Raw genomic sequence first — 60,948 nt, 5'->3', positions numbered from 1 at the left:
ATTAATAAACCCTTCTGTCTGTTACTCCTCAGCCTCCGGAGTGATCTGTAACAGTTATGTTGCACTATATGTGAGCTATGTTTGGATGGATGGATGGATGGATGGGACGGGATTGGGTCACACAGTACATGTGTACATTCACCATCCCCCCTGGGACACCCCAAACGTGGTAGCTTCCACTTTACTCAAATAACCCAGCAACTCCTCTGTAAAGCCAGTTAATACAGAATACAATAATTACTGTTCTTGTTTTCTTTCCGTGACAGTGTTATACATCAAGTGTTGTTTTTGTGCATGCATAAAAATATATTGTTCTATGCCCAGTAGCGTTAAGGGTAGTTTTTCTTGTCTTTACATCAATAGCTTGGAAATGGTTCATTTAACAGGGAATAGGAAGGGAGATTTTGGGAGATATTCTGAGCAAGGGATGTACTGGCAATAAACAGGAAGTCATGTGAAACAGCCCTATTGCATCACACTGAAAAAGAGATATGAGAATACATTTTGCAATCGCACAGTCTAACATTAAGCATTATCCCAAAAATTAACAATTCCCTTCTTTATAACGTTGAAGTTTGTATCTGTTGCGGATTGCTGTATGCTTTTAGGGTTTACATAAGGAAATTAACATATCATTCAAAATTCAACATAAACAATATCTTGACACTGGATTTAAGATGCTTTAAGAACAATAGGTTCCCAGCCGAAATGTTGCTTTCACCAGCACAGAATTAAAAATACAGACAATGGCGCCATCTGGTAGTTGCAATGACCTAAAACAACATGTGATATGACAAAAAAAATAAAAAAAATAATAAGACCTTGCATTGCGCTTGCTTTGGTTTGGTTTTTTCAAAACCATCGCACGCTTGCTAAATCAATGCATGGGAATGCATTTTTGATTTCAAACCAGAGTTCAAAGTAGACACGTGAATGTAATTGCACCAGCATATTATTGTCAACACCAAGCTTAGCAAGTGTAGCACGGTCCAGTAACCATACATGAGCAATACATGAGCTTTTTTGTTTTTTTGTTCACATTGAATATCAAAACAATGTGTCCATACCAACATGAATAGATTATCACATATATTTTCAGTCAAAGCAGTTGTAAAAACTGGAAAAACATAATCAATTTGGTTAAACGTGAAAAGCATTTTTACCACATCCACGTTTTATGACTATACTTTAGTGATTTTAGGTCATGAAAAGTTAACTTTGCACATTATGTTCAATACAAACCATAAGCACATTATGTTAACATTTACAGTACATCATACAGCACATACTGTAACATATCAAACACGAACAAGATAAACTGTATAGTTCAGTTATTGTAGTTTTATATACCTTCATTAGACCTTATTCACAAAAAAGACAGAGCTTTGTGCTCCAATGTATGTGAGAATGGTTTTACTAGATTCAAATAAAGCCCATTATTTCTGTCACGCACATTATTTAAAATCATTTAGACTAATTTTCTGACACCGATTCATCTCACAGCACACGTTTAAAATCTGCCTGTACATTTGTTAGCATTTGTTTGTTGTATTATTACAGTGAGATTTACATTAATTTAAAAGTCAATCTCAACTGAAGATCTAACTGAAACACACTTTCACACAGAAGGAGACTAGCTGGAAATGTTCAAGATGCACAGAATGCACCTTTTCAATGTAAATAGAACACATAGAATAGAATACTTGAGTTTGATTTGGCATTCCAATTCTATTGAACTGAATGAATCAGAAGCATTAATTTTAGAATCATTTTAGCATTATCTGACAGACTCTAACCATTGTTTGTAAACAAAACTGAATCAAATATGCCAAATTTAATTTCTTAGATATTCATGCAACATGATGAGGTCATGACTTTGTAGTGTAGCATACTGTTTTCATGTGTTAAATGTTTGTCATTGCATAATGTGTACTATGTTGTGTTCTATTTAAAGACATATAGAAGTCAGTTGCAGTAGGCAGCATGCACTCAGTAGTATGCTAGACTACACTGAAAACACTCAAAGTTCTCCACTTGGAGGCAGTATTACCTCATCATGCTGCAGGTTTGAGTGCATTTAGTCTCAATGCATACTCTCAGTATTTCATTTATATAACACCTGTGGATGTATTCGCATTGTGTTATTTACAGTATATCTATGGCGGAGCACCTATGACAGAACCACGATCCGATGCACGTGGGGCCCTTCAGCTGAGCTGCTCAGCTGCAAACGTGGGCTCTCTGTGAAGGCAGAGTTTAGTAGCTGCCGTGCTTTCATCTTTGACCTCCACCTGACACTGGGACTTGGTGCTCTTGCGGTTGGTGCGGTGCGGGTCATCGCTGTGGATGCTGGTGTCGATGCGGGTGCACACGCTGCTCTGGTTGCGTGGGTGGAGACGGGTGGGACGGAGCTCGAGCTCATCATAGCTGGACACATGGATGAAGGGACACCACCTGAAGGCCCGTTTGAAACCGGCCCGAAACCTGGTGGTTTGGAAAAAATGATTATTGAAATGGATTCCTAGTTCAAAATACAATGAATAACATTAACATAATTCGTTGATTCTTAATAATAAACTACGATAATAAATCTTGTATGTATCAATTGTGTGAGCAATTGATGGTCCAAAACCATCAAGATGGTCCAAAATCAATTCCTACCAGCACCAAAGTATGTAAAAAGCATTGGCAAGTAAACAAAAGCAAGTTACTCTCCAGCTGACCAATAAGTTTATTAAGATTATAAAGTTTAAGTAACTCTAAGAATAATACTTTTTAATTATATTTAATTACAAAATGTATTTGATTACAAAAATTATATATTCTGCATTTAAAATGTATTACATATATTATAAAAAAATACATTAAATATATATATATATATATATATATATATATATAATACAATACATAATATATAAATACATAAATAAATATTATTGTGATCTATTTAATATTACTATAACTGCAAGCTCTATGTACCATGTAATAGTGTAAGTTGACCTATTTTTCACTTTTTATATTCAAAGTAAAAATATTTAAAATATTTAAAAGATATATAGGAATATATATGTATAAAAAAATATATAACATTTCATTTGGCAGACAAGAACACTTAATGTCCAGAAATGTTCTCTATGAGCAGATGTGATGTCACCTTGAGTGTATTAGTACATGAGTGATCATTACCTGCCATTCAGACAGCAGTAAATGATGGGGTTGTACATGGTGGAGCTCATGGCCAACCACAACACAGACAGATACACCTGCTGGATGGACTTCCACTTGTTCAGACGCTTGTTTAGGCCCGTCACAATGAAATAGATGTGATAGGGCAACCAGCAGAGGGCAAAGGTCACCACCACCACGATCATCATCTTCACCACCTGAGGAGAGAGCGAGTGATCATTCAGTCATAACATGAAGCATATGCCAGCAAAACATATGGGTTTCGGCTTCTTGTGTTCTGGAAGAAAACAGCATCAGGAAAAGTCACGGTCTTAGCTCGCAGTCTGTTAGAAGTCTCCATCTGCTGCCATTGTTCATTCAACTAAACTCAAAGCTGAAAACAAATAATGAATGGCAAGAAGAAACGTTTTGGATAGTGATTTGGCACCACACTGAAAGCTTTTGCACCAATCACCTGACATGTGTGTCATTCTCGATTATGATTCGTGCTAGTTTTTATCATGAAAGAGCGGGAAGAACAGCACCGGAGGAAATTGCAGTGTGCTGAAAAGTACATAATTGCATATTTCATATGTAAATGGCACCAAATGACAATTTTTTGACAGAAAAATCAGGTGGACAGAATGGGGCAGACTGTTCCAGAGTCCAGGAGTCATTTGTTCTTGTTACACTAAACATCACATCTCAAACAGCCTGACATCTGACTAACAGCATCTGGCCCCCGGTTCAGCACATTTTAGAAAGTACAATGAACAAAGTACACACAAATCAGACAGGAAGAGACTGCCAGACCAAATTATTAGGTGACCAACCTCAGTTTACACTGCTTGTGATACTGAAAATCTATTTTGAACAACAGTGTCGTCTGCATATACAGCACAGTTTGAAAGATTGCATCTATAATATAGTAAAAACTGTAATGTTATGAAAAATTATTACAATTTCAAATATCTGTTCGCTATTTTAATATATTATAAAATGTAATTTATTCAGCATCATTCCTCCAGTCTTCAGTGTCACATGGTCCTTCAGAAATCATTCTGATATACTGATTACATATTTTTTTTATCATTATAAATCTATTTGCTCACTTTTCATCAATTTAATGTGTTCTTGCTGAATCCAAATATTACATTTCTTTAAAAAAGTATTAGTAATTTTTTTGTGTTTTTATCATTTTTAATAGTTTTTGTTGATATGCAAGGTTGGGGGTTCGATTCCCCGGGAACACATGATAGGTAAAAATTGATAACTTGAATGCAGTGTAAGTCGCTTTGGATAAAAGCATCTGCTAAATGCATAAATTTATTTTTTTATTTAATTTAATTTAATATACATATAATTTTATTGCAATTTTGTTAAGTTTAGGTACCTTGGCAATAAGCTGAAATGCACAGTTTTTTATATTTTATTTTATTTTATTTTATTTCAGTTGTTTGTTTTATTTAGAGCAAAAAAATGGGTAAAAAAATTTGAGTGGCCTGAAGGTGGAGTGATGATCACATAATTTTACATATACACATCAAACATACAATTCCGATCAGTGCAGTTTTTAACAAAGTCTGAATTAGTCCCTTTTGCAGAACATCGTGAATGGTGTTGTAATAGAGTGATGAACACTGCGTGGCGTCTATTCAGTCACACATCGAGTAGAAAATGAGGTGTACCGTCTTGACAGGTCATGTTCGCCTGCCCTCCTGAAATATAATGTACTTTCACACTGATTGAACACCATTCATACGTTCCCTTGCAACCTTAATAAACTTTGGCTAAACCTGTGTCAAACTGGCATAAAAGGGCAGGTTTTCTGACACTTCTGCCACCCGTAGCTCATCATATCCGCTGCTAGGGTTACGTCATACCTAACCTTTCTCTGCCGTGTAACTGTCAATCAGTAATTATTCGCAATGCTCCACTGCGTCCCATTACACATTAAAGTACAGCGGGGTCTCTTCTGGGTACAAGACTCTTGTCGCTTTTTTACAGACAAGGTACAAATGAAAGAGTTCATTGATTGATGATGGACGGTGTTTCTTTGTCTTTTCCAACAGGTCTGTGTCAAATTATGCACAAATTAATGAAGCCATTTGAGACATTGTGAGTGGCTTTTCAAAGGTTGTCATGCACTAAAGTTAGCAACGGATCCAAAAGAATGAAGGAATGGTGTTTTCAAAAGCGATAGATTAATGGCTGGAAAATGTTTTACATTAACAACAGATTCTCAAAAATGAGAAAGAGAAAAAGTGCATGTAAATGTCCAACCAGTGGCCTAAGATCTTTGTCCTCTGACATGTTGTTTAGTCTCAGCCTCGGACATCACACACACAGACTGATGCATACAGCACAAAAAAAAAAAAAAAAACATCAATCATTAACAATTATTTTTGAATTAAACATGACATTTTGAAGTAGAACCGAAAACAAACTCCAAAAACATTTGTTTTTGTTTCATAATTTTGACAAATTGTTTAAAAAAGGGGATTACAGAACACCAGCTTGATATAATGAACTAAGTTATTTTAATACTATTATTTAATTATTGTATTCTAATTTTTTAGTTAAAATATAATTCAAAAGCTTAAGGTTAGCATGAGTTTAAAGAAATATATTAATACTTTTTTTTAGCAAAACATTAAATTGGCAAAAATGACAGTAAAGACATTTATAATGTAGAATTCTATTCGGAATAAATGCTGTGTGTGTGTGTGTGTGTGTACTTATTTCCTTTTAGTTTTATGGGACAAAGATAAACATTTTTTGATAATTCATCCATGCAAAATGTTATATTTGAAACATTCTAAGAACACATTTATAGCATTGCCATTAAATTATGAAAACATTATTTCAAAATGACTTGTTTTTCCTTTTAGTTCCATGAAACAAAGATAGAAAATGCCTTTAATTCACCAGTGCAATTCTCTCCAATCAAGAGTCTGAGAAAGGGTTCACACGCCCTGCTAAGCCTACTGAAATCCTTTCTGTTACCTTTCTAGCCAATCAGCAGTCTCTTTAAATCAATCATTGTGTTTGGAAAGTGAGGTTGTGTGAAGGTGAGTTAACAAGTGCTTAAATCCAGCGCAAGCCTACGGTTTATATCTGAAAGGATCCTGTAATCTCTTAAAAACCATTCTGTAAAAAACACTTTTGCCCAATACGAGATAAATTGTCCCAGATTAATCCCTGAGAGGGACATATCACTGTCCCACGTGTGCGAGTCACAAAAAGCTCAGAGCTGACCCGCGGGATAAACCAGACATGACCTTAATCTGTGGAAAGATATCAAATAGATATAGCAATACAGTGAGATTCCCTCAGTACAGGTAACAGCAAATACATAGATTCATTTCTATGATTTACAAACGCATGGGCTCATTTCTTAAACACTGTCCTTTGGTCACCACATTCTGAGGACAGAGATCAGAGATTATATGAGAATAGATCAGTCAGTTCCTAACAAACATATTCAACATATTCAAATCAAAAATTCATGTTTTTATTGTTTTTATTAAATTCACATTTAATATTTTATTTCAGCTTTACTTAAATTAACAAATACAGTTATATTAGTTGCATTATCATTTTTTATATGTTTTTGCTACTATAACAATAACACTGCATGTTGTTTCTTCAAAATACCTTCTTCCATGTTCTGCAGAAGAAAGAAAGTCATGCTGATGAACTACTTTAAGATGAAAACCACAGCATGTGTTTCTCCAAGCCTTTTGACCTTAACAAATATATGTCAGTATGTTCTCTTACCTTCCTTTTAGCATGTAATTGTCCAACATAATTGTCCGACGAATCTCCAGGAATCTCTCCTCCCCAAAGTGTCACCCCGACTATAGTGTAGGTGATACCCATGACCACTAGGGGCAGCATGTACACCAGCACTGTTACTATGATATGATACCTGCACAGGTGAGAGAAGAGGACCCCAAGGTAAAAAAAAAAAAAAAAAAAAAAAAAAAAGACATAAAAACCCACACACATACACACAGAAAGTGTTTTTTCTGTATGTCACCAAATGATAAACCCAAATAAGCTTATCTAATGCTTGGCGCTTGGGTGTTTAGACAATAAATTTGGATTGTGAGTCAGAAAGATTGTTTGCACTTCTGACACACCATTTGGCCACTGGTAAATAGGTACTGTGTTTGGTTTTCTTCGCCTCACTGGCAGATGGCACTTAGTGTAAAGACAGCAGGCAATGTAAAGCCAGAAAGAGCATTACCAATATTGGAGCAGTGGAAGCAAAGCCTGAGAAGCGCAGGCTGTACAGAAATTACAAGCAGAAGAAAAACAATCAGCTGGTGTGAAATCATCCAAGCTTTCTGCACACGCATCTGGCTTCTAAGACAGATTCCTCAATGAAATCCACCTTGTTAGTGACTGATCTAGGACTGCTCTTAGAAACAAATGGATCTCTTACATGAACGAATCCTCAGAAGGTCTCGGCCAAGCAACGTAGCAGACGGTTCTGCGAGGCATAGTTCTCGTGGTCGAGTAGAAACACAGCGGGAAGGCCAAAATCACAGCCAGGGCCCAAATACAGACAATCACCACTTTGGTAGCAGTAGCTGACAGACGAGGCTTCAGAGGGTGAATAATAGCCATGTACCTGAATAAAGAAAAAACATGGTTTTAATGAACCCTTTTCACACAGAAAAATAAGTCATCATAGTTGGGTAAACTTCAAAAGAATGGAGACTACAACATTTATACTTTTTGTGTTCCCATTTCAAAGAAATATGCACAATTAGGTTTCTATGACCTTACAAAAGAGGGGGGGGGGAAATGGCCAGAGATTCATTTCGATTGTCAGAAGAGAGAAATATGTCAAACTTCCTGTCACACTCTCTTAGTTTTCAGTAATCTGATGACAACGTAATAAAACACAATGTGTAATGTTATTAATGTACATAAATTAAAAAAAAAGAATATGTAAAAAAGTTGGTAGATTTGCAATATTAATAACTGTGAAAATGCATCATCACAGTCTGTGAAAAGGGTCGGTAATTAAATCTAACTGAAGAACAGACACCCTTAATGAGAGTGAGATGTTGAATATGAATTTGACTGTCAGGAAGGGGAAAAAAGAAAAAAAAGAAAAGAAAAAACACAGATAGTATATAATGTCTCATGTTTATGCATGATGACATCTTTATGGGTCATAAAGAAATAGGATTTACTTTGCTATTGTTTTTTAGTAAATTTTTTTTTTTACAGTTCATTCTTAAAAATGTTAATTCCACTTAAATTTAAAATTGAATTCTGCATCCTGTTTGCTCTCTCAATTCAAACTATGCAAATATTGGTGCAAAACCATGTCTTAGGTCAAACCTTTTGTTTTCAGGAACAAACAGGGGAGGGATGAACACTCATGCATGCTGAAAGATTACGCAGAGTTAGGATGAAGAGATGTTCTCTGGCTCCTACACAGCCACAGACTGAGCTTGTAATCTTTTAATGAAGGAAAAGTCCCCCTATGCTCTGGATCACGCAGAACAGAATCACAGATCTCATCTCATTAGATGCATTCATGACTAACTGATGCGATGAATGTTGCCTGCCTAATTCTGAAAATGATCAGTGTAGCTAAATAAATGTAGCTAAAACGTCAAAGAACAAGCTTAATTAACTACATGTTGATTTATTCAATTGAAAATAATGCAAAAAGTATTAAATTAATTAAAATTATTATTTAAATTACTTAAAAAAATCATTATAGATACTAGCAAAATTTTATCAACTAAAATAGCCCACTTTAATGACTTTTAAGACATTTTCAAAGCTTGAAATGCATACCGACACATCAACAACCTTTACTCATATTTGAACGCATTTATTGTCCAGTTTTGCCGCAGCTACACAATGACTGGACATTCTGAAATTTAAATAGCTCTCGTGCAGTCATTTTTGTACATAGTTTCAACGTAAAATGATACAAGAAACTTGAATAAACGCAGAAAGAGTGCGTAATTAACAAAGACATTTAATATTTTTTATAGATTGTTTTATATATATATATATATAATTTTTTTATTATTAAACATCGCTATTTTCCAGGTCTGGAATTCAAAATTGTATAATTCCTTTGGGAACCATGCGACGAATTACAGCCTGATGGCGTTATTTTGAGGTCATTGATGTATTCAAACTAATGTAATACCAACACTTTTGGAATAAACCAACAATTTCCAGATAATTTCACATGGAATTCATATTAACAGTGTTTTACAGTCCTCTGTCCCCTTATATATTGGTTTGAGTATTGAAATAAACATTTTATTGCTGCCAGATAATTTACAATGACATTTAAATGTTTTTGTAATAGATCTTATAGCCTTTTATTATATAGCTACATTCCCACGAGAACCCTGAATCATGTATCCCATCGTAGGTTTGCATGAATGGTACTGCACTCAAAATGTTATAGCCAAATGAATCATACACTTACCTGTCGACTGCAATCGCAGTCATTGAGTAAATGCTGGCAAACACAGCGGTCACGGGAAAGAAGTTGTGGAACTTGCAGTAAACCTCTCCAAAGTACCACTCTCCGTGCGTGGCGTAAATGAAGTTGATGAGCGTGTTGAAGGCGGCCATCGAGGCGTCGGAGAACGCCAGGTTGAGCAAGAAATAGTTGGTCACGGTGCGCATCCGTTTATGAGCCAAAATGATCCAAATAACGATGAGGTTACCGAACACAGCGACCGCCAGCACGGAGCTGTACGCGACAGACCAGATCGCGACGCGCCACGGCGGCTGCACGAATTGATTTGTGAAATTAAGCGTTACGTTTGAGCCGCTCTGAGGACCAGCCATGATAAACTTATTTGATATCCTCCTTAAACAGCTAGGATTTGATCAGAGGCATATATTTATGCTACTATAGTGTCACGCATAGATCTGGCACGTCCTCGTGTGCATCGTCCTGCGCTCCAAAGTGTCCAAAATAGCAGTGACGCGCAGTCATGCCTCATATGACAGACGTCTGGAGATGCTGCTGCTCCTGCCACATGTTGCTGCTCAAATGAACAGAGGGACATGCAAAACTGGGATAGTTTCAGATTTGCAATGGAGGACTGAAAAATGCTTTATAGCCCCAGCCCCATGAATGTATATATGTTTACTGCAAATGAGGTGGTTAAGTCAGTGTTAAATGTATAAAGGTGATTGCTAATTAGCATGGATAATGACTGATATATAGTCCTTTGAGGTTCAGCTCAACCTGACTGAAAGGAGGTGAGTGAAGCTTGTGTTGCTGTCTAGCTGGTAGAAACTGTAATTGGCAGTAGAGTTTCTTTGTAATGCCAACTTCCCTGCATTTATTCACAGTCTTTGAAGGCAATCCTAAAACAGCATGGCAAGTGTCAGTAGTTTTGAACTTTTTTTAAAAGCCTGAACTGCGCTCTCTGTTACTTCTTCTCAAATGAACAATATTCAGTGTCTGTGAATGGGTTGTCACAACATTCCATAACGTTTTCTACATCTTTCTCTCTGAGCTGTCAGATGAGGCAAAACAGCTTAGTGTGATGTGAATTTATATTCAGAGGAAGAGGAAAATCTTGTCAAAGAACAGTGCAACAATTTAATATAAGTGTGAAACTATTTGGTTGTCAAATAGACTTCAAAAACAAAAATTCTGTTTTTATTTACTAATATTCACAGCAAGATTAGAAGAATTTTCGCATAGCTAATTTCTACACAAAAGCAGGTCTGTTGAGATATACTGTCTATAAAAGAACCTGAAAAATAGCTATTCAAAGCCTTGTGTAAGGAACAGATTAAAATACGGTACAGCTTCAAAACTTTGGATATGTGGATGACTTTGGATATGTGGAGTTCATTCTTGCATATTTTTTGTATACTACTATATGGGGTTTTGGAAAAAACATCAGAGTTAATTACATAAATGGAATTGTTGGTGATCTGTTGCTATTACTGGAATAGAATAAAATGAAAATTAGCTGAAAATGTACTCCCCCTCATGCCATCCTGGATATAAATGTGTTTGTTTCCTCATGGGAAAAGATTTGGAGAAATAAATCATTACATCACTTGCTCACCAATTGATCTTCTGCAGTGAATGGGTGCCATCAGAATGAGAGTCCAAACAGCTGATAAAAACATCACAATAATCCACAAGTAATCCACACGTCTCCAGCTTTTCACTTCACACAATATTAATTGATGGACTGGAGTGGTGTGGATTATTGTGATGTTCTTATCAGCTGTTTGGACTCTCATTCTGACGGCACCCATTCACTGCATAGGAGCCACTGCTGAACAAATGATGTAATGCTAGGATGGCCTGAGGGTTAGTATATTTCCAGCAAGTTTTCAGTTGTGGGTAAACTATTCCTTTAAATTACTAGCCAAGATAAAAATGTAGCCTGTACATATGTACACAGTTTCACCAGTAGATGCATGTGCATGTTTGTGTACACATGTTTATGCTCATGTCTGTGTTTGTCTGTGTGTGCTCTAACCACAGAAAGGCCATGTCACGCATCTCACCGTGCACCCAGGGTTCAGGTGGTTTTGTACCTTTCATCTTCAACTATTTCATTAATCCTCTGATGCTTCTGCAGGTGTTTGAGCTCTCCGGGTAGACACTGCCCTTTTATGCAGATCTGGCAACCTCCACTAATGCCTGTCAGAGGAGTCCAGCTTTCACACTCTCTGTCAGTGCCTGGGGAGAAGCTCTTCCAATTAAAAGGGATTAAACTCTGATTGAAGCACACTTCATGAATCAGATCAACAGTTGCTCTACTTCACAAGTAAGGATAATAAAGGCACAATGCAAGTGAGTGGCTGTGTAGTGGGGTGAGCCTTTTTTGTTTTGTTTTTTGCAAGAGGACTCTGATGGGGGAATCACCAATCAAGGTAAATGTTCTCGATTCTCGATTGGTTGATTGCAATTAGGGCTATGCAAAATAAAGGCTGTGAACAATTCATGATTCAGTGATTTCAGTGTCTCAGTGTGGCTCGGGTTGCAGTAAAAGTTGCTCCAAACAAACTTATCTCCTCATCCACTCTGAGTTTGTGGCACTTATAACATGCATTTGGGAATGCAACAAGTGCCAACCATCTTCCCAAACTTTTAAATCAGCTGTTGTCAACAAACAAGGAGCTTTAAAGGGACAGTTCACCCAAAATGTAAAATTCTGTCATCATTTACTCACCCACAAGTTGTTCCAAACCTCTATGAGTTTCTTTATTCTGTTGTGCACAAAAGAAGATATTTTGGAGAATGTTGGGAACCAAACAGTTGTAACTCATTGGCTACCATCAACTGTTTCGTTACCAACAGTCTTTAAAATATTTTCTTTTGTCCTTCAGTTTTTCTTCCCATAATCATGCAGCCCTAGTTGGGATCCAAAAATATTCCTGGTAGGGTCTGGACAACAAGGTTAAAAGAAAAAACAATGTTAATAATAAAATGCAAGTACCGTAGTTGTTTTCATCAAAATAGAAAAAAAAAATAGTCAAAGGTTGAGCATCCAACTAAACAATTTTTTTTAGTGCAAATTCATCCATAGAAAAAAAAATGTTGTGTGACATGCTTTCATTGTCAAGAACTATGAATTAAATTGAAAGTTACAAGAAAATATACACATTTCTCACTTTTCTCTTCATTTCTACTTCTGTCATCAGCTATCATCCTGCAGCGAGGCCTCCTGAAGAAGACGAAGGTTGCTGAGTGAAGAGGTGTTATTGAGGCTAGCAGGGGCGCTTACTTTACAGACTGCATCGATTATAATTGATCAGTCTAGTGACAGAGACATTACTATCAAAATGCACTGTCCTTTACTAAAATAAGATCCACAGGTTGAAAACATACAATGCTAGAGAATGAAGAGAGAAAATTGCCTGACGGTGCTCCGTGAAAAGCTTCAACAAGGCTGTGTTTAATGAGATGAACCTCCATCACATGCCACTAGTACCGTCTCTGTCTTCACAGCACTCTTGCTGCTAAAGCTCTCAGCAGGGTTCTATTTCATGTTTCTTCAGAACAGAGATTGCCTTCTATCTCTGATTAAATCCATTGTGCACACAGCTAGTTTAAAGATTGCTTTCTCTTGCTTCAACAAGAGAAGACCCAGTCCTCAAAAAAAAAAAAAAAAAAAAAAAAAAAAATACCTGATTTCATTTAAGCTCTCTGAAATCTCACATCTTAAATGTCTGGGCTATTTTTTTTTAATTCAGCTCTAGGTTAGGTTATTTTACTCCTTTCAGTCATACTGAGTGCAATTGCCAGTTTGAGTATTGCTGCTGCTGCTGAGACTGAAAGAGAAAATGGCTGGAAAACCCAGATGTAACATTAAACTGATTGAACAAGAGACTGAATTGCTCTTTAATAGGATATTATTTGTGGTCATTTCGTAGTTTGACTCAACACCCATTTATACTCATCGTCTTATATGAGATTATGGGGGAAAACATTCATCATATGAACCAGAGTTTTACCTGAATATATTGACAATATTAATTTAAAAGTACACATTTTGATCAATGCGTGAATTAGGGGAGAACAGGCTACTTTAAGGTATAATAATAGTATTCAAATTAACGTCACATGATGTCCTTTCATTTCCAGAAGAGGGCAGCAGAGTATGCAAGCTGAAATTGCAGTGTGTCTTGAATTGATATTTTAACCATATAAACCAGCAGCCATCATTTTTCACCCTCGTGTCATTTCAAAACCATATGCTGTTATTTTCTTTCTTTCTTTCTTTCTTTCTTTATTTCTCATGGTTTTGAATATGATTCTCTTTTCTGCAAGCCTTTTTCAAGGTAAGTGACAAAATACGTTTTAATTGTCATAATTCCATAAAACACGACATACATTTGATGTGAAATTCATCCAAAATGTGAGGGGAAAAAATTAAATAAAAATCCTAGGACAGAGACTTCTGTATCCTCAAGCGGGGAGACCCTTTGTTTTTTACATTTTCTGTGAAACTGTGAAATATGAAGAAGAGGCACTTCATTCTTTCTTTATCAATGAAGCTGCCTACTATGAAAAAGGAAACGCTTTTCACTCTGCAAAATATATAATACAATATTTTAGAGTCCAAATTGTTTTCTTAACTAAAGGCTGTAACTAACTTCTGCTGCTATGCATTTACAAAATTGTCAATTTCCCAGCCTTTGTCATGTTATTTATTCTGCATATTGCAGGGCCTTTGCATTATATAGTAAATAGAATTGTGATAGTGTGAAACGTCTAGAAGTCAGAGACTAGAGACAAACTTGAACGCAATGTCCAAATGTAACAAAGCTTGATACACAAACTACAGGACATTCTGAGGAAGACCAGCAAGTCGTGTAACAATTGCACCTGTGAGGGACACTACAACTGAAAATCCTTAAAAACATCATATACACTAATATGACTCAGATTCTTAAAAAACACAGCAGCTTACAATGTCTGAATAGCCTACCATTAGGACAATAGATAGAATTGTACATCATGTGAGAACGAGTATGTGTAGAAAAGTTTGTGGTGGCTCTATAATAAGCAACTTTAAGTTTTTGTGAATAACTCTGCAACTGTGCATGGTAGAATTAACCCTTTCATGCATGAATTATTTAATCACAAATAAACTTTTATATATATATATTTGTTTTTACTTTTAAACAAGTTCATGCCAATAATGGACACAATGCATCAAGGGTATAAAAAGTGGATCAATAGAACTTATTGTTTTATCTGAAAAAACTAAGAGCAAACTGTATTTTTGTACCTGTCTGGTTTTCTGAGAATAAAATTATTTAACACTTATTCCTGAGGTACTTGGTACATCTCCTATTTAATCATGTAGCAAATGCAGGCTGATAAGTCTTAGGGTGTGGCCAACAATAACTAAATTACCCATATCTTTTCATTCCGACATCTGAACTGTGTTGAAATGCAACCAAAGAAATGTTTTCGAAATTGGCTATTTTGCAACAACAGGTTTACATGCCCCGAGGAAGTGGGAGAGATTTGTGACAGGAAATTCTGGTTTGTTATAGAATGCTAGCAGGGGCCAGTTGTAATGTTTAGGTATAATTGTAGGTTCTGCAGTCCTCTCAGTTGTCATGTTTCTCCTCCCCCTCGTTTTTCCTTCCACACACACACACACACACACTCTCTTTAGCGCATATGTGAGTCAGCAAAACGCTCGCTGCGTGTGGAGCTTCATGGCCAGTGGAAGTGAGAGCTGGTGTTGCATCAGCATCATGTGTGAAAGATGATCCAGGGCTGCTAACTGAAGCACAAGGTAAATCATTGCTTTGTAGGTTACTTGACTGTGTTTGTGTTTAGTGGAAGAATGTCTTAAACTATTAATGTGTGTTTTTGTGGGTGTGTGCAGATGCAGCTCCTGCAGTGTTGTGGCCCCTGAGGCTAGATTAGGCCTGTACAGACTGAATGTGTGTCAACACGCATGTCCTGTCACACCTCACCGTATGTGTCCAAAGGTCTGGTAGACCTTGTGCAATTTCATTCAGTACGACTATTAGGGGGAAAGCAGCTGGAACAAGGAGTGAAACAGCGTAACTTCTGTATTACAAATAATGGTAGGTTCACCTTTCATTTTTTTCAGCTTTTACTCTCATATGTTGTTGTAAAATGTGAGACAGCTTTATTGAATTCTCATATTTTGACAGAGGCACAGTACACTATATTCTGAAGGAAAACTCCTTCTAGCACTGGAGCTTAAATAAACCATGGTGTTCTTAAAGGGATAAACGCATGGATAAAAACCCGCCAAATGAGAATGAACATAGACATCATAAAGTTGGCAATAGTTATCGGCCAAAACTTAATCAGAAACTGCAGTATTACAGTTTGCATGGAATTCTAAAATGTGATGAATGCCACGGACATACAAACTGACTACTAAAGAAAAGTGTTTGTGACTCGCACAACTTCTGTCTTTTATGTTGTGATCAGATAAGTCCATGAAGATCAATGATATTTTGCTTTTCTCAAGAACTCCATGTGGTGACACACAAATGGATCATTCTTCAGTTTCATTTAATATAAAGACATTTTTTCTTAAACACTTCCACATCAGTTGTTATTTTAATACAATTGATATACTACTATTAGTTTTTATTTCAATAGCTTCTGTTTTCGATGTGTGTAATTTTGCTAGCTTTTTAATAACTAATTCTAGTTTTTATTACTGTGTGTTTTAGTTAATTTAGTAGGCTACTTCCAATGAAACTAAACCAAAGTGAGAAATGTTGCCTTTAAAACCATATAAAATAGTTAGGGTTGAAAAAAAGTATTTATTTGGTTTAGTTAGTTGTTGTTAACCGAAACCCTGCCTCCATTGCTTTATTTTCATTTACCCATTAATGTCCAGTTAAAAATTGTTTTTCTCAACCCCAACTAGTGTCTTTTGTTCTCATTAACAGTGCAGTTTTCCGTCTATTGTGCCAACCATGCAAATGTCAGTATGTGACCCTTCTTCTGTTAACCTCCGCTATGAGATAATTAATTAATTTATTAACTCTCTTGTCAGTTCTACAAATCATCAGTCATAATAACTACATAATAATGTGATACCGTCAGTTTAAAATAATATCGGATTCAGTGCAGGTTCATTTGAATTAATTTAAAACAAAAGAGAGCATGCTTACACTAATGCACTTAATGAAAGACAAATTTAACTGGTAACTTTCACCATGCCATGGAGCTTGATTTGTACTGACCACACCTTTTTCTCACCCACTGCTGGAGATTATTTGCAAATGCAAATTGAAAAGTGGTAGGCTAATAAAATCTATTTAAAGGGATAGTTCACCCCAAAATTACCCTATGATTTACTTACCCTCAAGCCATCCTAGGTGTAAATGACATTCCTCTTTCAGGTGAATACAATTGGAGCTATATAAAAAAATGTCCAGGCTAATACATGCTTTATAATGGGAGTGGGTGGTAGCCCAAAATTTAAAGTCCAAAAAAATCACACCCATCAATTATAAAAGAAGTCCTCATGGCTCAGGGGGGTTAATAAAGGCCTTCTGAAGTGAAGCGATGTGTTCGTGTAAGAAAAATGTCCACATTTAGACCTTAATCTCTAGCTTTTGCTAACTGTCGTATGCGTGTTTATTGGGGAAACCTCTGTTTCTCCCGCTTTAAAGCACCTCCTTCTGGCAGAGAATGAATTTGCATTTTCAGTAGGTCTGATTTACGCAGCAAACATATTTTGCTTGTTATCAAAAATAATCTATTCTAGAGGGACTACTTAGCTGTTGTTATTGATTTTATTTTGAAGTCTACCAGAAGTTAAGTTAGGGCCACAAAAGCGCACATTTGTTTATGTTGTTGCAGTTGAAACTGCCTACAGGCTACTACTGTTTCAGCTAGGCTATTAAAATCAGTTTTTTATGTAATGCCAAAGTGATTATATTTCGTGTAATTTTTTTTTTTTTTAAATTAAATTAATTTCGAAAAAGTTTGGAGCATTTTTGGAACACCCTATGTTTGATCAATTTAGCCCTTTCTCAATTCATCACAACTTGCTCATAAAGGAAAGAGTAATACATCATTCATAACTGTAAAGGGTCTACTTGTATTTGTGTGCACTTACAATATCAACAAAATGTTGTGCTTTTATAAAATAAAGACAACAAACATGATTCGCTTTTAGCCATCTCATCTTGAAAAAGAGCGTTTCACAAAAATGAACCGAAACTAAGTGAATACATGCCTCACAGACATGATAAATATATCTGTAGAAAGCCTTAAATTAGTACTTAATGAAATAAAATAGATTATAATCATGATCCATAAAGACCTCCCAAATCCCTAATATCAGTGAAACATACCAACCATGCAAACTGTGTGGCAGAAACCTAAACTGAACCATTCACTACAAATACTACAAGCAGGGTGTCGCTGAAAATAAGTGTGTAAGTTTGTTTACAGAATGCTGTTGTCTCTGCTGCAAACTCCCATATATACAAATAATTATAAAAAAAAAAGAAATTCCCAGCAGCCAATAGGCCCCTCCCAAGTGTAGGCCCCTGGCCTCAGCATCTTGCGTTAATGTGCCCCTGGAGTTTTGCTTTGCTCTCTACTCTGCACTTCTGTGTTTTTCAACGTGTTTGCCTAGGTCCTACATCATCCGCTAGACGCCAGTCTCTCGTGAACGCATATACAACATTTAGCGGAAGCTAAAGAGTAAGGTTTAGAAAGTTGTAAATAAAGTTGTAAATATAGACTTCAAATGATCAGCTACAATCCACTCCCATTATAAAACATGGATTAGCCTGGACATTTTTAAATATAACTCCGATTGTATTCGCCTGAAAGAGGAATGTCATATACATCTAGGGTGAGTAAATCATGGGGTAATTTTCATTTTTGTGTGAACTATCCCTTTAATACAGTGTGTCTACCAATAACAACATGCAATAGGCTATGATTCAGTATTCAAATCACTGAACGGGGTCATGATATAATAATTATTCTAGACACAATGTACTGCCGTGGCATTTTAATACTCAAAGAGTGTTATTCATTTTCTGTTGTAGATGGCATTATTGTTCCTGCCAGGACTGGCTCGTGTGGCCGTATGTGGCGGCACCCATGGAAACGAGCTGTCCGGTGTGTATGTGGTGCAGGAGATGGAGCGACAACAGAAAGAGAAGGGAGAGTGCGCGTGGCCGATCCCCGTTAAAACCGTGCTGTCGAACCCACGGGCTGTGAAAGAGTGCAGAAGATACATTGACCAGGATATGAACCGCTGCTTCAACATAGCCACGCTGAGGTGAGATGTGGAAACTGCAATTTGGAATGTTGGAACAGAGAAGGTTCTAAATTCTAGTCTAAAAGTCTGTTTGATTTGAATTTGGCCGTCTCAATCATTTTATGACCACTGATGCAAATCAACCTAATAATAAAACTTTTAAAGTTAGAAAAATACCTTTTCATCATTCTTATTATTTAGGGGTCTTGTCCCTCTTAGTGTCTATAGTGGTTATGGCCCTGAGTTAAGTTGACATGTCGTGCAGCACCACAACAATGGCAATGCAAGTAAATATATTTCTACATGCAGAATATGTACTGCCTAGCTCTAAAATCCTCTTTTTTGCAGTTCTCCTATTACAGACAGCAGCCCATATGAAGTCCGGCGTGCTCAGGAACTGAACAATCTTCTGGGGCCGAAAGGATCCACAGATGCAATCGACTTGATCTGTGACCTTCATAACACCACGGCTAACATGGGCCTCACACTGATTCATTACACGACCAGTGACTGGGTGACTCTGCACATCTGTAAATACTTACAGGCAAGAACATCACAAGTGTGCTTCAATAAACACCATACTGGAAACTATGGTCAGTCGTTCTCAACTGGTGGGAGGTTTGACCCAAATTTTGACAGACAACAAAAAAAAAAAAAGTAATTGTTAAAAGAGTAACAGATAATTAAATAAATTCATAAAAAAACCTAGTGTTGTAATGTATTCTGACTACTTTTGGATTACTTTTGGTCTAACTTGTTTATAGATTTAAATTATTGTTTAAACCATTACCTGGCATCAGACGTTGTTAAATTATTTGAAATGTTCCCTTTAAATCTCAGGGGGACTTCAAGTAAATATTTTAGGCCGGAGGGGTTTGACTGACAAATACCCAATATTCAGTGCACTACAAATTATGGGTCCTGAAGGAAACCAGTTAAGAACCAAAGACCTAGGTTTTTGTTTTTGTTCCATTTTTGTGCCTGTGCACGTGTGTTTTGATGTTGTGTGTGTTGTCATGTACACATTTAAGACTAAGATAACCAAAGTGCCTGTGAGAGTGCTGGTACTGGATATCCCGATTAGTGATGCTTATTCCTTGGAGTCTGTATCCAAGCATGGCTTTTGTAAGTGATGGTGATCATCTCATTGCATTTGTTTTGTATGCTCAACCACAAATGCACATTCAGATGACCTGTGTTTCTGTAGCAATAGAGGTCGGGCCGCAGCCGCATGGTGTCATCAGGGCTGACATCTATTCCATTATGAAAGAGGCCGTCGACTTGACAATAGACTGGATCCACAAATTCAACTCAGGTACTGTTAAACATAATCAAATGTGGTTTATATTTGTGTGTCATAAGTGTATTTTATATCAAACTATGTTGTTTTCAGGAACGGTGTTTGAAGGCGGGGATGTGGAAGCCTTTAAGTTTATTAAAAGTGTTGATTATCCCAGAGATCCAGAGACTCGGACTCTTGCTGCTGCTATTCATCCTCAGCTGCAGGTGCCAGTCATGCTGCTATTTATTACATTTACATAGAATCAGCATGATCATGTCCAGATGATAAGAAAATTAAGTTTATTTTAGAACCAGTTTTTTTTATCCATTTTTATTACAGTAATGGCAAAGTATTAATTTATCATGGTAGTATGTATAATTTTGCGTAATGTCCACATGCAAATTACAGAATGCAATACATTTAATGGGATTGAAAATATTATTAATTTTCTTGATGTTGGGTAAAATGTGACCTAGATATGTTTGAGACATACACCCCAAATCTGAACTGCTTTTTTTATTGTTGTTTTTGTTTTCTAGGACAGAGACTTCTGTCTCCTAAAGCAGGGAGACCCTTTGTTTTTGAAATTTTCTGGAGAAACTGTGAAGTATGAAGAAGAAGAGCCACTTCATCCTTACTTTATCAATGAAGCTGCCTACTATGAAAAGGAAATCGCTTTTCACTTGGGAAAAAAGATGATGCTGACAATTCCATCGGTGCAGGTGCAGAAAGACTGAAGGATGAGAGAGAAGATATGAAACACAGCATGATTACCAACACCAATCAGATGATTTTAAAAGAATGTCACTCAAATTATTTTAACAATGACTTCTAACTCAGGTACATTACACACGTTTGTAGCTATATGACAATGAAAGACGCATTTTGATCTGCTGCTAAATCACAAGCAACTTTGTTCTGGATGAAAAGATATTTATTGTGACCAGCAAAATGTTCACTTGACAGCAACGTGTACAAAACTGTATAAAAAAGGCAAAACCATCTGAAGTATTTCAGACACCATCAAGATGATGTCACAGTGGGCTGTGGAGTGTGAGGTATCCTCTTGAATGTATTGCTCATATGATGTTGCTATCGCCTGACTGCTTTGACAAAATTGAGCCTCTCAGTGGCTCGGAATAAAAAGACAAAATAAAAAGCACACTCACTTGAACAAAATATGATCTCAAATACTACAACACACGGAATAAACCACATGACACAATGAATAAAGTGAAGCTGGATGTGCACAGTGTTGATTTTCACCACTGGTACAATTTCTGGACAATATACAATCTCAATCTCTTGAGTAAAATCTACAACTGACTGAAAGTCATCAGATTTTTACATCATGACATATGTGAAGAATGACAGCAGTAACTGGAATGTTTTAAGTCACTCGTCCACAACATTTGACATTAAGCCGTTGAATTAATTTCACCAATATTATGAGTGTCAGTTTGCAAAGTATAACAAATCAGCATGATTTTATATGAAACATAAATAAGTATAAACAACCACAAAATACTGGATTCTAAACAAAGTTACTAATCAAGTGTAAACTACATAAAGATTACATCCTCAAAGAGAAACCATATTGTAAACAACAGAGGAAAACCAATGCATAGCACAAGAAAAAAATTATAAATAAGCAAACAAAATGAGCAGGAAAACACAAAAGGCTCGAGTGGTTAATGATTATGATGGATACAAACATTCAGTCTTTCAGGACGAGGCAAAACCCTATTGCATCTTGGGATTGCTAAGCGCTAAAATGCAATCACATCAAAATGTAACCGAGTAGCTACAACACAGGCTGAAAAAAAAAACACAGAGGTGTTATTTAAAACAAAATAGAAGATGAAACTAAACTTAACTCGTTGGTCAATGGTTAAAGTGTGACTAAACAAAAGGTGAAGCCCTGAATAACTACAGTTTAGTGTTTATAGATGCTTTTCTGTTGAGCAAGAGTCTGGCTGTGGGTGAGAAGCTGTGTGTCTCATCTTCAATAGCACAGATGCTTACAGACTAGAGTAGTTAATAAGTTATATAGTAGTAAGATCCTTCAAGAAATGAATATATTCACAGAAGAGTGTTATGGTGGGGGCATTAGTTTACCTACTAACTTTTGGGTGGTGTATTCTGGCTGTTTCCTTCATAATTTAAGCTTGGTTAGTGGTAAAAGCAGCCGCTGAAGAAACATGGCTGTGTGCTTTCTATGAGAGTGGACAATCGCTTCGGTGACTCTATAGTCAGTCCTCTATTGCCTAGGCAACCCTGTAGGCTGTCATTCGAGTGTAGTGTTGGCGGTGGCTCCTCGCAGCCCATATGAAGAGCGCAGCAGCCATGATCTGCAGCGGAGATGAGACCAGGGCCAAAAACAAGGACCAGCCCGGAGAATAGTCCATACCTTCTGGCAGGTCGGATATTTCGTGTATCAAATGCATCCCCGCAAGGAAACAGCATACAGTGGCTATGGAACACAGGCCTGAGAAAACAAAATATGTCAAATTATAATGATCTCTTTTTCTGGGTGCTGTGGAAATACAGGCATTAGCTGTTATTACGGTCTTACCGGCCAGCAGATGCAGCAGCCCTACAAATAGTGTGGGAGTGATACTGCGGCAAAGACCGGCGCACACTCCGACCAACGCAGCGAGAAACACCAGCCCCACAGAGACCAGCGGCAACAGGAACTGACACTTCCACAGGTCTGTGGACACAAACATTCAAAACATAACCAAAAAGAGAAAATGGCAAAACATCCTGTTGCTCACTGCACTGGTTAAGACATACTATATCATATTACCAGCTGCAGTGAGCAACAATCATTTATATATAATATATGAATGATTCTTACTTAAAAAAGGAAACATCTTGATAGGACTGTGTCTAGACAGTAAACAATTACAAGTGAATGGAGTGAGCATTAAAAACAATATTGAGAACGGTTTTCATTGTAGTTATTAAATGGCATATCGCAGAATGTTTTTATTATGTGTGCTAATCAAAAAGCAGGGCAATATACATTTAATATTTTCAATGTCTTCAATATGACTTATGTTTTTATTTGGTCATTAAGTTTTCAATAAATGATGTAATATAAATGAAAAAATAAAAATACAAATCTTCTCAATATAAATACTACTATTCAAAAGTGCGGAATGTACGATTTTTTTTTTTTAAATGTTTTTGAAAGAAGACTCTTCTTCTCACCAAGATTGCATTTATTTGATCAAAAATACAGTAAAAGCAGTAAGATTGTGAAATGTTATTACAACTGAAAGACAAGTTTTCTATGTGAATATATTTTAAACTAATTTATTCCTGTGATGTTAAGGTTAATTTTTCAGCATCATTCCTCCAGTGTCACATGATCCTTCAAAAATCAGTCTAATATGATGATTTGCTGCTCAAGGAACATTTATTATTATTATCATCAATGTTGAAAACAGTTGTGCTGCTTCAGATTTTTGTGGACACCATGATGCATTTTCCCCAAGTTTCTTTAATAAATAGAAAGTTCAAAAGAACATCATTTATTTTAAATCTTTTATAACACCATAAATGTCTTTACTGTCAATGCAACCTTGCTGAATAAAAGTATTAATACCTTTATATAAATCTAGAAATACCCTCGCATTTTAAATAGTAGTGTGTAAATTAAATTGAATATTGTCAAATGAAAGCTGTTAAAATGATAGGTGTGTGTTCAAGACTGATTTATTCATGACGTACAGGTACGCAGCAGATCTTCTCCACTGTTAATATTTCCAGGAGATTTGTACTTGGGTTCCCACTGCTGTGGCAAAGTAAAGGCCTGACATTTAGTCACCATTACTGGATCTGGAAAAGAAGGATGCAGAGAGCAGGCAAAGCAATATGTAGTTAGCATCCATTTTTAACTTAACGCACAACTAATAAAAATACAGTATCATAAATTACAAAGTTGAACATTCTCTCCTCACCAGGCTCTTTAAACCAGTGCGAGTCCTGGGGCACCAGAATGCAGCGCCACCAGAGACCCAGCGTCCCATTGAGCCGGAAGAGAGCGATGCTGTAGATCCGCTCATCCACGTCCTCTGCTCCAAAGTCCTGACGTAGCTCCTGCAGGTCCGAGCCATTTTTGGCGTCATTGCTGGCCGGCTGGCTGTGGTACTGGAACCAGTGTTGCGTTCCCATGGCAACAGAGAGATAGACAGTGGCGAGCAGGCTCAGCACGGAGCCGATGACCAGAGCTGTGGCATAGCGGTTGTCCACCATGGTTTTGATGATGTTATACAAAATGACTTTCTGTAGATGGCTCACAGTTAACTCTTTAGTAGATGAGTGTGGTGACCGATGCGAGGAGAACGGTCATATCATTTGTATGATTTTTTTTTGTGACAGAGGTTGCTTTTCATTCTTCTATAATATCCAGCGCAGAACGTCAGATCTCATCCTCATGGACGGGATCCTTCTTGATCAAATGAAGCGAGTCATCTGAAACGGAGTAGAGTAATTATTTTAGATAAAAGCCACTAAACCGCACATAACTACAAAACAAATGATATAGATAAATATAATGGTATATATATATATATATATATATATATATATATATAAATACAATCAAAATAAATTTCCAATCCAATAAACAAAAAGATTCTGTTTTTTCACACTTTTTTGTTATGTATATAATTCCATATATAATTCCACATGTGTTAATTCATAGTTTTGATGCCTTCAGTGTGAATCTACAATTTTCATAGTCATGAAAATAAAGAAAACCCTTTGAATGAGAAGGTGTGTCCAAACTTTTGGTCTGTACTGATATATATATATATATATATATATATATATATATATATATATATATATATATATATATATATATATATCGTATATATAATAAAAAAAATTATGCAATAAATAGTACACAAGACTCTTCATGTAAATTAACGTTATTATTATTATTATTCAGTTAAACTAAATAATACAGTAATTTTCGCAGCGTTAAAATGCTCAGCGCAGCATTTCTTTCAAATATAAAATTCAGATATATTTAACTGACACATTAGACTAATGTTCACTATTTCGTACATTAAAGTTGTTTGACGTTGGCTAGCATGAGAGCTAACAATCGTTTTTTAAGCGACATACTCGAGGATTTCGCGAATAAAAAACTAAGTATTTAAACTTGGAATGTTCTGTACTTTATATAGCAATGAAACACCTCATTTAAGTTTTTGTTTAAAGCAATAAAAGCGGTTTGCCATTGACACTTACCATATTGATCACATCCTTCGTGCTGACGACGATTCCATTTCCGGTTACGATTACGAATGCGCGTGCACATCACAACATCAATCCACACGGACACGAGCAGCGTGTGCACGACAAGATGCACGTTTTAGTGTTATTGGTTGTAGATTTTTACACGTTCTGACCAAAACGGAAGGACACAGAAAGATAAGGAACTAAAACGTTTTATTCTCTACACTGTCTTTGCCTCTTAAGAGTGGCTTAAAGTTGGGTCTCAGTCCATTTCCATTCAACATTTTATTATTTGGGGGGGGAACCCAGAAAATAAGATTCTTATTATTATTTCATATATTCAACGAACATTATTATTATAAAATATTATAAACAAAGCAGCAGCATAATGTTTGAAAAGAATTGGTGGGTATTTAACAACATTGTAACGGTATCAGGTGATTGACAGCAGTGTCATCCTATCAGCAAGTAGTACCTTGCATTTAAGTGTGATTGGCTGTTACCTGGTATGCGTCACGTCCGATTTCCCCGTTTGTTTTGCTAGCGTCGACGGTGGTTGTAGGTAAGCGAGCTGTGTTTTAATGGGTGATCCTTTCTGGAGTTTTCCTATGTATAACTTTTTTTAAATCATTGTTATCAATTAGTGCAGCTTTGGTGCGGTGCCCTCCGTGCTGCTTAGTGGGTCTGATGACTGTTCACCTCACAGGTAATGTTTATTGTTAAGAGCTCGTGATATGGTGCTGAAACGGCTGTATGGGTTTAACATTCTTTCGGATATCAAATAGGCGTGATTCCATTGTGTAATCGGTGGGCATGACTGACCAATCCGTGTCTATTAAGCGTGCTATCTAGCGTGATCTCCTGATGGTAAGTGTTTATACGTTACTATGACTGGGAGTTTGTGTCTTTGTTTTATTTGAAACCTCTTTTTGTTTATTTTCTGTTAACTAACTTCAATTTTTTTGGAAGTATAGTTTGTTTGGTTAACTTTGATTTTTATTTCATCTTTTTGTAAAGTCATTTAAACTGCATATAATATTTAATCAAGCCATTTAATTGCTTGGTTCATGTGACCAACCATCTATAAGTACAATTCTATTTGTGTGTGTGAACCTCTGAGCTAAAATTGTCTTGTATTATTTAGGTGACCAACTAATTGACTTTCCTGCGCTTGAATGGGTTTTTTATTTATTTATTTGTCATTTACATTTATTGTTGTGAGGATTTGCTTTATTGATGTCCATCTGGTCATTTTTTTTATGAACCTTGTTATAGTTTCTTATCTTTATTTTGCAGGCGCTGGGGTCACACGTGTGGATTGCTCTTCCTCCTCCTGTTGGTGGTCCTTTATCGTGTGCAGTGTACACTGAGTGTGTGATTTAAGTGACACGGGGTGTGCGTGTGGAAGTGTGCTTTGTAAAATCAAACTCCACGTTGCTTCCTGCCGTTGGGAGCCTCCGGCATGCCGGTGTTTAGTTTGTTTTTGCATGGTTTTTCTCATTGTTTAGTTTAAAGTGGGTTTCAGTGTCCAACATTTTAAAGTATTTTTCTATTAATAAACACTTGTATTTTTGTATTACTCCCGTCTCTTGCCTAATTCTATGAGGGAACCGAACCTGTGTGCTGTGCTCATTGAGTATTTTCCCTGGGGCTAATCCCTAGGGTGGCGTAGTCGGACTTTATTTATTAGGGAATAAAAACTTGCTCTTGTGTTTCAAAAATTACACCACCCCGCCACACCATCATTAGCTTTGCATGCATTTTTTTTTTTTAATTATATGCATAAGAAAAGGTGAACGTGCAAAATTATTGTAAACCACCCTGCTTTAGACCCCTGAAATAAAACGCATGTGAAATCAAATCATATATCTCTGATAAAGACGGTCTAAAATAATGCAGTTTATTTTACACACAACCATATTTTTTTTCAGCTTTAACAGTACAATTAATTGCCATACAGTATAGACAGAAAAACATTCAACATTATATCATAGTGACATATCACAAAGCATGTGGTGCAAAAAGTCACTAATTTGCAAAAAAGAAAAAAAAAAACGATAGGCACTTGTCTAAACCCCATAGCATGCCTGTCAAAATAAAAACTAAGATTTCTAGTATTTAAAATAATTAAAAGTGCAAATAATAGGACTTCAAATTGGCAGTATAAAATCAATATTAACATCATCTTAAAAGGCATCTAATGTGTTAAAATTAAGATCACAGCTCATTTTCTGAGCAGCACGAATACCTGAGAATTACTGTACATGTGCGAGATTACTGTACATTCACAGTGATCGCATATTCCATACAGTACTGTCATATCCTTTACAACTTCCTATTTCATCCTTCAAATTCCTTCAAATCAGTGAAATACGTGTTGCTGCGAATGTTTTAATCTAAGATCGTTCTGCTCCAGAGGGTCTTGTCTGTTGAACTTCTCTTGAAGTGTTCGGTTGTCTTCACAGTGCTGTTTATGACAGGAGTATCAGTGAACTCCACCGTGCAGGAACCTGAGGAACAAGGTGATGCCTCTAACTCCAGAACAGTAATGTTGTTTTGGACGGAGGTGCTGAGCAGGTGGGCTGGGACAAAGAGGGTCACCTGTGGCCCACGGGATGGCCAGTAGCGGCCCACGTTAAAACCGTTAATCCACACTTGACCCTGAAATAAAAAGTATGTTATGATCCCTTTATAACTCCCCCAGTGCTAATCTATAGGGGATTCTGATCTCTTTAAATTTATCAATGGATTTAAAAAAAAAAACAGTAGCAGCAGTTAAGACTTCTACCTTCCTCCAGTTGGGAAACTGGATGTATGTGTCCTGAGGGAGGTCAGGAATGCCGTCAGGGATGATGAAGCTGCCAGCGTAGAAGGTTGGAGGTGAAAGAGAAGGAGAAGAGGAGGTGGTGAAGCTGCTGGAGGTGGAGATGAATCCGTTTGATGCCGACAACAGCCCCTTGCGCACGGCTTCATCTATACTCAGAGAGTACACCGTCCAGTTACTCAGAACATCAGCACCCAGAGTCAGATTAAACACCAGACCCTGAGGAACAGAGAGAGGAAATGAAAAAAAGAAAGAGATATATGGAAAAGGGAAGCAAAGGATTATACTTTACAATAAGGTTCATTAGTTAACTACTTTAGTTAACATGAACTTAGCAAGAACAATCCTTTTACAGCATTTATTAATCTTAGTTGATGTTAATTTCAACATTTACTAATGCATTATTCAAATCAATAGTTGTGCTTTTTAACATTAGTTAATGCACTGTGAATTAGCATAAACTAACAATGAATAACTGTATTGTCAATAACTAACATTAACAACAAAAAAAGATGAATAACTACAGTAATAAATGTAGTTTGTTCATGCAAATATATTAACTAACATAAATGGAATCTTATTCTAAAGTGTTAATATATATTACATTTAGTTTTAATTTATTTCAGTTTAGTTTTATTTATTTCCAGTTTAATTTTAGTGCCTTAGTTTTCAATTTGTATTTATTTCAGTTTCTAATTTTTAGTTATTCCAAATTTTTTTTATCTTATTTTTATTTTTTATTTTAGCTTAGTTACAATGAACAAAAATGTTTGAGAAGTCTGTAGATAGTAGTTTGTTTTAGTTGATGATAATAACCCTGTGGACATAGCTTGAAAGCTGTAAGAAGAAGTACAGTCTAATTTTTTCAGTGGGATTCATGACCTTGTAGAATGTTGTGAGAACGGGCTGGGAAACTGAGAATTAGAAAAACAGGAAGTGAATAGGAACATTTTGGTTGCCTTGAAGTCATTAATTTCTTTGCCGTAGTTGATTCTGCCCATATTTTCCACTAGGATGTCCACACGGCTGCCAGCTTTCCCCGTTATATTAAGGGTGAGTGCCTTGTTCCTCTCCAAAATACCAGCAGCAATCTGAAAAAGTAAAAAAGATTTATTAAGCACAGGATGAAATTAAACAATTGCACTCCTTTTCAAAATTTGGGGTCAGTAAGATTTAAGAAGAAATGTAAGAAATGTTTTTGAAAGAACTGCTTTTCTATTGGAATGAAATTAAAATGTAATTTATTAACGCACAGCTGAATTTGCAGCATCATTACTCCAGGCTTTAGTGTAACATAAACCTTCAGAAATCATTCAAGAAACATTTCTTATTATTATTATCAGTGTCGAACACACTTGTGATGCTCCATCTTCCTTCCCCAAACTTCTGAACGGTAGTGTATAACAATGTTGTGTTATGCAAAAACTTAATTAGATATAAATTTGTGCACAACCTTTATCTTATGTTAAAATCTTACAGAGCTGTTTCACCATCGCAGCTATTATGATTGAGTAACTCATAGTTCTGTAAAACAGTCAACAGAGTAAAACAGTGTTGCTTACACCATCAATGGATATATATGCTCGATCATGGACCCCATTTAGCGGGGACGACAGCGGGGTGGGCTTCAAACAGTTGACCGGTAACACAGTCTGATACAGCATAAAGCCAAAGGCCTGACGAGGTAATGAGACATTCATTTTCAGTGCACAAATAAGACAAAGCAATAAGCACAGAGGAACCATGTAAATAACTTAACATTACTGAACATAACTTCACATTAACTGATGAGATGCGGGCATACCTGATTCATTTCAGTAAATGTTGGTGGGTAAAGAGCTTTTACAGGGCCAGAGAAAGATAATATATCTAAAGACTCTGACACGGCCTTGAGCTACAACGTTAAAGAGATCATTCAAACTTGAGTTAGTAAGAAAAACTGAGGTGTTATACATAATAATGTAAATATAAATCATAAATATAATATATAATATAAATCATGTTATAACAGTAGACAAGCAGAGATGCAAAAAACATTTACCATCTTCATTTTCACTTGTCCGTAGGCAAATTTAGGTGTTGATGGAGGAATCAGTCCTTCTGGGATCTCTTTGTACTGTATTAAAACAAAAACAATCAGATCAATTTGCATCATTAGTAGCCGTTGCATTTCTCTATCAAAAATCACAATTCTTTTGAGAAATAAGCTAATTTTACCATTTTGATAACTTCTCTTATGGCGAAATACTTTTTTGTGAGGTCTCCAGCTTCCGTGAGTGGAGCGTCATAGTCATAGCTGGTTGGTTGAGAACCATAAGGAGAGTTGGCGCCTATAATGCGATAAAAACATGAATCGAGACACATTCTAACTTATTTTTGGCTTGCTGAGGTACAAGTCTCCAAAACCTACCATTCCAATAGCCAAAGTTAGTTCCACCGATGAACATATATCTTGAAAACATAACAAAAAAATTAAGTCATCTACAAAAATCAATTAACTTCTTTCAAAATTCAAATATCTCAGTTCAGTTGTTATTATAGGCGACCAACTCACAAGTTCACATTGGCTCCAATTTCCAGAATTTCATTGAGGCTCTTGACCACAGCAGCTGTAGGAATGACAGCATGTTTGCTGCCCCAGTGATCCAGCCAGCCTGTGTAGAACTCAGAGTTCACCTGCAACAAAACAAAAAAAAACCTTCTCTTCCATTTCCCAGAGCACATTAGAAATGTTTATGCATGAGTGAATTCACATTTTATCACTTAAAAGCATTTGCTTAATGAATACATGTAAATGTAGTTGAAAGCAGCTTTGCCCTCCAGTGTCCAGTGTTTATAATCAGCCACTGATAGGAAGGTTTCTGGATCTTACCAAAGGCCCTTGTGGCTCTGCATGTCTCTGTGCTTTAAAAGCAGCAGTCACATTTGAACCTGCACAAAAATACAACATTACATTTATTTATAATTTTTTCATGAAATACCAGAATTTCAGAGTTGAAAGCCTGTAATGTCAGAAGTTCAGTAATTAGCATTTTTTGAAACACTTTAAGGAACGTGAAGGTAATATAGAAGTGATAATGGTGATAAATATGATATGCAGACCTGGGCCGAAGTCAACAGTGGCATAGATGCCCTGGAGGGACCCACACTTGAGATAACCCACACCTGCTCCATCTGTGGTGAACAGCACCACCTCTTTTCCCAGCTGAGAGCGGAAAAGCTCCCTGAGATGCCGCATGTAATTATAATCACAGGCAAAGTAACTCCCGTATTCATTCTCTACCTGCGTATGGGGGAAAAAAAATTATTTATTTGCCCAGGAAAAGGGTGAAAATATATAAATAAACATGTGTTATTTATCTACACATTGTTTCTTTATATATTGTAAGTCTTCTTTATGATTATACACACAGGTCACACGCACACACACACCCTTGGAAAGCCGACAATTGAATATTATATAATAAGGTGGAAAATAAATGGACAGTTGTGAATGTACTAGTTCAACAGGAAATATCACTGCTCAGTCCAATGGGTTTAACACTAAACATGGTGTGAAACAACATATATTCAAATGTGTAATCAAATATGTGACACACACACACACATATATAAATAGATGTTACTTTCATCAGTGTGATTTTAGTCTTACTTGCACCGTAATGATGGGTCCTCCGTTTTGGTATAGGTTACGGTTTACGATGGGCAACAACTGCCCCATCCACTTATCCACTGCTGCAAGGTAATCTAGAACAATATAAAGAGCTCAGAATTAATTACTGTATTTTATTAACCATACATTTTACTCATTCCACTGCATATTTTCCAATCTGAGGTTAAGCAATAACTGTATAACCTGGATCAGATGATCGCAGCACAATATTTTTCTTTTTCAACAGCCAGGAAGGTAGACCCCCCTGAAACAAGAAATATTGACCAAATTGTGGATTGGAAAAGATTAACAATGCATTTTTTATTTTCATCATGCACAACTGCTCATTTGTTGAAATATTGGAATATAGAACACTGTTTAAACTTTAAAATAACATTTCAAACATTAGTCTTTACATGCGACTTCTAATGATTCTAAAAGCATCTGTTCAGTTAAGCATTTCTATTGAATTATACCTTAAATATCACTGTAATTGATTGACTTTATATAGGACATGCATTTGCAGGCAAAATGCATTTGTCTCTGCCTACAATTTAACAGTCTCTCAGTCTTTTCTCACCATATCCCACTCTGCACAGATGTAGGGGCCTGGTCTCATGATGACCAGCAGGCCGATGTCTTTGCACAGTTGAAGGAAGTGCTCTAGATCCCGATCTCCGCTGAAGTCGTACTGTCCCGGCACCGCCTCATGGAAGTTCCAGGGCACATATCTGAGGGTCAATTTGGCCATTTGGAAAATCAAAGTTGGACCGAAATCACAGGTTTATGCTTTTGATAAAACGTTAGAAGTAAAAAAATATATATATATTCAGGGTTCAGGCCAAAGAATATCCACTGATAACTACACATTACAAAATAATTTCAGAATTGATTGCACCTGCAGGATGCAATTTAAAATTGTATAGCTCAGAAAAAAACAATATTACTCCAAGTATTTCCATGAATTTTATTTTATTAATATCCATGACTTTTCCAGGCTTGGAAATCAAAGATTTTCCATGACTGTGGCGAACCCTAAATATTGCATATGACTGACACTGAATCACAGTCAGTTCCTCTTACGTCTGGATGGCATTCAAACCAGCCATGTACATCTTGAGTAGCCTGTCCTTCCAGTAGACTCTGGGAATCCTGCTGTAGTGGATGCTGCCGGAGATGTAGCGAAACGGCTCTCCATCTTTAAGGAAGCAGTTTTGACGGTAATCGATGGTGAAACTTGGTGTTGTGGCATACTAAAAAAGGAAGAAGACACAGTGTGCTTTAAAAACATGCAAATTTGAGACCAAAAGGAACAGAACACCCAACTAAAAAATGACCAATCGATATCAAGTACAGTATTCCAGAGAGTGGTTCTCATATGTCTTATCATAATTGACAAAAATATCACAATGGCAATATATATATATTTTGGTCAACAGAGCAGCTTTTTAGAGATCCTGCAAAATATTTATGTTTATATCGAAAGAAAAAAAGCAAATTATGACAACTGTCTTTCTTTTAGCGAACAATCCCTTTAAATATCACATCAGTCTAGTGTGATTCCTGACACATTTAGGTAAAAATGTCAGTAATCTTTCATGCATTGAACATTGAGTAGGCCTAAATGACACGTGACACGTAAATGACAAATGACAATCACGTACATCTCTACGTGATTGTCATGATCCTGTAAAGGGTTTATGTTTGATGACTGACTTCCTCACATGACATGTCACAAGACGCAAGTCATGGCAGTCTAGACGCGCTTGTCAGCTTCAAATATCAGCGTTTCTTACAGAACATCACATCGAAAATGTGACCGAATCTCCATCTATGAGCAATTTCTGAATTACACAACATGGAAAAGTATGATACTTTTTAGCAAAAGGTGCATGTGAAATTACTATTTCATAAAAACAAGTAAGTTAATTAATGGAGAAAACATCTGCACACTAGCCAGTGCATCAATTAGTAACCGGACCTTTACGTTTGGTTTAAAGGACACTATTTAAACAACCAGAGAAAGTCAATACTTGCCGTGAGCAGTGGTAGGATCAGGAGGAGAAGCGACATCAGTCCGACACCGAGCGCCATAGTGTCTGACTGAATCAACAAACAGCGGGGCGGAAGTCAAACGGAATTGTTTTGGTTGCTACTAGCGATGTACGACTCGCCAATGAATCGTTTTCTGGGAGTCGGATCTTTTTAATGAACTAGCTGAACCGGTTCACAAAGCCGCTCTGAACGAGTCAACACCTCAACTCTGGAGAACCGTCTCTTTTAGAAGAATTTAATCTTATGTAACTTTTTTATCTAGTGAAGAGTACATTAAGTAAATTAAATTTAATGTTGCAACAAATTGAATTAAACACAGATTAATACCCTTATTAATAGAAAACCGTAATAATTATTTAAAGTGAATATGCCAACAACTTTACTGGACCAAGGTAACAAAAAATAAATAGTTGATTTTGAGTTTAACCGATTCGAGAAGTAATAAATCATATAATAAAAATAAAAATGTAACTCGTGAGAAAATTTGTAGTCATAAATTAATTTTAGTATTGCGACAAACTAAACTAGACACATCAGATTAAAAGCACGTTGTGTGCCACTGACAGCAACTGGACACAAAAGAATGAGTGAACCGGATCTTTTCGATTCTGATTCGTGAACCGACTTACAGAAATGAGTCGGAGTTCCCATCACTGCTACGCGTCTCCCAACCACTAGGGGGCGATCGTTTTTGGGTGATTTTTCTTCTGCTCTCGGCGAAACACAGGAGGAATACACGTGTGTTTCCCTGTCTATGGTGTTTCCGCACACGAAGATTTTATTACTGTTTAAATAATCTGGTAATGTATTTATCGACACAACGATGATAATGTCTGCGTCCATAAGCAAGAAAACAGATGGAAGTGATGATGTCGCGAAGGCAGAAGCTCTCGATAACGAAGAGGATTCTCCCATTGTGAGCCGCACACGGAGCGGTCGCAGACTGCGGACCCCCGCGGCCAAAACTCCCGTCCGCCGGACCAGAAAGTCTGTTGTCCGAGAAGATACGGCAGAAAGCACCGAGTCTCGTCAGGAATCACCACCAGATGACTGTACACCAGATACCAAAGGCGGTCAGTGCAGCTCGGCGACAGAACCAATGTGTCCTGATATGTCAACATCAACACCAGCAGATGTCAGTCAAGAGTCAGTACTGGACACTGCAGGGTTGATGGGGTCAGATCAGACCAGTGAGAAGGAAAATGTGGTTAATAACACAGAGACAGAATCCACTGGTCCCACTGACCCCGAGAAAAGGGCCAAAAAAAGGACTCACTCAGAATCCATTGAGAAGAAAAGTAAGATGGTACCTCTTGGGAAACCTAAGTCTGGAAGAATATGGAAAAACAGAAATAAGCAAAGGTGATTAACACTATAAAGTTTCTTATTACTGCCCTAATAACACATGACCTATTTCATTTAGGAGTTTTTTCATCTATGTTATGTTTGTTTTCACATTCTTGCACTTCTATTAATTGGGGATATGCCGGCATCAAATTTTCCTGTTGCAATTAATTGCTCATGCTTTTTTCACGGTATACGGTATTATCACCGTATTGAAATTTAGTTTAAAAAAGTGATCATAATCCAGTATAACAGGTTAAATAACTTTTTTCTCAAAACAAAAATAACTGAACATTTAAATACAATAAAGCGATACAGAAAAAATATATAAAGTTACGTTTTACACAGATTAAAGTGCAAAAGAACTGTAAAGACCCATAGGTATCGCTTTACAGTAAGACCTCATTAGTTAACCATCAACATCAACAATGAGCAATAGCTACATTTGCTACAGAAGTTATTAATCTATGTTAAAAAAATACAAGTCTTAGTTCATATTAGCTCATTAAATAATAGTCGAAACTTTACATTTTAACAACGTGTTATTAAATATTGGAATAACTGAGATTATTGAATTTTTCATTGGCGGTTTATGTTAACTAATGAATCAACTAATGTTAACTAATGAAGCCCTAATATAAAGTTTGAATTAACAATGAAGAATCAAAAAACTTTCAAACAATATCTAGGACATGTTGTAGTCCAGATTAAAATGAAAAAAGGTTTGAAAATAAATAGCCTATCAAGTCTTCTAAATATGAAAGTATTTGGCGCTGTGATTTTCATGCGCATTTCATCAGCGCTCGTGTAATTAGAAGTATACACAAATCCGCCGCGAACTCTATGGGTGCCCCATCTTGCCTGCCGCCATTACTGCGTGCCTGCGAAGTGTGACGGTGTGACACTTGTCGGTGCCCTCTAACGACATTTCAATGAAAGCGGATCCTGCTCATTAAAGAAAATGTCTGGTGAAAGGGAACATTGGGTAGATGGTGTCAGGCAGTGGCCAAAACTTACTGATAAAGGTAATTTGACAACATAATGTAATAATGTAAAAATATGTAATGTAATTAAGAAGTGTATTAATTTATGACAACAATAAAACCGAACGCTGTCATTACAAGCTGTGTTGCTAATATGTTCACAAGCTTCACAAGTCTCAAATAACTATAAGGCCATCCTTAAAAAATATTCTTGTTTGCCAATAACCCGACCGACCCAATTAATAATTTTTTCCCCTTTAGTCCAACCGACTTGCCGACTGTAATTGCGTTACACGGATTTTTTTTTTACTCTTTAAACAACTAATACAAATGCAAAAAACGCTTTTCTCACGCTCTCACACCACACATCCATTTTCTCACGCACAGAAAAATCGCACAGAAAAATCGTGAAGCAAAGAGGACACGGAGACCGACAGACCAGACAGAGCAGGTTACTTATGATAGGGAAAAAAACTCAGCTCTCATATTCTGTCAATTTTATTTTGAAATTCAAACCACAAATACTCCTCCGCTTGACCAGGAACTCTGTGTAATCCGTATGGCCGTAAACATGGGCAGTCAATGTGCAACAAAGGCTCGTGAATTTCACAAACGGTTTTATTCCAGGCCTGTAGTTTTGTGCTGTTGTTAAAACAGCCAACCACACAACACGCTCTTCCCGGCATCACTGGACAGCATACGTACTAAAAAATAAAAATAACTTTTCGTACAGCTTGAGCTAACATCTGCTACAGCTGCCTACGGGACCAACACGCTACTTCTGCTACTTCCTTAGCAGCAAAGGCACGCAGTAATGGTGGCGCTGCTTTACTTCCATGTTTCGCCGGATTTGTCTACATCTCCAGCACGTGCGTTCAGATCAGGGTTGCCAGGTTTTCACAACAAATGCCGCCCACTTGCTTCTCAAAACTAATCCAAAACTAGCCCAATCGCTTTTCCACGAGGTTCCCCGATAAAAATTGCGTCCCGGGTTAAAATACATTTCCCCCCAATTTTTATCGGGGAACCTCCTGGAAACACGATTGGGCTAGTTTTGAGAAGCAAGTGGGCAGGATTTGTTTTGAAAACCTGGCAACCCTGATCTGAACACACGTGCTGGAGATGTACTTCTAATCACAGGATTGCCTTTACTGATGAGATGCGCATGAAAATCGCATTCGATTTTTTGCACAGCCCAAATCAGAGAGCACACACTTGTCTTTCAAGCAGCATACAGCTGTGATGTGCATGATGGGAAAAGTATTCTTAAAATGCATTCCAAAATCGGATTAATTTGTAATATATGATTATGCACGGTATCTAGAAGTGCCGACGATAACAATATTGTTTATAATCATACAGGCACATGTCTACTATTAATCGATAATAATGTGAGAATTAATTTTGTCTTTTAGTCGTTTGGCTCATTTTTGTAGTACAAACAGCTCTATTTGTCTGTTTACTATTACATTAGTGTTTCTTCTGTTCGTTATCTATCTGAAGTGTTCAGCACTAACTTTGTTTTGTAGGTTCTCCGCTCTGTTGAGAGACAAACCTCTGCGTTCTTCATGGGAAAAGAAGATGGAGGCCAAGAGAGAGAAGCAGCTGGTGAAGCAGTACCAACAACAGCTGAAAGATGAGCAGACCAGAGAGAAAGAGGCCAGTTTATGCCTCAAAACTGCATGTTTTTGTCTTTTATTTTTATTGCATTGTGTCCAACACCCATACAACTTAAATAGTTAAAGGGATAGTTCACCCAAAGATCAAAATGATGTCATTAATAACTCACCCATATGTCGTTCCAAACCAGTGAGACCTTCGTTCATCTTCGGGACACAGTTTAAGATATTTTAGATTTAGTCCGAGAGCTCTCAGTCCCTGACTGACTGAAGGTTTTGCTATTTTTGGACCAAAATGTATTTTTGATGCTTCAAAAAAGTCTAACTGACCCTCTGATGTCACATGGACTACTTTGATGATGTTTTTCTTACCTTTCTGGCCATGGACAGTATACCGTACACACAGCTTCAGTGGAGGGACTGAGAGCTCTCGGACTAAATCTAAAATATCTTAAACTCTGTTCCGAAGATAAACGGAGGTCTTACGGGTTTGGAACGACATGAGGGTGAGTTATTAATTACATAATTATCATTTTTGGGTGAACTAACGCTTTAAAACAGAACAGACATGTATTTTAGTCTGGGATTAGGTTTAAGCCTTTCCTGTGAAACCGGAGAATAATTTTATATATAGTTTAGAATATTGTCTAAGTTGTTTTGTTTTGGAGAAAAAGTAATCTTAGTAACACTACATTTCAAAGGTTTGGAGTTGGGTCCAACTGTCCTATGCTCACAAGCCTGTCTTTATTTCTCTTTGGATTAATTTAATGCTTCCTTGCTAAATAAGTGTTAATTTCTGAGAAACTTTGTGACAGTGACATTGTGATCTGTGGAGAATGTCATAAAAGCTGAAATTAGAGTGAACAGTGTTCATATGTGCTTTTTCTGCTAATCTGTATTTGCAGGAGAAAAAGAGGAGGAGAGCAGAAAACCTGAGAAGACGAGCAGAAAATGAGAGAAAAGCGGAGATTGTGCAAGTGGTAAATGCAGAAAGACATTTTACACCAAAACTTCAGTTGTTACTAAGACTTTTTATTTGTCGAGTTCTTTGTTTGTCTTTTTAAATGTCTCATTGCTGCTTTGCCTCTTTCAGATTAAGAATACAGCAAAGATCAAGAGAATGAAGAAGAAACAGCTGAGGAAGATTGAGAAAAGAGACACGCTCTTAGCGGTGCAGAAAACACCACCCAGTGTCAAGAAGGGAGCAGGGAAAACAAACAACAGCCTGTAGAGAGTTTCAGTGCAGTGATGCGAGAGAATCTCATCAGACTTTAACACTGTTGTTGATACACGTGTGTAGTGTCTGTTGAATGAACTGGCATGTGAACCTCACAATGGAAAATACTAGGGACATGTAATCATTTTGGTTCTCTAAGTTGACATCTTGGGTTGTGAATCTGCTTTAAGTCTGTGGATTTGATGTAATATTTGTACAGCAAATTCAAAAGCAAATATGTTTTGAATTCATGGAAAAAACCTATCACCATTTTTTTAATGTTATTGTCACATTAAAAACTATTTAAATAAATATGAATTTGTTTTCAGTCAATTTCTTCCTGGTTCATGCACGTGAAATTATTATCTTTTTGTTATTGTTTTATTGTATGATATAAAGAAGTTTCATTTTCATTACGACCTTGGGACTTTCCACTCTTTTCTTCATGGTTAGATATGGTTTGTTCTTTATCTACACTTTTGGTATCTTGGGTACTTTTCACATGGTGAGGTGGAGTGATTGGTACTTTTCAGTCCCAAACTATTATATATATATATATATATATATATATATATATATATATATATATATATATACTATAATTGCAGTAATAGAAGGCAAAAGTATAATGTTCAGAAGTGGTGATTTAAAGTTGTACTCGTGAAATAAAGAAACAAAAAAGAGAAATATAAAACATTATGACTTGTCAGTTTTTTTTTACCATTTCTGTCAGATGTCCCTCTGCTGAAGGTTTTCATAGTTTGATCTCCAGTTACCTGAGGTGAACTAGACAAAAGGAATCAAGCTATGAGGTGATTATAGGGGGTGGAGTCTGTCACTATAAAAAATTAAAAGGGTACTTTCCAAATACTGCCTTTAAAAGCAAAAGGCACAAGAAACAGAAGAGCAGAAATATATCCTGTGTCAGAGAGCATGGCTACTACTGTTCATGCAGCATTGGTAAGATTATTTTAAATCCAGTTTAAAGGAGCCAATCATTTCACATAGTATACATTTAACAATATTTACAATATTTTACGTAAGACTTAACATGAAAGTGTTGTAATTGTCACTTGTGTCCAGCCTTATGTGTTTGTTTTATTGTGATAAATTGCTCCATTCACAAATGTCTGTCTTCTCTTTCAGGCTCGATACCTTCAGCTTGAAGCTGAACTCAGGCAATGTGTCAAAAGAGACCCCAAAGACATTGTGCCTGTCCACTTCAAGCCACTGGAAAAAGCCACCCACACTGTTCTCCGGGTTCAAGAGCCAATTTCGGCAGGTCCTAAACACTTTCCTGTGAATGTCTTCAATGGCTCTAATGGCATGACGATTCCTGTGACTGTGAGGAGCACCGATACCATCGGGAAACTGCAGCAGAAGGTCTTGAAGCTGAGACCAGAACTTGGAGCAAGCCTGAATCTGATCTACAATGGCAAACCGGTTCAGCTGTGCCAGACACTGTCCGAGCTTCAGGTGAAGCCAGGAGCCATGTTCATCACCTACCAGAAGTGCCAAGGAGGTTAACAAGGACGTAGATCTAGATCTACATCTATGTATTTTGTCATTACTCTCATGGTAAATCATACTGTATCATAATGTTCCTTAAATACAAACATATTCTTGTTACATCATATATTACTGATAGCTAGTTTGATGATTCATGTTGCCTGTCAGGATACACCTAACTCTATTTAATCATCAGTAATGTAACAAGCTGTGAAGGGTTAAATGAAAGGGTATTTTCAGGAATTAATCACAACAAAACCATTTCGCTTTCTGTTTTAATCGGAACACTTCAAGACATAATCTTCAACATTTGTAAACAACAAAACGGAAGTAGCAGAAAATAACAGAACCATAGCTAGAAGAGGAAACTGTCTAGCGTATCTTATTTTGTAAAACAGGCAACATTTTGTCATATGCAACCTCATAACATGTACAAATGGACTTTTTGAAAGAAATGTCCTAAATGAATATGTTAATAGAAGCGTTAAACGTTAAGCTTATAATGTGATTTTTAAAATGTTTTTAAAAAGACTGTAATTGTGATTTGCACTACATGTAAATTTGATTCCCATTAGACTGAAAATAAATATAATAATCTGAAACCTCTAGTAATACATTTTATTTTGCATTCTTTTCTAATTCAATATGATTTAAATGTTGTTAAAATGGATAGTTATAAGAACCAACACTTGAGAATCTGCATTGAAACATATAATAATAATGTTGTTCTCCAGCATGATCTGGGATATGAAGATCATGAGCTTCAAAGCAAGATCATCTGACCGTCTGTATACAAAGAATCACATGATCAATGTCACAAAGAAATGAAGCATAATTTTAAATATTTCTTACATTTACACCATTTCTTTGTTTACATTTAAATAGGCAATAGGGGTTATTTTAACACTCACTAGATTTTATTAATTGCTTAGACACTTAAAGTGGTACTTGAGGCCCACTCAGTGAAACTCATATATCTAATCATTAGACCAAGTCTGCAAAACTATACACATGATGTGCTTTCAACCATGTTTGCTATTATAAAACAAACTTATTGCAAAACATAGTACTCTACACTACACACATCATTCGAAACTAACAGCATTAAATGCCACTCATTTACTGATGACCTACGTCCAGTGATCATGTGTGAAAACACTTACACATCATTTGTTCACTTAGAAATCAAAACTCAGTATTTTGAGAAAAAAATATTGTTTACCCCCTTACATTTCTGTTTACCTTGTATATATGATTTTATACTGTGTGTATATATGTACGTACATACACTGAATATGCATAAAAGCCAAGTCATAAAGTCAACTTTAATTCTAAAGCACTTTATACAATACAGATGCTATAAAACAGCTCTAACAAGTCAATAGTGTCATTTTACAGCTCAAGTCAGTTCAGCATTAATCAGTTCAGTTGCATAATTGTGTAAAATTCATCAGTTGTACATACATACTGTATATATAGTGTATATGTGCATATGCCTGTATGTGCGAGTGCTATGACAAACTCAACTGCACTCTGAACAAGCAAAAGACACACAAGAGTAGTTTTTTTTATATTTTTCACACCTGTGTCTAGTTAATTAGCTAATTATTTTATATTTGTGTATATGGTTACAAGACAACAGAAGTGTTTGCTTTTGCAAGATATGTGTGACATAATATCAAGAAAACTAAGTTCTTCTATCATATATAGTTTTTATTAGTTGACTTATCCTTAATCATGTTTCCATCACCACATATTGCACATAAATCAACTATCACTGCTTAAAATGAAAATGAAATAAAACAAAAGTTGTTTTGGACCGCAGATAAAGTACGGTGATTCCCATATGTGAATGCTTAGTGGTGTTGTGGTGGTTCAGTATTCATGTGCAGTTCTTGTAAATCTCATGTTTAAAGAAAATCAGCCTGGCAGGGCTGGGCATGCATTTTACTAGTGCAACAACACACAGAAAGTCAGGTACATTCCCAAAATGTCACTATAAATGGGAGGTCTTTGTACAGGATGAAATCATGTTTCGATTGTGGATGCTTGGCAGCTCAAGGCAGCATGACTACAGAAGTTTATCCAGCACTGGTAAGATGATTCAAAATACATTTTAATGAGAATAGAACGTTTTTAAAATTTTCAGGGCATGGACCCCGATTCAAAACGTGTCAAAGAGAGAAATATATTAAGCCTACTGGCCTTCAATACGAATAGAAACTAACTAAAGTGCAGATAAAATGTGTAAGCAAGGGCTCCGCCATAAAAATAACAGCAATTCACAATAATAATAATAATAATGCTGCGTGTGAGAAAGTGATATCTAAAGGGAACGATCAAAGCGATTCAAATATGCGTACGTCGTGTTTGTTCGTTCGATTGACTTGAAGCGTCGCTGCGCAAAAACAAACAAACAAAAACAAAGTGCGCCACAATGCTTCAAGTCAAACGAACGGACAAACACGTGAAAGCGATTCGAAAGCATAAGAGCCGTCTGCTCTGCTCTTTATAGCTCTCGTAAATGTTACACAACGATCAACCTAAACAGTGCAAATAGCCAAAACCTGGATATTTTAGGCAATACTAAAATCCTCGCTGGGACGTGTCCCGTATGAACGACGCATATGGTCACCCTAATGCACAGTGAGACATTCACGATTTTGTACAAAGCATTACTTCTACAAAAAAATTGGAATGAAATAAAACATATATATTGATTCGAATATTTTTCTAGTAATCTATTATTTATAGTTGTCTGCAATGCATAATGAATCTCTTGCTTACATTGTGTCGCTTTTGGCTAATAATGAGAGAGGATTCGCGAGAGCGAGCATAAGTCAACACTGAATAAAAACTCAGTGTGGTGAGCGGATTCTGCCTTATAAACACCTCTGATTGGCCATTGCGTTCAAGAGATCAACAAACAAGTCTGTGATTGGCTATATATCGCTGCAAAAACACACTGTAAGCAGGAACATTTCACCTTCTTCAAAACTCAGAAAAACGCATTTGCTAAATCTGTTTCGCCTATAATATCATTGCGGTATCAACTGAGGGTGTTTTTAACGGATGTTTTAATTATTCAAAGAAAAATTACTTTTGAAAAAATATTAATTTGGTGGACTCCTGGTTGAAGACCCTTGGAATAGTGTATGGCCTTATGAAAATACTGTGATTGTCACTTGTGCTGATTTATAATGTGACATTTTCTGAATATCCTCTCTTTCAGGCTCCAATCCTTTTTCAGCCTGAAGCATGTGGACCCAAGCAGTGTGTCACAGGAGATCCCAAACATCCCAAAGGTGACCCTGTTCCTCTCCCTGAACCGTTGGGAAACAACACCCATGTCGTTCTCCAGGTTCAAAAGCCAATCTCACCAGCGACTAAAAGTTTTCCAGTGAATGTCTTCAATGGCTCTAATGGCACAAAGATTTCTGTGACTGTGAGGAGCATCGATACCATCGCAAAACTGCAGAAGAAGGTGCAGAAGCTCAGACCAGAACTTATAGGATGTGGAAATCTGGTCTACAATGGTAAACCAGTTCAGCTGAACAAGAAGCTCTCTGAGCTCCAGGTGAAGCCAGAAGCCACATTCATCATCTACCAGAAGTGCCATGGAGGTTAAAAAAGACTTTTCTTGTTATCTTTCTTATCTAAAGTATGTTTACATTTGTCATTATCATTTATAATAATTCACAATCTGGGACAGAAATGCGCCTTGATTATATGTTACAATGTACCATCTTACATTAGGCTACCGTTCGCTAATATGATGTATCATATTATTATATATATATATCATGAAAGTTTTGGAAACATTGTACTGTATTTTGATGCCTAAATTCTTTTTTTTCTCTCTCTCTTTTTTTTGTGTATGTCATTTATAAATTTCTGTTTTTTATTTGTTTATTTGTAATTTCATAGTTTAAAGTTTACTATTCAAATGTGGAAATCATCAATAAAAAACAACGACTGTACAAGCCCAGCTCATGTATAAGTGAAAAAAAGCAAATAAACTGAAAGCAATCGTGTGTTTTGGGACATGTTAATGTATGAGCAGATATTGCACTTGATTGCAATAAATACTGTATCAACAAATAAACATAATAAAATAAATAAAAAAGTAGAACTTTTTTCTTGTGATCTGTAACTGAACTGGAAGGGTTTGTGAAGCTAGAATACATGGAGGTTGTAGCCTATATTGACAACAAACCACTTTTGCTTTCTGGAGAAAGGGATAACATGACCTCCAGTCTAATACAATTATCCATGAACAGCACAACAAAATGGCTAATCTAACAATTATCGTCAGCCTTCATAGTATCACCTGTATAAGTTTGATCCTTAATCATTGTGCACCAAACAGGCTATAAATAAATCGACATGCTGTAAAGCACAATGATACAAAGTGCTGTGATTTCAAGGAATCTTTAATTCACAGGCCTGTATCTCATAACATTTCAGTCATGTGAACGTGATTAGTTTGGTGGCAGTGCTGAGCTCTCGTTTCTAGTAAATCATGTGTTTGTTGAGAATCTGGAGGGCTGGGTGTGTTTATTAGTGCCACAATAGAAGAAAGTTAGACAGGTGAATTCCTAATCAAAGTTTCTCTTTCACATGATCATTTTATGGTGCATTTTTAGGTAGCAGTATCAGAGTATAATTTCTTGGTTGTAGATAGCAGGAAACATATCGTGGCAACTCCAGTGATATGAATTGTTTATGTGCCAGATACAGGTGCTTCTCAATAAATTAGAACGTCGAGGAAAAGTTAATTTATTTCAGTAAATCAACTCAAATTGTGAAACTTGTGTATTAAATAAATTTAATGCACACAGACTGAAGTAGTTTAAATCTTTGGTTCTTTTAATTGTGATGATTTTGGCTCACATTTAACAGAAACCAACCAATTAATTATGTCAACAAATTAGAATATGATGACATGCAAATCAGTTAATCAACTCAAAACACATGCAAAGGTTTCCTGAGCCTTCAAAATGGTCTCTGACAATCATTCACACCCTTCACAAGGAGCGTAAGGCACAAAAATGCATTGCCAAAAAGCTGGCTGTTCACAGAGTGCTGTATCCAAGCATGTTAAAAGAAAGTTGAGTGGAACGAAAAAGTGTGGAAGAAAAAGATGCACAACCAACCGAGAGAACCGCAGCCTTTTGAGGATTGTCAAGCAAACTGGATTCAAGAATTTTACAGAAATTCATAAGGAATGGACTGAGGCTGGAGTCAAGGCATCAAGAGCCACCACACACAGATTTGTAAAGGAATTTGGCTACAGTTGTTGTATTCGTCTTGTTAAGCCACTCCTGAACCACAGACAACATCAGAGGCGTCTTACCTGGGCTAAGGAGAAGAAGAACTGGACTGTTTCCATTGGTCCAAAGTCCTCTTATCAGATGAGATCAAGTTTTCTATTTCATTTGGAAACCAAGGTCTTAGAGTCTAGAGGAAGGGTGGAGAAGCTCATAGCCCAAGTTGCTTGAAGTCCAGTGTTAAGTTTCCACAGTCTGTGATGATTTGGGGTGCAATATCATCTGCTGGTGTTGGTCCATTGTGTTTTTTTTTTAATACAAAATCACTGAACCCGTATACCAAGAAATTTTGGAGCCCTTCATGCTTCCTTCTGCTGACCAGCTTTTTTGAAAATGCTGATTTAATTTTCCAGCAGGATTTGGCACCTGCCCACAATGCCAAAAGCACCAAAAGTTGGTTAAATGACCATGTGTTGGTGTGCTTGACTGGCCAGCAAACTCCCCAGACCTGAACCCCAGAGAGAATCTATGGGCTATTGTCAAGAGGAAAATGAGAAACAAGAGACCAAAAACTGCAGATGAGCTGAAGGACACTGTCAAAGAAACCTGGGTTTCCATCAGTAGTGCCACAAACTGATCACCTCCATACCAGACTGAACTGAGACAGTAATTAAAGCAAAAGGAGCCCCTACCAAGTATTGAGTACATGTACAGTAAATGAACATACTTTCCAGAAGGACAACAATTCACTAAATGTTTTTTTTATTGGTTTCATGAATTATTCTAATTTATTCTTCAGTCCGTGTGCATTTAATTTATTTAATATATGAGTTTCACAATTTGAGTTGAATTACTGAAATAAATGAACTTTTCCTCGACATTCGAATTTATTGAGAAGCACCTGTATTTCATTATCTGACATTTCAGATAGTTTTAAAAGAACAAAAACATGCAAGTCTGAAAACCACTGCGTGGCTTCGAATACCTAAAAGAATAATTATAGAAAAATAATTATTTATTTATTTTGGTGAAGTAAAGTCATTAAGTCATTAATCTCTGTTAATATATATATATATATATATATATATATATATATATATATATATATATATATATATATATATATATATATATATATATATATATATATATATATATATATATATATATATATATATATTCATTAACAGAGATTATTCAAACAGAAAAAGTATTGTTTATTGTTAATTCAGGGTAGATAATATATTAATAGCATATAAAAACATATTTTTAAAGTGGTTTTGAATATAAATGACAAGGTGCAGATAAGTCTTCCTATTATTATAACAGACTTCTCTTCTCCTTTTCCTGCGAATGAACTTAGTATGATGTTAGGGCGACCTCTACAGTTTAAAATTGTTCTTTGGATAAAAATGAACAATCGGTACATGTTAAATAAAATTAGTGAAATATGAGTCCTTAAGATGACCTTAAGACGATAACCCTAAATTATCATTCAGTAATTTCAAGAATAAAGTATAAATAAATAATAAAAAAAGTTTTATTATTCACCGTTATTGTTGATATTGTCACTGCCTTCGTTTTTCAATGTATTTCAAGACAAAAATGTCGATCAGATGTATCTTCCTGTAATTTGATTGCTCTGTAATTTTTTTGTAGTTTATTCAGTTTGATTCAGTTAAACTGTTAAGATGCATTGATTTTATAAATGTGAAATATTTTAGCTTATTGACTAAAATATTAATTATATAATTTATTCAGTATTGGGGTCTGAATTATAGATATAATAATAATAAAAAAACACATACAGTAAGTTAACCTGAGGTTTCTCGTCTTTACTCTATTGACAGCCCAAGATTAATCAGCAATAGCCCTTTATAGAGTCCCTTGCAAGAAGATATTTGGGGCGATTCTTGTCATCAAAAAGCAAAATGACACATTCGTGCAAAAAAGTATTGAACCACAAGGTGTCCCTCTTATACTGGCACACATACGAACAGCTGACTAAATATCCCTCAACCTCTGAACAATCATGCCCGAAGTTGGCTGCATACAGTAATGTACAACACTATGGACACTTTTACTCTCTTTGTGGGTGTTTCTTCTAATGACACTTGTTTTTATTTGAACTAGCAGTTTTAAACTTGTTTAGAATACTAAAACCATATTGGTAATATTATTATTATTAACTATGCTACCATTAATTATGTTCACTACTTTTCAAATGTCTGTATAGATTTCTAATGTTTTATATAAATACAGACTTTCAATTTTAAACTGAAAATTCATTATATTAATATGAATGTGATTTCCATTTAGTTATTTTTCTTAATAAATTGCAATATATATATTTGGATTTATTTACTATCTTACAAATTTCATAAACAATTATGCCTTTCTTGAGAGGATCAAAGCTTATGTGAATTCTGATTTGCATGTCTCTCTAATTTTGGTTTGCTTGATCGTCTGTAGTCAGAAATGTAAATACATTTGCAATATTTATGCAATGTTCAGTTTCTTAAATTGAAAGTTTAATATTTAAAAATTAACTTGAATGTCTATCATATTTCTAAAATCAGTAGACCAGTGGATGTATGTAAGAGTGATTCTAGCATGGGAAAGAAGTGAAGGAAGTTCCTGTTAATTAAAAGGAAGGGATTTGCCCAATGCAGATGATTCAGGCTCACATTCATGGTGGCTATTCACCTGCAAACCTAAATTCTCCCAGTAAATTAAATCAGAGCCACTTCCCGCTCTTATGCAAATTCAAATATGCATTGCTGGTAAACACTGCATGATTGAGTTTATAACTGGACATTTCTAAACAGACGTGACTAGAAAAACAGTGCAGGGAATCACATAGAAGGAAACTGCATTTGAGCTTGATGCTTCAGATTCCCAGAGAGTATTAAATTGCTCCAAAACAGATGCATGCTTTTCTGTTGAACAGGAAATAAAAAATCTTGTCATGTGGATATCATGAGGTGACCTGGTTAATAAATTCAGAAAATGTTTATTCAATACAGACTTTTTTTAATTTTTAATTGCAAAACAAAACACACCCTTATTATATATATATATACAATACAATACTAGATAGGAATTTTGGGTTTTCATGAGCTGTATGCCAAAATCATCAGTATTAAAACAATAAAAGACCTGAAATATTTCAGTTGGTGTGCAATGAATCTAAAATATATGAAAGTTTAATTTTTATCATTACATTATGGAAAATAATTAACTTTTATCACAATATGCTAATTTTTTGAGAAGGACCTGTATATATATAAATTATAACTCAAAATCCTTTTAAAATAAATTTAAATAAATCTTCCACACAAACATTAAATTTAAACACCAATTATATGTTTAAATAAAACAATGCAAAAAAGTGTTTATTTGTTTTCTTTAACACAGTGGGAAATCACCATCAGCTTCATCATACTTCCTGTTTGATAGCAAAGGATAGAAAATAGTCCACTAAAGGTGGTAGCGCTTTTTCGCATTTGGCTCCCAAACTCTAGAATAGCCTTCCTGATAACATTCAGTGTTCAGACACATTCTCTCTGTTTAAATCTAGATTAAAGACAAAAGGGACAGAGATTAAAGAGACAAGCTCTCTTCGGCCAAGCATTCAAATAATGCATCTCATAATCTTGGACTGCAGTTATATCTGATCAAATGCACATTAATATTCTTTAGCTTGGGTTCAACAAATCAAGTTTGCTTGGTTGGAACAGCAGCTATGCTCTGTTTCTGTTTCGGGATTGACATCCAGTGGTTCAGTCTGGATCCAGAACACCTGAGAAGAGATGATGAGATGATCTCTTTACCAAATTACCAAATTTAGCTATAAGTACACTTCTGCCATATGTACATTAACTGATAGTCACCACTGATAAGCTATAAGTAAATATATTGTAGAGACATTGTACAGCTTGTTTTCAATAATTTGTATCGTGAAAAGCACTATACAAATGAACTTGAATTCAAATTTTCTGAACTTTGACCATGGAAATACATTCATACAACTTTTTTGTAAAGTTTTTACATCGATAACACCAATGTTAAAAAATATGATTATTAATAATTCAAATTTTAAATATTATTTACTTGATTTGTTTAGCCTTTTTTGCAATGTTTAACCTAGCAAAAAAAAAAAAAAAAAAAAAGGATTGGTCCCACTTTATATTAGGTGGCCTTAACTACTATGTACTTACATAAAAAAATAAGTCCAATGTACTTATTGTGTTCATATTGTATTGTAAAACACTTTTGCTGCTATTGAGGTGGGATAGGGGTAAGGTTAGGGAGAGGGTTGGAGGTATGGGTAAGTTTAAGGGTGGGTTAAGGTGTAAGGTATGGGTCAACAGTGTAATTATAAATGTAATTACAGAAATTAAATACAGATGTAATTACGTGTAGTTTTTTTAAAAAATATAAGTACAATGTAAAAACATGTATGTACACAATAAGTACATTGTACTAAATTATTAATTAAAATGTAAGTACATAGTAGTTAGGGCCACTTAATATAAAGTGGGTCCAAAGGATTAAAAAAAATTAACAAATAAATAAATGTCAATTTCAATCATTTAAAAATGTACAATTACATTTACAATTAAAACATTATTACACGTTATTTAAATAATAAATAGAGCTATAGAATTATGTATTTTTTATGTCTAGTTGCTAGTGTATTTGAAAACTTTTTCATGACTGAAAAGTCAAATGATATGATTGTCATTGTATTTTTAGAATTTCTCACCAAATGATACATATAATACCCATATTTATTACAGCTCTTAGTAAACTTCCTGTTTCCTTAACTGAAACCTGATGACACACAGGGTGTCACAGCTGCACCTGACACGGAAAACAAGACAAAAAAAAATTCAATCTATGTTTCTAATGGTCAGAATGTGGCTGTTTTGCTTGTTTGGACAGTTTGTGTACAGTCATGTGACGCAACGAGGACTGAGGCACTGGGTGTGTCATGCATGGTTGTATTTTTATATTTCTCTGATCTTGAAAGTATGCAGCCTGTCAGAAACCTCTTATCAGGACATTAAGGATGTAATAGATGCCCGTGGTTTGTTGGGTCTTTTCTTTAGTACTTTGAGATCTGATAAGCAAAGGTGTGTGTAATACATGAGATCACAGTTTCATATTGCTTAATACAGCTGAGCACTCTCAATCAGGAAGCACTGGACTGGATTTTCCATCCATCCATTGCCCAAACCGCTTGTCCTATAATCACAGGACAGGACTGTATTAGAGTCTTGGGACATACTGTAGGTAGAAATAAATATTTTAATCTGTTACTCTTCTAGTTGTAAGGGAATTAAAACTTAGCCATAATGAAATTTCAAAATAAAATAGGAATGTTAGATTTCTTTAAAAAAATTATGAAATTTATGAATGCTGTGCAGTGTTATCATGATTATTAGAAGTGTTCATTATTTTTCCTCATTAAACTGTCACTGTCCCACTGGTGGACGCTTGGTGCTTTATTTTTGTTGTTGCCCCCCCCCTATTTTAGTGAAAATTCAATTACTCAAAATTTATCATGTGAAAACCATTTAGAAATTTGATTTTACCATGGAAATGGTACATTAAAATATTTTAGCGGTCTCCTCCACCTTACAGGGCGGTGTCAAGTGTCATATTACAAAATCTATTATGGTCTTTTACAATCAAAGTTTTTTATAATCTTGACAAAAGACACATAGATGGAAAGGTCTGAATCTCAGGATTTTATATTAATATTTGTGACAGAAAAATGCATCAATTATATAACTTTTTTATATTTCCATTTTTTGAATGACTTCTTCAATAATCTGCTGATTGTCTCCTTTAAAAAAGACGAAACTTGTGTCTGTATTCCAAAGCGTTGGATTATGAATTCTAACAAGTTTGATCAGTGCACTTTCATGTTTATGTTCAAAAATGGGGGTTGACAGTTAAGGGGTGAAAAAGGTGTGTTTGTTTGTGTGGGTTTTGAAATATTTTAAATAGCATACATGAGAAATATTCTCATTTGAGATGAAGGCTTATGAAGTTGCAAAATAAACATGTTTTTATTTTCAGGTTTGATTTTTTTTATAATAATAATAATAAAAAAAAAATCAGCTGATTCATTGAAAAGTTTCAATGACACAATAAAGGCTTAAAGTAAAAAGAACGGTTTGTTCAGACATCAGTTCACATACTTCTCTCATGACATATAATGACGTCACAAAGCGTCTCACAAAACGATCATATCTTCAAAGGACTTCAATAAAAATAAAAATAGCACACATGCTGAATAAAATGCTTTTATATTAAATAAAATAGGTCAAAACAAGTTGTAATTTTGGAAGTTCACAGCCAAGTCCTTATTCACCATAAAAAAACATTTCTGTCAACAAGACTGCAGAAATCCTAAAATAGTGGAATGCGTTCAACAACAAAAAGTCAAAAATTCCTGCTTCTCTCTCTTTGCACTGAACTATGCAAAAAGATGTCAGATAGCACAAGGAAGCATCTCTCTTTATGTTTAATCATACCCTTTTCTGCTATTTGAAAGTTTCCTCAAGCTGTAAGACTAATCAAGCACTTTATGTGACTTATGAAACTGCACTTATGAAAAAGAAAACAAATGTAAATATTGCTATAAAAATAAATAGCATTAAAAACAAAAACTGCTATACTTTAATATAATAGCTATATTGAATTATGAGTTAGCACATAAATTTACATGAAGCTGAAACATATTCATGCATTTTTATATTCGTTTTTATTGTTTGCATAGTTACACATTTTACAGACTTATGAAAATATGTGTCATGTATATAAGAAAATGTTATAAAATACTAAGTCTTTTAAGGTTATGATAACACACAAACACACACATGCACACACATATATATATTCAAATTGTATGGACATATCACAATAAATATTATCACAATACATACATGTTATCATATATATTGTATATATGTTAAAATATATTTGTACATACACACTAAATGTATTACAAAGTATTACTGATTATAAAACTACATACATGATGTTAAGTAAATATATTGTCACACTTTTCAAGACATGATATATATATATATATATATATATATATATCAGTATAGTCTATTACAATATTGTCAGTCATGGGACACAGATTGTGCAACAGGTTTGAACAGGAATGATGCAGGCTGTGATAATTAGTGCAGACGTGACGCGCGGTGTTTTATGCATGATATATTATGCGTTCCAAAGCTTGTTGTGAAGCAGTTTGTTGCTGCTCCTGTCATGGTGACAAAAACACTATACCCTGTAATTGCTAAGGAAATCAAATATAGCGTATTTAATAGAATTTGTTAGTTTCACCTGTATTTAAATCACTAAAAATCACTTTGTTTAGAAAATCTTTATCTCAGTTTAAGAGTCAGCGATATGCCATAGGCTATGCCAGAGACATTATAGGTTGACACCTCTGAAAATAGTAAACTGTTCTTTGACCCAGATTATCCTCATCATAAACTCTGATTTTAACCACAGGCAGAAGACCTTTATAGTCTGATTAGTCCATTAGCTAAACCAAAACCATTAGTCCAAAACCCTACATTTCTCCGTTCTTACATCACATGGTCATTTAGAAAACACTAGCATTCAATATTGTTATATGAAAGAAAGTTAACAAACTATATAAAATAATTTAAATTATATAAAAAATTGTGGCCTTAATATTCTTCAGAATTGCATTCCTCACAGAGGAAATAGTCAAACAGGTTTCAGTTTCATTTATGATTAAATTATACCACCTTGTTTACTGGCCAAGGCAGTATTTATATAAACAAGACTGCGGAAATCATAAATAAAAGAATGGGGCTACAGCCAACAAGAAGAGACAGCAGTGCAAAACAAAATGTCCAAAATTCCTGCCCCCTCTCTTTGCACTGAACTATGCAAAAAGATGGCAGTTAGCATGAGGAAGCATATCTCTTTGTTTATTCACACCCTTGTCTGTTATTTGAAAGTTCCCTCGAGCTGTGAGACTCATAAAGCACTTTTTGTGACAACCAACAAACTGACAGTCAACCTCCTCCCACTTTACCAGACACCTTACTCATAACTCATTCACTCTGAATTAGGATCTACAGTCTCTGAGAATGCACTGCACTTACAGAAACAAAAATACATGTGAATAAACTGGAAAATATAATGCAATATATTAATGATACATTTCCATAAAAGGGATAGTTTTAAATATATACTGCAATAAATGCATGCACCATGTAAATATTGCTATAAAAATAAAGAGCAATAAAAACAAAAAACTCCTTTTATGTAATAGCTATATTGAATTATTTCTCTTGTATGAGCTAACATGTTTACATAAAGCTGAAACATATTCATAACATTTTATCTCACTTTATGGCTTGCATATTAGTTACACATTTCATAGGCTTATGAAAATATGTGTAATGAATAATAAAAATGTCCTGAAAAAAATATAAAAATATTAGGCTAAGTGGATGGACAAGTGGATGTCTTTTAAAGTCATGCTAACACACACACACACACACACACACACACACACACACACACACACACACACACACACACACACACACACACACACACACACACACACACACACACGTATATATTTAAATATTATGTATATATCACAATATATACATACATATTCTCATATATATTGTACAGAAATGGACTATGTTAACATATATTTATACTTACACTCAGTACCTATACATGTAGTAAAACTTTGTGAAATGTATTATTGAATATAAAACTACATACATGACGTTATAAGTAAATATATTGTCACATACTTTTCAAAACATGAAATGTAGCAATTCCTTATGTTAAGTTACACAATATAGCCTATTAAAATATAATCAGTCATGGCATGGGACGCCGAGGTTTTGTGCAACAGGTTTTGAACAGGAATGATGCAGGCTATTATGCAGTTTTTATGAGCTGCTAAAACACTAATATCTGAACCAAATTCTCACTAGCTTAAACCAGTTTGTTGAATAAAGCGCTCTTTCTGCTAAACTTTAAATACGCTCAGACAGCTATGCTATGTTTGCAAATCTCATGCACTCATTTTGCAAAACTCTAAACACATTCTCACACTTATCATATTGTGATGTACTTTGTGCTGCAGAATGCTAAACACAAGTGGCAAAAGTTAAACACAACTAAAGCACAGTTGTCATTGTTCACACTTGTTTCTTATGATGTGATCAAAACCGACTGTTCAAAATATTAGCCAATTCAGAGTTCACAAGTGGCACAGGTGACTGAATGATGATACAAACAATAGATGGAAACTATCTGAGAAGGAGAGGAGGAAGAGTGTAAGAAGTGGAGGATGAGGAGAGAAAGAGTCAGGTTTAGAGAGTGTTATCAAGGCAGGATCTTAGGCCAGACTCAAGCCCAAAGACATGAATGGATCTCTATTTGATCCTGAACTTAGAATTGTTTACAGTATAACAGTGTTCTGTAACATGCTGTTCATTTAGAGTTTTATTTACCTTTTTTTGGCCTTTGCAGTTGTACTGCAGTATTTTTGCATTACAGTTTTTCTCGATTGCTAGCACACTAACAGACTGGACATGTTCCAATTTGCTCAGTGCTTTCTGCCAAACTCTACACAAAAATGCCATCATTTTCCATAGGTTTAACAATGTTCTCATTCAGAAAACTCAAATTCATAATATAATTAACTCAAGCATCAAAAAATGAACTCAAACAGCACACATTTATCCACGTGTGAACATTCAGTAGCAAAACTGATGAAACACCGGTCAGAATCTTAGGATGATATGCACAGGAGCAAAAGTAATTATGTGTTTTGGAAAATGAATCCTGGAAGTGGGAGACAAAGAGGGATGAGGTCAAAGGTCATTTGTTCCTGATGAAATACAAAGCACTGTTTGTTCTTATGTAGTTTGCCTACAGGCTCATCTATAAGGTTTCAGTACTACTTACACATACAGTATAATTACAGAACATAGCAGCAGTACTTCAGATGAGAGAACTTTCATTATATTCCATGTACAGTAAATACTGTAGCACATGTTTTACCCCCTCAAATTCATTACTGTTGAATCGATTTGTAGCCAAGTAGTCCTTACATGTAGTCTATTTGTGCAGAACTGAGAGACGACTGTCTAGGGGAGCCAGACTGTATTGTAATTGTACTGTAAAATGTATTTGATTTTGACCAGTCTGCAGTTTGCACAAGTTGGTGTGTAGTTTTGAGATTGTTTATAGTTGTGAGAAAATGGTGAATTGTTTCATGAATTGTGTGTTAACAATCTAGAAAAACTGTATCCAAGTGCTGAATATATAAAAACATTCAGAACTATCCAATATTCAGCACAATACTACTCTTGCAGAACATACAGTAGGCCTAAACAAAATATTGATTGATTGTGTAGAATATAACCTGATTGTGATTAGAGTGCAGATATAGTGTATTTAATAGAATTTGTGGTAACACTTTCTATGAAGCCTGTATTTATAATACACTATAAGGGTATTCTTAAAGCATTATAATGAATCCATAATACATTATAAAACCTTATAATGTGTTATATCAACTCATGAATAATCATAACAACAATTATAATACACCTTAATACTTTTGTATTTGTGGTTATAAGTTTAAGAGTATGATTATTTATAACACACAATGAACACCATATTAAATCTACTTCATTTACAGTATATTGGACTGTATCATATCTTGATATTGTTTATTTAAGATCTGCACAGTATCTTACTACAGTTTGTGAGTGGTTAGATATTGAATATTATTTGAGTGTTTCCTGTGGAGCTAATGTTAATTAAGTGATGTGAGCTTAATACCCCAACTGAAAACAAATTATATGTTTTATATGGTTACATTTTATTTTGATGGTCCCCTTAATCAATCGACTATAAGCAACTCTGTAACTACATGCCAACTAATTCTCAATATCAGTATGCTCAAGAATATGCTCAAGAAATTGACATACTGCACTGAAAGACGGCAGAGACCAGGACAATAAGATGAGGCCCAGAGACAGATTCCCTGTAAAGACCTTGCCTCACCTTGTCTGATGACCACCGGGACAGAACCACAGGAAACAGATGATTCTTTGCACAATCTGACTTTGCTGCAGCCTGGAATTGAACTGCTGGTTTCGGATGGCCAGTTCTTCTCTGGCCGGACGAAACCAGCAGTTCAATTCCAGGCTGCAGCAAATTCCCTGGTTTCTCCCAAGGTTTTTTTCACCATTCTGTCAACAATGGAGTTTCGGTTCCTTGCCACTGTCACCTCTGGCTTGCTTAGTTGGGGACACTTCATTTACAATGACATCATTTACTTGATTGCAGACGATTGCACAAATACTATTTAAACTGAACTGAGATGAATGATGACATCACTGAATTCAACGATGAACTGCTTTTAAATGCCATTTTGCATTTTTGACACACTGTTTTCCTAATTGATGTTGTTCAGTTGCTCTAATTCAATCTTTTTTGTTTAAAGCGCCATATAAATAAAGGTGACTTGACTTAATGACTAGCCAAAAAGGTTTTTTTTTTTTTTGAAGCAGAATAATGTTTATTCGTTATGTAGATATATTGCTTATGAAGAAAATTTATGACAAATAACCTATTTGTTAAGAAGTTTATTTAAATATTCTTCATAACAAAGTTCAAGAAAAAGTAAAAAGTTTAGAAAAAATAGAATTAGCCTTTAATCTGTAATGCCTGCAGGCTAATTCTTTTATTTATTTATTTAAACTTTTGCTTTCATGCAAGATGACAATAAAATAATTATTGATAATATCTTTAAAATAAGAGAAATCACTGACAAAATTGAGCCTATTTTACGTTTGACAGCAGAGAAAAAAGGAATAGTCTTAAACTATTTATCTTGTAATAATAACTTAAAAGAAATACAAAAAATTAATCACAACAAGAGGCATCAAAAAAAGAGACAAAATTTCAAAATCAATGCTGAATGATGTTTGACTGAGCGCATCTCCTCTGCATTGTAATTTTAAGATTATAATATAAACACAACATGCACTTGCACATTATGTGACTTTTTCTGCCAATTGCAAACAGCAACTGAGTCCAACTGGAGCAAACCCCATCTGTCATCAAAACCAAATTTCTTTCATAATCGGCCTGACAGTTGTGTAGTCTGTTCTCGGCTTTAGTCACACCTGTTCTGTTTCGCCCCTCACTAGTTTTGTATACCTAGTCCTCACTTTGTGCTTTAGTTTGTCCATTATTGTTATTATGTTGGTTGTTCTGTTTGTGCTTGTAATAATTAGTGTTTTGTTTTCATTTGAGTTCAGTCAGTAAAAACTGCTGCGCCTAAATTCAGCTTTTACTACACCCTGCTGCAACCTACATGTGACACATTTACTCACCCTCATGTCATTCCAGATATGATAATTAAACCAATTAAAGTCAACTGACTCTTAAAAATACCATCCTTTGTGTTCCACAGTTTGGGTGAACTATTTGTTTTGACTTTTGTGTTTTCTAATTCCCCTTGTTCAAAGTTGTGTCCCATATAACCAGTGTTGCATAAAGGAAGTTAAACTAAAGGCACTTTTTTATGAAAGGTGAATATATATTTATATATATATATATATATATATATATATATATATGTAACAAACACGCCAGGCTTCAACACCAACCAATCACAGCGCACACCCTCTCCGGAATACTAATCCTAAATACTAATACTAAATGGTGGGCCGAGTACGCACCGAACTCCCTACGACAGCCTACCACCGGACTCACTCCATTCCAGAGCGTACTCGGCTACCAGCCACCACTCTTACCATGGTCAGGAGAACCCTCTGACATTCCATCGGTCGACTACTGGTTCCGAGAGAGTGAGAGGGTCTGGGACGCGGCCAACCACCAGTTACAATGGGCCCTACATAGACGCAGGATGACAGCCGACCTTCGCCGCTCTGAAGCCCCAGCTTACCAACCTGGACAGAAGGTCTGGCTGTCAACCTGAGACATCCGCCTGCATCTACCATGCCACAAACTGAGTCCCAGAATCATTGGCCCATTCACCATCGCAGAGCAGATCAACCCAGTCACTTTCAAACTCAACCTTCCCCTTGAGTATCGGATCCACCCCACATTCCATGTGTCACTCCTTAAACCTCACCATCCTTCTGTCTCCCTTTCCACAGAGCCTGGCGTATCCAAAGCCCCCCTGCCACTCATCCTTGACGATGGAGCTGCCTACAAGGTTCATGACATGCTGGACTCCCGGCGTCATGGTGGACAGCAAGGTAAGGATATGGTCCAGAGGAACGCTCATGGGTCCCACGCAACGACATCCTGGATCCGAACCTGCTAGGCACCTTCCATTCCAACCACCCTGACAGACCTGCTCCCTAGTGAAGAGGACGTCCACCACGTCGTCGAGGTCCCTGGCCCTCAGGAGCAGGCCGTGGGGAGGGGGGTACTGTAACAGACACGCCAGGCTCCAACACCAACCAATCACAGCACACACCCTCACCGGAATACTAATCACACCCACCTGCTCCTCATCCACGTGCAATCAACCACTCCTACCAAAACTACACACACACACTCAGTCACCGTCCGGTTTCGTTCGCAACTAGGTCAGTACCTACCTGCTAAATCTAAGGACTAACCTATTACCCTGATTACCTCTCTCCAGCGATCTCCAGCGTCTTCCTGTCTCCATCGTGTGTGTGTGTTTGTCAGCTAGCTCCAGCGTCTTGTGTTCCTACCCTCCGGATCAACTCATCTCTCCAACCTCCAGCACCATATCCTCACTATTCACTACTTGCTCCTCTGCTTGTGCCTTCATAAACCATGTTCTCCTGTTATTCCAGTCTCCTGTCCCTCATTACCATAACAATATGTATATAAGCAATGAATTATCAAAAGCACAAGTTAGTGCATGGAATAAATAATGACAGCTCAGCATAGCTGTGGCAACTTAGGCAACAGTGTTATAGCATCTGGTTATGCAGGTGCAAATGGGCCCGGGCAGATTGGGGGTCTGCCGAGAAGAAGGGAACTTTCCCAGCAATTTCCCAGAATTTCCCTTGTCCGTCAGTTTATCAGAATTCTCAACTATGTTTGGAACATTTTATGTTTGTTAAATTCAGGTTTTTGTTTTGACCAAGAGGCCAGCGGCAGACAGTGAGTTGAGCATATGTTGGATCAAATCAACCTTCTCAAATCACCACACGACTTGCCTAAAATAAACTTTATAGACATAAAACACTTTGTGCATTTCACAGCATTAAACATTACTTTTAAACAAAAAAAGATGGAATATTTATCTACATATTTACATCTAGTCTATTCACATGGCAATCTCTTTTTCAAGACCTTTTTACAGAAGGTTAAACTCACTATATCATTGTTTTCTAATATCCATGAGATAACATCAAGAAAATATTGATTTATTCAATATTGTTACTGTGTATGCAAGTATTACAAGAACTTGTCCTATCCATTTAAACTAGACCAAATTTTTTAAATAACGTCAATAATGTTTGATTGAAATTCTGAAATCAATGAAAACGATAAATGACAATCAAGAATAAAGTAAAAAATGTTCAATTATATTTACATTAGACACTTTAGACAGCTCTAAAGTGTGAGAAACAAATCCTCAGAGAATCTGCCATACGGACATTCCATTTAGCTTCTACAATTTCAGTGGTGGTGGTGGTGGGGGGGGGGGGGTGCCAGGACATTACTGCATGCTATTTAAGAGGTAAACATTGCCACAGGTGATTGAGAAGAAGTGAGAAACTGGAGCAACTGAAGAAACAGCAGATTACTAGTCAGTGTGTTCAGAATAAAATACCTGCTCAAGCATTGGTAAGGACATTTCATTACACTAAATATATTTGTAATAATTATATTTATAATATAAATTATAGTTTAATTGCGGCAAAA

General features: G+C 35.9%; 5 protein-coding genes across 5 annotated transcripts; 2 read left to right on the top strand and 3 right to left on the bottom strand.

Annotated features, from left to right (window-relative positions):
- Positions 1–1,033: 1,033 nt before the first annotated feature.
- Positions 1,034–10,126, bottom strand: LOC132142765 (neuromedin-K receptor-like). The gene is made up of 5 exons (XM_059552867.1): positions 9,647–10,126; positions 7,619–7,807; positions 6,949–7,099; positions 3,190–3,386; positions 1,034–2,484 (listed from the first exon to the last, which is right to left on the bottom strand). Exons 1-5 carry the CDS (start codon positions 10,012–10,014, stop codon positions 2,208–2,210), a joined length of 1,182 nt encoding a protein of 393 aa, XP_059408850.1. The 5' UTR covers positions 10,015–10,126; the 3' UTR covers positions 1,034–2,207.
- A 5,188-nt stretch (positions 10,127–15,314) lies between these two features.
- On the top strand, positions 15,315–21,384 carry LOC132142759 (N-acyl-aromatic-L-amino acid amidohydrolase (carboxylate-forming) B). The gene is made up of 8 exons (XM_059552866.1): positions 15,315–15,461; positions 15,555–15,759; positions 18,730–18,965; positions 19,293–19,488; positions 19,976–20,069; positions 20,152–20,259; positions 20,338–20,450; positions 20,766–21,384. The coding sequence occupies exons 2-8, from the start codon at positions 15,757–15,759 to the stop codon at positions 20,961–20,963; spliced, it is 948 nt and encodes a 315-aa protein (XP_059408849.1). The 5' UTR covers positions 15,315–15,461; positions 15,555–15,756; the 3' UTR covers positions 20,964–21,384.
- A 927-nt stretch (positions 21,385–22,311) lies between these two features.
- cldnd1b (claudin domain containing 1b) lies at positions 22,312–24,709 on the bottom strand. The gene is made up of 4 exons (XM_059552854.1): positions 24,195–24,709; positions 23,965–24,072; positions 22,802–22,939; positions 22,312–22,714 (listed from the first exon to the last, which is right to left on the bottom strand). Exons 1-4 carry the CDS (start codon positions 24,487–24,489, stop codon positions 22,494–22,496), a joined length of 762 nt encoding a protein of 253 aa, XP_059408837.1. The 5' UTR covers positions 24,490–24,709; the 3' UTR covers positions 22,312–22,493.
- Positions 24,710–27,271: 2,562 nt separating this feature from the next.
- On the bottom strand, positions 27,272–34,318 carry glb1 (galactosidase, beta 1). The gene is made up of 16 exons (XM_059552853.1): positions 33,996–34,318; positions 33,042–33,211; positions 32,539–32,689; positions 32,163–32,223; positions 31,959–32,053; positions 31,409–31,589; positions 31,179–31,237; positions 30,861–30,982; positions 30,717–30,757; positions 30,524–30,636; positions 30,348–30,422; positions 30,111–30,200; positions 29,869–29,982; positions 29,266–29,397; positions 28,271–28,525; positions 27,272–28,143 (listed from the first exon to the last, which is right to left on the bottom strand). The coding sequence occupies exons 1-16, from the start codon at positions 34,050–34,052 to the stop codon at positions 27,874–27,876; spliced, it is 1,986 nt and encodes a 661-aa protein (XP_059408836.1). The 5' UTR covers positions 34,053–34,318; the 3' UTR covers positions 27,272–27,873.
- Positions 34,319–34,751: 433 nt separating this feature from the next.
- On the top strand, positions 34,752–39,487 carry LOC132142743 (coiled-coil domain-containing protein 86-like). Its single transcript, XM_059552852.1, has 4 exons — positions 34,752–35,375; positions 37,870–37,999; positions 38,865–38,939; positions 39,053–39,487. The coding sequence occupies exons 1-4, from the start codon at positions 34,837–34,839 to the stop codon at positions 39,188–39,190; spliced, it is 882 nt and encodes a 293-aa protein (XP_059408835.1). The 5' UTR covers positions 34,752–34,836; the 3' UTR covers positions 39,191–39,487.
- Positions 39,488–60,948: the final 21,461 nt, after the last annotated feature.

The sequence above is a fragment of the Carassius carassius genome, chromosome 6, assembly GCF_963082965.1.
Source record: "Carassius carassius chromosome 6, fCarCar2.1, whole genome shotgun sequence".
NCBI lineage: Eukaryota > Metazoa > Chordata > Actinopteri > Cypriniformes > Cyprinidae > Carassius > Carassius carassius.
This window is presented reverse-complemented; position numbering and strand designations above follow the sequence as displayed.

What these genes read in the sequence shown, in the direction of transcription:
- glb1 (XM_059552853.1), bottom strand. Translation starts at nt 34,052, where the DNA reads ATGGCGCTCGGTGTCGGACTGATGTCGCTTCTCCTCCTGATCCTACCA. An exon ending in TGATCCTACCACTGCTCACG is followed by an intron (nt 33,212 to 33,995) that starts GCAAGTATTGAC and finishes TTCCTTTTTTAG; the next exon opens with TATGCCACAACACCAAGTTT. An exon ending in TAACTTTGGCTATTGGAATG is followed by an intron (nt 30,637 to 30,716) that starts GTAGGTTTTGGA and finishes ATCGCATTATAG; the next exon opens with GCGCCAACTCTCCTTATGGT.
- LOC132142759 (XM_059552866.1), top strand. An exon ending in ACATCTGTAAATACTTACAG is followed by an intron (nt 19,489 to 19,975) that starts GCAAGAACATCA and finishes TACACATTTAAG; the next exon opens with ACTAAGATAACCAAAGTGCC. An exon ending in GATCCACAAATTCAACTCAG is followed by an intron (nt 20,260 to 20,337) that starts GTACTGTTAAAC and finishes TGTTGTTTTCAG; the next exon opens with GAACGGTGTTTGAAGGCGGG.
- LOC132142743 (XM_059552852.1), top strand. Translation starts at nt 34,837, where the DNA reads ATGATAATGTCTGCGTCCATAAGCAAGAAAACAGATGGAAGTGATGAT. An exon ending in AAAAACAGAAATAAGCAAAG is followed by an intron (nt 35,376 to 37,869) that starts GTGATTAACACT and finishes TTTGTTTTGTAG; the next exon opens with GTTCTCCGCTCTGTTGAGAG. An exon ending in AAGCGGAGATTGTGCAAGTG is followed by an intron (nt 38,940 to 39,052) that starts GTAAATGCAGAA and finishes TGCCTCTTTCAG; the next exon opens with ATTAAGAATACAGCAAAGAT.
- LOC132142765 (XM_059552867.1), bottom strand. Translation starts at nt 10,014, where the DNA reads ATGGCTGGTCCTCAGAGCGGCTCAAACGTAACGCTTAATTTCACAAAT. An exon ending in ACTGCGATTGCAGTCGACAG is followed by an intron (nt 7,808 to 9,646) that starts GTAAGTGTATGA and finishes TTCTTTATTCAG; the next exon opens with GTACATGGCTATTATTCACC. An exon ending in CCTTCTGAGGATTCGTTCAT is followed by an intron (nt 7,100 to 7,618) that starts GTAAGAGATCCA and finishes TCACCTGTGCAG; the next exon opens with GTATCATATCATAGTAACAG.
- cldnd1b (XM_059552854.1), bottom strand. Translation starts at nt 24,489, where the DNA reads ATGGTGGACAACCGCTATGCCACAGCTCTGGTCATCGGCTCCGTGCTG. An exon ending in GCACTGGTTTAAAGAGCCTG is followed by an intron (nt 24,073 to 24,194) that starts GTGAGGAGAGAA and finishes CTTCTTTTCCAG; the next exon opens with ATCCAGTAATGGTGACTAAA. An exon ending in AGAAGATCTGCTGCGTACCT is followed by an intron (nt 22,940 to 23,964) that starts GTACGTCATGAA and finishes TTGTGTCCACAG; the next exon opens with ACCTGTGGAAGTGTCAGTTC.